This window comes from Trachypithecus francoisi, unplaced genomic scaffold (genome assembly GCF_009764315.1).
Source record: "Trachypithecus francoisi isolate TF-2019V2 unplaced genomic scaffold, Tfra_2.0 Lachesis_group11, whole genome shotgun sequence".
NCBI lineage: Eukaryota > Metazoa > Chordata > Mammalia > Primates > Cercopithecidae > Trachypithecus > Trachypithecus francoisi.
Genome location: NW_022681456.1, coordinates 66,694,578 through 66,766,666, shown reverse-complemented (window position 1 = coordinate 66,766,666; position 72,089 = coordinate 66,694,578). Strand labels below are relative to the sequence as shown.

The following is a 72,089-nucleotide window of genomic DNA, read 5'->3' as shown; positions in this document are numbered from 1 at the left end:
AAAAAAGAAATGCATCCATGTATACATGCTTCAGTCTTCTGTATTGTTTGGAAGTAATCACAATTTGTTTATCCATTCATCTGTTGGTAGACATGTAGTTTGTTACAGTTTGGGATTATGGAAAATAGATGTTATGAATATTCATGTTCTTTGTATGGACATATGCTTTCATTTCTCTTAGGTAAATACCTAGGAATGGAATGGCTGCAGACATATGTTTAACTTTTTAAGAAACTACCAAACTGTTTCTAGCAGCCATGTATAGGAGTTCCAGTTGCCCCATATCTTTATCAACACTTAGTATGACTGGCCTTAAATTTTAATGATTCTAAGAAACATTTAGTGGTATCTCATTGTAGCTTTGTCTTTCTCTGATAATAATGATTTTGAGCACCTTTTCATGTGTTTATTTGTCATCCTGTAGCTTCTTTGGTGATATGCCTGGTCAAATATTTTGCATGTTTTGAAATCAGGATTTCTGTTTTCTTATTGAGTTGTGTGAACTGATTACACATTCTGAATACAAGTCTTTTGTCAAATATATGTTTTGCAAATATTTTCTCTTGTTTTAAAACATGGTTTAACTATTAAAAGTAGTCATTTACACAATCAATAAACATTTTCCTCTAAACCAATTCTAGATTGTGACATATCTTAAATGTTAATAACCACATCCATTATAGCAAAAGCCCTGACACTTGTTAGGAATTGATGCAAAGTTTTTATTGCTTTCTTTATTAAATACAAAGAGACTTTACTTCAGTTTCTCTTCTTAGGTCACATAGAAAAGTTTACATTTTCCAAAAAGATGTTAGTGTAGCAAAATACAATTTATTTAATCAACACTTTTTTCTAGAATGGAATATGTTTACTACTTCATTTACTAGTATAAGTAGTAATGATGGACTAATATCATTGCATAAAATATCCATTGCTAAAAAATCTCAGTACTATTTCATTACATTTATTTTCATTAAAATTCCTATTTATTCAGCTTCATTTTATCATAATTTTTTCCAGTCCCTGATCCTTTGGGTTCATAATTTCTCTCTACTCTTTAACATTTTTTTTTTTTTAAATCAAAACTCTTGGCAGTAAGCAGAATACCTTTTAAAGCAATAGGTAAGTTATCATCAGTACAGCATTTATATTTAAAGCAAACTGCAGCATTTGCTGAATTCTAGCACTTTTTTCTGCATCCTTCTGTCAAAACTGATAACCAGCTTCACATTATAAAGTTGTATTTTTAGTTGTCTGAAAATCCTGGACAGTGCACTTATCAATTTGTATCAGAAAATGTTATTATCTTTAAATGCCAGATGATGGATAATATAATACTATCACAAAAGTCAAAGGTGAGAATAAAACTAGTAGATATTCCAAAGGAAGTACCTCTGTGACATAGATAATCTGTCTTATTTTCTCTAATATGCTGCAAATGTATTTCTAACTCTAAAAAAAAAAAAAAAATTCCTTTCACAGAATCACAATTACATTTGATTTAGAGTGCCACTAAAAATTAACCAAGAGCTTCTAGCAGTTGTTTAGAAGAGAGGAGATCACAGGAACAACTCTAGCTGTTGGTGGTTTCCCATCAATTGGAAATAAATCTCCTCAAGATTAGTTTTATGTAGCATTTACTTCCTTTTGTATCTAAATTGAGTTCAGTGTTGATAAATGATACATAACAGAAGCATTTTGTCTGTTCCAGTGTGAAGCTGTCTACACTGAAACATAAATCAGAACTGCCCTTTTCTCTTCATTAACATATCAGCCTTTTTTTTTTAACTGAGAAAATAATTTATTTAATTGTAAAGCAGGGATTTTACTTTTAAAAACCATTTAAGAATAACCATTAACTCTGGACACAGTAGCTCAGGCCTGCTAGCACTTGGGGAGGATGAGGCGGGTGGATTGCCTGAGGTCAGGAGTTCTAGAACAGCCTGGGCAACACAGTGAAACTGTCTCTACTAAAAATACAAAAAAATTAGCTGGGCGTGGGTGCGTGCGCCCGTAATCCCAGCTACTTGGGAGAATCACTTGAACCCAGGAGGCGGAGGTTGCAGTGAACTGTGATTGCGCCACTGCCCTCCAGCCTGGGCGACAGAGCAAGACTCCATCTCAAAAAACCAAACCAAACCAAAAAAACAAACAAAAAGAATAACCATAATAGCCACTAAGAAGATCTTGAATTTGTCCATTGGAGATTTAAATTTTAGTGAATTTTTTAAAAATCAAAAAATTGACTCAGAAGCAATGCTTTTCTCTAAACTTTCAGGCTAGATCACTTCTTTGGTTCAGGACTTAAACCATTAAATTCTCCCTACTCCAGACTGGATACAAGACAACTTGAGTAATAAAGCAGCAAGATTCTCAACTGATGTGTAGTCTACTTCTTCTCTTTCAAAGCTCACTAATTCAGGATTTTTGTGTGTTTTATTGTTTTATTTTATTGGATGTGAGGTTTTTTGGGCAAGGATTGAAGTAGGAGACACAGTGAAATGGTAGAGAAAAATGTAAATTTCATTTTATCAAAGAAGCCCACTGCACTATACATCAAACTAGTGCAATGGCTCTTCAAATAAATTGCTTGGCAATGGAAACAAATAGGCCAGATGCGGTGTCTCACACCTGTAATCCCAATACTTTGGAAAGCTCAGGCGGGTCGATCACTTGAGTTTAGGAGTTTGAGACCAGCCTGGGCAACATGGTGAAACCCCTGTCTCTACAAACCAAACAGCTTAGCTTCAAACCGGGTTTTAAAACCTTTTTTCCTTTCCTCTTTTCTCCCCAGTCTCCAGATACAGTTCTAAAATAAACTACACATATGTTTTATACCCTCAAAATATTTTCTTTCCTCCCTTCTCCCCAATCTCAAGATATAACTTTGAGACAAAATACATATGTGCTTCCTTTCACCTTAAAATACAGCCTCAAAATGTACTATAAACCTCCACTCCCTTTCTCTTCCTATACTATACTCCCATGCCTTCTGCATATTTATTTACTTAAATGCTTCCTAAGTGCATGACACGCTCACATATCTGGTCATGTATTTCCTTAAAAGCTTCAGGGGCCAGATCCTGATATGGACCAGACACCTTTGGAAATCTCTCTTCAGTAAAGGCGGAAACTCACTCCCAGCTAGAGATTGACCAAAAGATTGAGTAATTTATAACCTATTTGGGCCCAAAATGGCATTGGCCCCTTCAACAAATAAAACAATAATTAAAAATAAGCCACTGGAGCAGACTGCATTACCTGGCAACTGCTGGCCCCCTTCTTCTCCCGCATTCCAAACCCCTCGTTCTAAAAAAAAAAAAAAAAAAAAAGAAAAATCCTGTGCTCCCTCCACCAAGGGAAAGTGGACATTTTTGGAAAGAATCCCACCTGCTCTTATCCTTGCTAACATGGATAATAAAGTCTTGCTGTCTTTGTATCACACCTCATCATTATTTTGACATCTTTTTACAAACAACAAACCATGGACCGCTTTTGCTGGATACAATTTTTGGTGGCCAAGACGGAGAGCACTGTGCGTTCCCAGGAGGCCCTGGGCCTGCCAGACTGATCCCCTGTCAGACAAGGCATGGAGCCTCTTATGAGTGCCAGCTGCTCGTGGCTAGTTGACCCTGTGGCCAGAACATTAGGGGAGCTCCCAGCAGCTGCCGAGGCATCTTTGTTTCAGGGAACCTCCCTTTCTTTTCCTGCCATGGCATCTGCTGCTTTCAACGCTTCGCTGATAAAAAGAAAGTGACATTTTGAAGAAGTTGACAAACTTTGGAACTGAGTGAGTTGGTGTGCACCCAACCTTCTTCTGCCTCTTTTGGGGTATTGCTAGAGCTCTGCTCTGTTTAGACTTAGCTGCTAACATCACTATTTGGGCATTTTTATGCATTTGTATTTGTGACACACTCAGGGGTTTGCTCACATCGACTCAATCATCTAGAAGGACCAGTTAAAATTAAGACATGAAATTTGGAACTCTACCTAGCCCCAAACAAATTATGGGGATTTGTTTGGAAGCAAGCCATTTGTATACATTCGTGTTTGTTTGTATTTGTGGCCTCCTCAGTGCTTTGCTCACATCCAACTCTGTCACCTGAAGGCCATTTTGTGATATTTGTGTGTGTATGGGCCCTGATCTCTCTCTCTTTCCCCTTCTTCCAACTTCATCCTCCTGATTATCTTGGAAACTACCCACAGCCTTACTCCTCTGGGCCCAAAACACCCTTAACTCCCTTTGTCTGGAAATGGCACACCTTGACTGGTGACTTGTGGAGGTGGGAGAGATTTGTCCCACACCAAGTAGGTCTGGGGTGCTAAGGCTCTCCCTGATGGGAGATAAAGGAGGTTTGGGGGGTCATGACCCCACACCTACAGTAGCTGAAAGGCTCACAAGTCCTCCTGTAAAACTTGACCTCTTTCCTCTCCATTCCTTTCTTTTCTCTTTCCCTTGTTCTGTTCAATCTAGGGGTCGAGCCTTGAAAGGGAAAAACAGTTTCCAACATCCTGGCCTCTAATTTTGTCGTTCTCTTTGAAACTCCAAGTGGTTACATATTATGGCTCATTTCTCTGCACATTTTAAACTGGTAGACAAATTACAACCAAAAAAAAAATTCAAAGCTCAAATAGTTAACCTACACTATACAGTTAAAAGAGTCTTCTAAAACTCTCGATCTTCCTTTCTTTTTCCTGCCTGCTTTAAATCTACTGTTACTAAACTACTAGTACTGAGAGAAGACTCATTATTTATGGCCTAACTATAATAGAAACTTTAAAACTCATTTAAAGTATATATTTTTAAAAGGTTTTGTTAAACCAAACTGCCATAAAGACTACTTTACCCCAAATTTTGGTTCACAAACTTGCTTAGATTACCTAGCAGGGCAAAGCAAGTTTAGCCATGTGAACAGGTTCCAATTTTTTCAAAAAAGTAACTTAAGAGTCAGCTATCTTTTATACGTCAGTTGAGTTGGTGGTGCTGTCTCATGACTAGAGCTCCAAGTTAAAAGCTATTGAATCTTTGTGTATGTATGTATACATGTTTAGATATGAATACATAATATACATATAATAGTTACGTTCTATCTTGTGTCTAACATACTACCAAATTGACATGTAGGTAAATGAATACTCATAAATTAATCCCAGCTGGGTGAAGTGGCTCGTGCTAGTAATCTCAGCACTTTGGGAGGCTGAGGCAGGTAGATTGCTTGAACCCAGGAGTTTGAGACCAGTCTGGGCAACGGGGTGAAACCCTGTCTCTTAAAAAAATATAAAAACTAGCTGAGTATAGTGATGATGCCTGTAGCCCCAGCTACTCTGGAGGCTGACGTGAGAGGATCACCTGAGCCTGGGGAGGCTGAGGCTGCAGTGAGCCATGATCACACCATTGTACTGCAGCCTGGGTGACAGAGTGAGGTCCTGTCTCAAAAAAATAAAATTAAGCCCAAACGCTTTTCAAGTTCACATGCATCTTTGATAAATAAGCCTGTCTTAAAAATTATTAATAACATTTTAAATGTTTAAAAAACTATTAATGCACATTTTTGTTTGAGTTTATTGATTAAATGGTTTCATATTCATCTCTGCCAAATATTATTGGGCATCAAAATTTGGCATAAAAATTATAAAAGTATAAACCCACCCAAAACCAAAATATTTTTGCTTATATAATTTTTAATATTATTTAATAAAAACAACTAAATCTTCTAAATTATCAACAAAACGTCCATGTGTTTAACTTCTAAATTCTTAAACACCTTATATTCATAAACTTTAAAACAGTTAAGAAAAAAATAAGTTTAAATCATGACCATCTCTATATAATGTTTTCAAAAGTAATCTAAACAATTAAAACAAAAAATTGAGTATATATGAGATAAATGCTTATAAATAAACTTTGTATATAATTAAAAATCTTAAAATCACTATAGATGCTTATTAAATGTCTGTGCCATTTCCAATTTAAAAAATTATTACATGAAAAACATATTCCAAAATTGTAGAATGGTTATAAAACACTAAAACTTGGCTGGGCGCGGTGGCTCACACCTATAATGCCAGTACTTTGGGAGGCCGAGGTGGGTAGATCACGAGGTCTGGAGTTCGAGACCAGCCTGATCAACATGGTGAAACTCTGTCTCTACTAAAAATACAAAAATTAGCCAGGTGTGGTGGCACATGCCTGTAATCCCAGCTACTCAGGAGGCTGAGGCAGGAGAATCACTTGAACCTGGGAGGCGAAGGTTGCAGTGAACCGAGATGGTGCCACTGCACTCCAGCCTGGGCGACAGAGCGAGACTCCGTCTCAAAAAAAAAAAAAAAAAAAAATATATATATATATACACACACACACACACACACACACACACAATATATTTAAAAAAATAAAATCTGCTTTTAGTAAAAAGTTATAAATGGTATAAAAATACGATTTTGGGGCCAGGCGTCGTGGTTCACGGTTGTAATCCCAGTACTTTGGGAGGCCGAGGTGAGTGAATCACCTGAGGTAGGGAGTTCAAGACCAGCCTGACCAACATGGAGAAACCCTGTTTCTATTAAAAATACAAAATTAGCTGGGCGTGGTGGCGGTTGCCTGTAATCCCAGCTACTCAGGAGGCTGAGGCAGGAGAATCGCTTGAACCCGGGAGGCGAAGGTTGCAGTGAACCGAGATGGTGCCACTGCTCTCCAGCCTGGGCGACAGAGTGAGACTGTGTCTCAAAAAAAAAGCTAAAACTACTAAAAAACAGTTTTACATACAAAATATACAAAAAATATATTTAAAAAAATAAAATCTGCTTTTAGTAAAAAGTTATAAATGGTATAAAAATACGATTTTGGGGCCAGGCGTGGTGGTTCACGGTTGTAATCCCAATACTTTGGGAGGCTGAAGTGAGTGAATCACCTGAGGTAGGGAGTTCAAGACCAGCCTGACCAACATGGAGAAACCCTGTTTCTATTAAAAATACAAAATTAGCCGGGCATGGTGGCGGGCACCTGTAATCCCAGCTACTCAGGAGGCTGAGGCAGGAGAATCACTTGAACCTGGGAGCCGGAGATTGCAGTGAGCCAAGATCATGCCATTGCATTCCAGCCTGGGCAGCAAGAGCAAAATTCCATCTCCAAAAAAAAAAAAAAAAATACGAGTTTTGTTAAAAAATATAATTTTGTCTAATTCAAAGAATTTTAAAAATTACCTTAACAAATCAAAATTAAAAATTTAAACAAATATAAAAAATTTGTAAAGAGTTCATCTTATTTTGAAAGTTCTATAAGCATAAACAAGTTGACTAAAATTTAAAGGGAATTATTTAGTTTCTCCATAGGTTAAACATTAAAATAAAAATATACTAATCCAGGGCCAAAATATGGGACCATGTGTCTAAATAACCGGGTTTTCTCAAAAAATTAATCTACTTTTTAACAAAAAATTATAAAAAGTTCATTTAAAATTTACCTTATAGTCACTATAATAAATAGAAAGTTTTATTAAAAATTGGGTTTAACATTAATAATATACTAACACAAAAGTAAAATGTACCTTTCTCTTTTAAACAACACTCTTTCATATAATATTAAAAGCAATAAAAGATTTTTATTTTCCCTTTAAATAAGCAACAAAAAAAGAAGAAAAAAAAGAGACGTGCTGGCTTCATACTGTTTTTATTGGATCCTATTTAAAAAACAGTCTCCCTCTATCAATGAGTAGAGAGTTTTGCCTTAAATTTTTTTTATCACTTGAACTAAATAACTTACAATAACCTAAAATTTTATTTATTTTATAATATCAAGTATTTAAGCCTTGAATACTTGGCAAACTTTTCAAAGTCAAATTCTAAATTAAGCCTTTTTTCTTTTTTCTTTTTTTTTTTTTTGAGACGGAGTCTTGCTCTGTGGCCCCGGCTGGAGTGCTGGAGTGCAGTGGCACAATCTCAGCTCACTGCAAGCTCCGCCTCCCGGGTTCACGCCCTTCTCCTGCCTCAGCCTCCCGAGTAGCTGGGACTACAGGCGCCCGCAACTACGCCGGCTAATTTTTTATATTTTTTAGTAGAGACGGGGTTTCATAGTGTTAGCCAGGATGGTCTCAATCTCCTGACCTCATGATCCACCCGCTTCGGCCTCCCAGGGTGCTGGGATTATAGGCGTGAGCCACCACGCCTGGCCTTTTTTTCTTTTTTTTTTTGAGACAGTGTCTCACTCTGTCACCTAGGCTGGAGTCCAATGACACAATTATAGCTCACTGCAACCTCCATCTACCAGGCTTAAGCAATCCTCCCACCTCGGCCTCCCAGGTAGCTGGGACTACAGATGTGCACAACTACACTTGGCTAATTTTTTAATTTTTTATAGAGACCAGGTTTCCCCATGTTGCCCAGGCTGGTCTTAAATTCCTGAGCTCAAGCAATTTTCCCATCTCACCTCCCAAAGTGCTGAGATTACAGGGGCAAGCCATCATGCCTGGCCTTACCCCTTCTTGTAATCTAATTAACTCTTTAAGTATTAAGTCCCTTAAAGCCCAAGAAAATAAATTTGACATTTAATATATTAAAATAATCCAAAAAAAATTGTCAAGGATAAAATAGTGTTTGACTTTCTTCTTTAAGCTATAGTTATATAAATATATTGTCAATATATATATTCCAAAACTCTATAAAATTCCTATAATTCTGTTTCAATATGTATTGATAATAATTATATGAACTTATTATATGCCACAAAAATAACCAAACTTTAACCATGATTATTTTAAAAGTTTTGTCATCCATAATTCTTTTACTTTAATTATTTTCAAAACAATTTTATAATCAACTATAAAACTCTAATAAATATTCTTAAATACAAATATCTAATAACTTTAAAAATTATGCCAGTAAAATAAAAAAATATTTCAAGACTCCCATAAAACCTACTGTATTCATACATATCAAACAAAACAGAAATTACATAAACTATACTAATAAAAAAATCTTTTTATAACTTTTCATTTAAAACACTGTTAATTCTTTTGTTTTACAAAGTCCAAAAAACTTTTTCTTTTTAGCTATTGACAACTTTCTTTTTTTTCTTTTTTTTTTTAGTATATGTGCTGCCGAAGTGAGCACTGACAACTTTCAATACTCAGATAAAATACACTCCTATAAAGAAAATTTAAGACATATTTTTCTCTATCTAATCTCTCCAAAATTTACAAACTATTTATAAATATACTTAATTTATAACAATATTGTTATTTACATAAATTCAATAAAAATCTATTTTCTTTTATAATACAATTAAGAACACTATTTTACCAAAATTTTAATTTAAAAAACATACTTACAAACTACTTTAAAATACCAAAATTAACCTATAAAGCCAATAAAAGCCCCTTAAAAAACTAACCTCATACCTTGTCTATACAGTCTCTATACAAAATTCTTAACCTATAACAAATAAAAAGTGCCACTTTCTAACTGGCACTATAGCCTCAAGTTTTCTTGAGACCTCAAAATAAAAAATTTGCCCAATTAATACAAATATTTAAAGACACAAATAAACCCATGACTGGACTCAAAACTTCAAAAAATCTAATCTAAAATTCCCTATAACAAAGTTCCAACAAAGCCAATTTTTTAAAAAGCCTATGTGACAAATAATTATTCTTACTGACCTTATACAAATAATCAAGGCAAATATAATAAAACTAAAACTTATTTTGCCTATAAATTTGTCCCATCATAATTTGTCTTTAATAAAAACAAAAATTTTAAAAAATGTTTCAAAAACACCTCACTATGATACACCTGTAACTAAATTCTAGTCTTATCCACTGTTTCTGAGTTTTTATTATTTTCCACAATTTTAACTAAATCCTAAATCTTTCTAGATTACAAATTTCCAAACTAATACTTTCAATTTCTTTTTTATTTTTCTAACTTAAACTCAATAAAATTACTACTACCTCTTTGCTGAGGCCTTACAAACTAAAGCTCATTCCTTAAAACACAGACAAAGAAAAAGTCAAATTGCTACTGTCTTCCTCCTCTATAACTAAAAGTACTTTTTTTTTTTTTTTGAGACGGAGTCTCACTCTGTCGCCCAGGCTGGAGTGCAGTGGCCGGATCTCAGCTCACTGCAAGCTCCGCCTCCCAGGTTCAGGCCATTCTCCTGCCTCAGCCTCCCGAGTAGCTGGGACTACAGGCGCCCGCCACCACGCCCGGCTAGTTTTTTGTATTTTTTAGTACAGACGGGGTTTCACCGTGTTAGCCAGGATGGTCTCCATCTCCTGACCTCGTGATCCGCCCGCCTCGGCCTCCCAAAGCGCTGGGATTACAGGCTTGAGCCACTGCGCCCGGCCACTAAAAGTACTTTAACATCTAAACAGTTTCCAACATTAATCTTTGCTTTTCTATTTCCATAAAAATGCCTCTTATTAAACTTTTTTCTGCCTTCATCACATAAAAAGGCCTAGCCCATGTTCAATACTACCTTCTAAATAAAACAACTAACTGAGCTAATCCACCATCAAAAACTAAACAAGACTTAAAGCCACCTTCATAAATATTCATATCCCTATTTATAGTCTATTAAATATGTATATTAGCTAATCTGTCATCACGTCCAATTATAATTAATAAAAACCCTACATAATTAAAAATTCAAAAATGCCTCAAATCGCCCTACAAAATATACACCAAAATATTAAATCTATGTGCGACCCTACATTGTCACTAAATCAATAGGGGACATTCTAATTCAGGTCAGGACCATCTTAGTGACAAAAACTACTTATAACATTGGCCTGGCCAACAGGGGTAGACATATTCCTGTGTTATAAAACTTACTACTATTATACCCTCTATGTAAAACTATAAGACAGACTTTCCCCAAAACTTTCTAAACCTCAAACTGTAACACTCCAATCAATATTGTCTATAGGCCCAAATACTCATAAATATTTCCAAATCCAAATAAATCAATTCCATTTTAATACCCTCAAATTATGCCCCTTCTCAACAACAAAAAATAGCCAAAACAATTATAGCACCCATTGTCCATACAAATAAAATAAAATTTGACAATAAAAATTACAACCAAACAGCTTAACTTCAAACTGCATTTTAAAACTTTTTTTCCTTTCCAACTTTCTCCCCAGTCTCAAAATATAACTTGAAAATAAACCACAAATGTGTTTTACAACCTCAAAGTGTTCTTTCCTCCCTTCTCCCAATCTCAAAATACAACTTTAGACAAACTATATATCTGCTTCCTTTTGCCTTAAAATACAGCCTCAAAATGTACTGTAAAGCGCCACTCCCCTTCTTTCCCATACTATACTCCCATGCCTTATGCATATTTATTTACTTACATCCTTGTTAAGTACATGCCATACTCACATATCTAGTCATATATTTCCATTAAAATGTCAAAGGCCAAATCCTAACACAAACCAGACACTCCAAAATTCTCTCCCCAGTCAAGGTCAAAACTCACTCCCAGCTAAAAACTGACTACAGGCCAGAGGCAAAGGCTCACACCTGTAATCCCAGCACTTTGTGAGGCCGTGGTGGGAGGATTGCCTGAGCCAGGAATTTGAGACCAGTCTGGGCAACATGGTGAAACCCTGTCTCTACCAAAAAAATACAAAAAGTTAGCTGTGCTGGTGGTGCATGCCTGTGGTCCCAGCTACTAGGGAGGCTGAGGTAGGAGAGGATCACCTGAGCCTGGGAGGTCGAGGCTGCATTGAGCCAAGATCACACCACTGCACTCCAGCCTGGGAGACAGAGTGAGACCCCATCTCCAAGAAAAAAAAATTGACCACAAAATTGACTGCAATTAATATGTAACCCAATTAAGCCCAAAATGACACCAGGGCCTTCACCAAATAAAACAACAATTCACAATAAAGCCATTAAAACAAACCGTGCCACCTCACACCCTCTTCCTCTCCTACATTCCAAACCCCTCTCTTCCTAAAAACCTCTATATTCCCTCCACAAAGGGAAGAGTGGAAATTAAAAAAAAATTCACCCATTCTTCCCCTTGCTAACACGAGTAGTAAAGTCTTGCTCTCTTTCTGTCACCTCTCATTATTATTTTGACTCCTTTCTATAAACAAATGGCCGAACACTTTTGCCAGTTACATGTCCAGTTGTTACACTTCCATAGTGCAGATGGAAAATGAGAGGTTACTCTTTGATGTCAGCCCTCCAAGTTGGGGTATGAGGGGCACAGGAACCCTGAGGTCCAGACTAGCTAAGTGGTGAGACTAGCTGATGATCCATTGTCCTCTGATGAAGCCCACATTCTGGAAATGGAAGTCCTTGAAAACCTCTTCAATCCACTGCGGGCATTTGCCTTCTCTGACAACATCCATATCTCCTCACCAAGGATCTGAAGACACAAGTTGCACAGTCTGGTGGACTGAATACAACTTGGGCAGAACAAGAAGCATCTTCCATTCAAGTCCCTGCTGTTTGTCAGTCACGGTGTCTACCAGGCTGGAAATCACCCACACTGCCTCCCATTTAGTGCCTGGATCCATGATGTATTTAAGCACCAACCTCATGGCATGTGTTCCTGCAAGGTGGCACTGACCCCACAGTGATCAGCCCCTCTCTTGCACACTCTCTTTGCTATTTCATGGCAGTCATGTTGAGGCTTTGTTTTCACTTCACACTGAGCACCTTGGTTCATTCAGTTTCCCTGGGACTCTGACCATGCACCATCATAATATCTACTGGGAATCTCCACCAAACTTTCACACAGAAACCAAATGACATCCTGATGAGAAAAGAATGGACTACAGATGGCCTGAAACAATCTGTTCTTGAAGTCTTTTGAGGATTGCCAAGGCAAACGGTGTCCTTACTGAAAGTTCTCCTGCTGCAAATCAACTCCATATTTTTTAGATTCATCAGAAACAGGAAAACATTGAAATCAAGGGTATAACCCCCTACAACCATATCTCACTGCCAACACTTCCCTTACCACCCTATTTTCTCCAGGATGTTATCTGACACATGTAGAGTGTTTCTGGGTTTTTTGTTTTTTGTTTAGATGGAATTTCGCTTTTGTTGCCCAGGCTGGAGTGCAATGGTGCAATCTGGCTCACTGCAACCTCTGCCTCCCAGGTTTAAGTGATTCTCCTGCCTCAGCCTCCTGAGTAGCTGGGATTACAGGTGGGCACCACCATGCCCGGCTAATTTTTTGTATTTTTAAGTAGAGATGGGGTTTCACCATGTTGGCCAAGCTGATCTCGAACTCCTGACCTCAGGTGATCCACCCGCCTTGGCCTCCCAAAGTACTGGGATTACAGGCATGAGCCACCGCACCTGGCCTGTTTCTGGCTTTGTCTTTGCCTATGACAAGTTCTTTCTGGTTCAGCTGATAGTATTTTCCCCAAATTCAGAATACATAAGAAATCACTGGGAATTTACATCTGATTACCATACATTCATTCTCTCATATTACAAGGCTCAAAGTTACAAGGAGAAATGGTATGTGATTGCGATGTTGGTGTTTCATTAATATTTTCTCAAAGTTGTTTTCTGAGGAAGTAGCCGGAATAATAATTCTCTCAAATTCAAAAAACTGTTGGCACAATTTGAAGTCAGTCATCATTTCTAAACAACGTATACTCTTTTTGCTGCCAAGATAGCTTGACAATTTTAATATCTGCATGATGGCCTATATGATAATCCCAGCAGCATTCTGGGGATAAGATCTTAGAGGGTATGTTGAGGAAAAAATACTTGTTTAGGTGGCTTTCATCATGCCACTCTGCTTCAATGTCATTTGTCCTGAAGGATTCCCTTAAAGCACTCCAGGGTGATGCTGAGAACTTCAACGGGTGTTCCACCAAAAATGGCTGCATGGTAATAAAAATCCCCCTGGCCGAATGGAATGTATGCCACCGACCCCTTCCGTCTCTCAGAAGTATTCTCCTCAGGATGTTTCCTCTACCACCAGGCCTGTAGCTGAGCCACCGATTGGCCCAGGGACTCCACCCCAAAATTGTCTTCGAACACCTGGTCCACATCCATGCAGAAGAGGAAGTCAACTTCCTGTTGGATGTGGGCCAACATGTGTTCCCTGATGGTCTTCATGCCCATCATGTTGATGACTTGCTACCTCTTCTCAGGCTTGGTCTCAAACACTCTGAAGAAACAGAGGACCCAGCTCTATCAACGGCATCCTGGAGATATTATCGGCCATGATGTAAAATATGACTTTGTGGCTGACCATAAAGTACCCATCAGCAGATGTTATGAACTTCTTCAAGTAATACTCTACATATCTTCCGAAAGCAAAAACCGTCAAACCCACAGTAATTTTCTGTTTGGCATAAGAATTTTCTAGGATGGTTCTGTTCTAAGTGCCTTCCCACACAACCGGCGCATTCCAACTGGTCACGGTCAGTACCTCTGGGCGATTGTATGGATTAAACCAGTCCCATAGCTGAAGCTCTTTTTTTGTCATCTTCTTTTCTTTGTTCTTTCTCTTTTTCTTCGTCTGTGTCTTCTTCTTCCTCTGCTTGAGGATTGTGGGTCCCATTGTTGGAGCAGCTTGGAAACCACCGGCCCTTCCGACCGCCGCTGTCAACAACTTCTGGGTGTTTTAAGTGACACATCCACAAGAGAGAGCCTTCTTGGGTGTTGATACATTTCCAAACCACAACAATCACAGTTGAGACAACCAGCATGGGAGGAATTACATTTCCTTTGACATTCACTATTTTCTCCTTATCATCTGCTTCTTTCAGCCCAGAGTAAAAGGCAAAACAACAAAGTTCTACTGAGCTCCCTTCTGCAGAAGGAAGAATTCAAGGAAGGGAAGATGCTGCGTTCCAACTCTTGACTGGCAGAACCCGGGCGCCGCCAAAGGCCGGCGCCTCGCGAGGGACCATAAGCAAGACTGTGCCTCCCTCCCGGCCCAGGTGGCCCCCTGGGCGCTCGGATCAGCCGCCTAGCCGCCTCCGCCCCAGCCCAGCAAGGCATGCGGCGGAAACGCATCGACTTTGACATTCAGCTCAGAATTTTATTTCAGAAATTACCAACTAGTTGAATAAATATAGCTCTATTATTCCCTTTAACTCATTTACAACAAATGTAGAAATTGAGCACAGGCCACATGTACTTGGCAGAAGGCTGTTTTAAAAATGAACATGAAACTTATTTTCTGGCAACTCTCCTCCCCATCATCCATCCATTCAGCATTAGGTTCAGAAAAAACTACCTACAGAACAGTGGTTTTCAAATTATGTTTCATGGTGATGGTATTCTCATTTCTTGAGATTATACAGGTACAACTTTAAATTCTATGCTCAAATGTGTCAAGCAGCTTGCACACTACATATTCCTCGTATATGCTGCTATATTAAATGTTCTGTGGGTCAGGCGCTGTGGCTGTAATCCCAGCACTTTGGGAGGCCGAGGTGGGTCGATCACTTGAGGTCAGGAGTTTGAGATCGGCCTGGCCAACATGGTGAAACCCCTTTTCTACTAAAAATACAAAAATTAGCCAGGTGAAGGGGCGCACCTGTAATCCCAACTACACAGGAGGCTGAGACAGGGAAATCACTTGAACCCGGGAGGTGAAGGTTGTAGTGAGCCGAGATTGCACCACTGTACACTCCAGCCTGGGTGACAGAGTAAGAATATGTCTCAAAAAAAAAAAAAAAAGTTCAGAGACGTGGTACTATTAAGAAAACTGTTTCCTGCACTTTTTCTCTTAACCACAACCCTCCTCAGCAACAACACCCCCCTGCCCCTTCCCCAGCCAACACATAACCCAAGACCCAAAGAGTATTTGCTTCTACTATTTTATGGAACTAGTGTTCTAGGGTTCACAACTTGGGAAATCCTACAGCTGAGCTTCCTTGTAATAGTAGGGCGGAAGAATGGAAAGCCATATACAGCCCTGGAGGGTCTTTTTTTCCCCTAAGAATTTTGATGTTTTCTTTATTTCACGCCATATCAGAATTGCTTTAGTTAAAATTTAGAGGGTTTTAATTCCATTTGCTTTTATTTCACATTCCTAGTCTCTAGTAGGAGTCACCTTTATCCAGTTACTTACCCTTTTTGTGCCTCTCATACTTAAAATGTGAAAAACACCAATCTCATAGGGTTGTTCTGAGGATTGAGTTAATACAATGCCTGACTCATAAGTAAGTGCTCGGCAGGGCATGGTGGCTCACTCCTGTAATCCCAGCACTTTGGGAGGCCGAGGTGGGCAGATCACCTGAAGTCAGGAGTTCAAGACCAGCCTGGCCAACATGGTGAAACCCTGCCATCTCTATTAGAAATAAAAATATTAGCCAGGCGTGGTGGCAGGCACCTGCAATCCCAGCTACTTGGGAGGCTGAGGCATGAGAATTGCTTGAAGATGGGAGGCAGAGGTTGCAGTGAGTGGAAGCTGTGCCACTGAACTCCAGCCTGGGCAACAGAGTGAGACTCCCTCTCAAGGAAGAAAAAAAAAAAAAATGCTCATAAAGGCCGGCGCAGTGGCTCACGCCTGTAATCCCAGAACTTTGGCAGGCTGAGGTGGGTGGATCACTGAGGTCAGGAGTTCATGACCAGCCTGGACAACATAGCGAAACCCTGTCTCTACCAAAAATACAAAAAATTAGCTGGGCATGCTGGTGCATGCCTGAAAATCCAGCTACTCTCGAGGCTGTGGCAGGGAGAATTGCTTCAACCCGGGAAGCAGAGATTGCAGTGAGCCGAGATTGCGCCATTGCACTTCAGCCTGGGCTACAGAGCAAGACTCTGTCTCAAAAAACTAAATAAATTTTAAAAATGCTCATAATTATAACAATTATTATTATATACAAGACCTTCTGTCTTTGAAGGACTCAAAACTTTAGTAGAAGCAATTTCTACATTAGAACAGTGACAGAAAGGTCAGAAAGAAAGGCTTAGGGACAAATGAAGGCCACCAACTACCAAAACATTTGGACTTTATTCTGTAATAGTCAGTCACTGAATGTTTTCAGTAAGTAAGTAGTACTATAAAAACAATGTTTTGGACAACTCTGAAGTGGTTGTGTAGAATGACTTGGGAATAGGGACAAATAAAATATTAAAATAATATGACAATAGCTAATGTTTATGCTTTTCTGGACCTTCATTATGTAAGAAATATTAGTTATAAATATTATTATTATGGTCTAAGAAATGTGCTAGGCACCTTATATAGGATATTTTATTTAACTCTTTTTTTTTTTTTTTTGAGATGGGAGTTTCGCTCTTGCTGCCCAGGCTGGAGTGCAATGGCACAATCTTGGCTTACTGCAACCTCGGCCTCCCGGGTTCAAGAGACGCTCCTTGCCTCAGCCTCCCAAGTAGCTGGGATTATAGGCGCCTGCCACCACACCCAACTAATTTTTGTATTTTTAGTAGAGACAGAGTTTCACCATATTTGGCTGGGCCAGGCGTGGTGGCTCATGCCTGTAATCCCAGTACTTTGGGAAGCCGAGGCGGGTGGATCACCTGAGGTTAGGAGTTATTTAACTCTTAAAACAACCTTGAGGTAATATCCTGATCATCATTTACCCATGAAGAAACTGAAGCTGAGAAAGATGAAAATGAATTGCCTATGACACCAAGTAAGTGGCTGTAAACATGATTTATATTTAAGGAATCTGACTTCAAATATTATAGTTCAGCTGGAAATTCAAAAGTGAAAGAATTTACACACAGAAAAAGACAAAACATGATTTGCTTTCTGAGTGGACACAGGCTAAAAGAAAGTATTATTGATAATACCAAATGACTGAGGCCTTGAGGTCCACACATACGAAAAAAAGACCTGCTTCTTTGTGCGTGTATGAGTGTGTGTTTTACATTAAGTATGGTGGAAAGGCTATTCAGAGCAAAAGGCAATTAATTGTGGCTGAAGCACTAAGGACAGTGCTTCATCACTTGATGAAAGATATATTAATCATGGCAGATGGGTAAAATATAGAATATGGCATTACTGGGGAGAAAAAATTTATTACATATATATTTATTATTATTTATTATTATTATTACTATTTTAAAGACGTTGTCTCACTCTGTTGCCCAGGCTGGAGTGCAGTGGCACGACCTCGGCTCACTGCAACCTCCACCTCCTGGGTTCAAGCAATTTTTCTGCCTCAGCCTCCCGAGTAGCTGGGACTACAGGCGCGCCACCATGCCCAGCTAATTTTTGTATTTTTAGTACAGACGGGGTTTCACCATATTGGCCAGGTTGGTCTCGAACTCCTGACCTCCTGATCTGCCCGCCTCGGCCTCCCAAAGTGGTGGGTTTACAGGCATGAGCCACCGCACCCGGCCTTCATATTACATACATTTAAGTAAAAGGATACATGAGAGCAGATCAGAGGTATGTGTGAAATTTAGACACATAGTATGAGGCTAAATCAAGTTTCATCTGTTTCATTAACTGCTATTGCCTGACTCTGAAGTACTCAGTAATAGTTGATGAATATAGAAAACAATGGTAAAGGTCAGGTAGATTTGATCAGATTTGAGGTATGTGCTAGTAGAGAGCTATTTCAAGGTTTGTTGTTGTTCTTAACAGGAGTATCAAGTGAGATTGATTTTTCTTCTCTTCACCAGGCTCTCTGTTCTTTTAGAAAGGCCTGTTAGCTGGCTCCACCCGTACCACTTTCAGGGATGTTGACCCCTACCTGGTAAAACTTGTGTTTAAAATCACAAATATTAAGCAGATGAAAAACTTGGATAGTAAATACTTCGATAACTCCACGGATTTGTATGTCTGACGGAACGATACACAGCTGCAGGTCCATCAAGGCTACAAAAGCTAACTACAGAGATAGTCTTTTAGCTATTTTGAAAACAGTAGGGCCTGACTATAGTCATCTGTCGCATACCCATTAGTCTTACTAAGGTCCTGCTGGCGTCAGAGAGGTGGCTCTAGGATGCACGGAAGGAGTGTTGTCTGGCCAGAGAAATGGGGAGGCTCAGCTGCCGTGGGTGGTGCAAGGAGTAGCGCTAGGAAGTCGCTGCTAGGCCTCTGGCAAGAACACCAACTGACCCACAATGCGCCTGGCCAAACTGCAGCAGCTTGCTCTGCAAATACCGCATAACAGAAAAACCCTGTACCGGAGAAAGTAAGAATCCGCGGCAGAAACGGCGTGCGCGGCGATTCAAAGGTTTTTATCCAGCACGGCTCCCCCCTCAGACTACATATCCCACCATTCAGTCCTTCCACGGGAGCCAATGAGTAAGCTACAAGTTCCCGCAGCCAATCACATTCTGAGCCAGTGTATCACCCGACTGAATTCTGGGATTTGTGGTTTTCACGTGGCAACATTACCCCATGGTGGTTAGGGCAATGCAGGCCACGCGTCTGATCCCAAACGAAAGCACCCTGCTATAATTCTTATGTTGGTTCCGCAAGCTAACTTCTTAATTGTCGTTACTCCTAGGCTTTCTCTTTCTCAAAGCTCGTAATCTTTTTCTCTTAATATCATTAAATAATCAAATTATTTTCAGATTAAGGCCCACTTGCTCCACTCATCTGTCCTTTAACCGTCGCTTTAAAGTCTCGCGAGAACAGCCCCCCTTTTTTTTTTTTTTGTCGTTGTCATGCCTCTAAAAGGCGGGTCACGCGAAAACTGACATAGGCTTCAGCCAACCGAATTGTCTTTTAACTCTCGTCTTCATAGCGTGCGCGGGGAGGCCTTCGTGAACTCTGACCTTAGTTTTTCGTAGCGTCCAGCGTCTGCCGACCCCGCCCCCGGAGCGAAGGCGGGCTTTGGCCTTTTGCCCTAGGGAGCGAGTGCGGAGCCAGTGGGAGCGAGACGGCCCTGAGTGGAAGTGTCTGGCTTCCCGTAGAGGCCCTGCTGTACGCCCCGCCGCCCATGAGCTCGTTCTCCAGCGAACAGCGCCGTCGTTAGGCTGGCCCTGTAGCCTCGGCTTACCCCGGGACAGGCCCACGCCTCGCCGGGGAGGGGGAAGCCCGTCGAGGCGCCTCCCTAGTCAGCGTCGGCGTCGCGCTGCGACCCTGGAAGCGGGAGCCGCCGCGAGCGAGAGGAGGAGCTCCAGTGGCGGCGGCGGCGGCGGCAGCGGGCAGCAGCTCCAGCAGCGCCAGCGGGCGGGATCGAGGCCGTCAACATGGCGAGCGCCTCGTACCACATTTCCAATTTGCTGGAAAAAATGACATCCAGCGACAAGGACTTTAGGTGAGGCCGAGATCCGACCCTCACCCCACCTCGGGGTTCTCGCTGCCGCGGCCCTGGCCGTCACGCAGGCCTTGCCCCACCCCTTCGGCCGTAGCCGGTAGCTTCGCTGCCCCGAGGTCTCCAGCCCACCGGTCCGTTGGCCTCACGATCCCTCCCGAGCCCCTTTCCTCTCCCCTCTTGCAACCCCATCCCCCCATTCTTTCTTCTAGGCAGTTGTCCGCCGCAGTCTCTAGGCCCCGTTTGCGTCTCTAAGTGCCCCCACATCCTTCCCTGCCCCACTGGGAGGCGATTCTCGTCTCAGGTAGCGCGAAGGGGCGAAACCACCCACCATTGTGGAGAAGGGAGTTGCTCTAGGCCGGGAGACCGGGCGCCGGGCCTACTCTCTTGCCATCCTGCGTCGCTAGGCCGCCCTGCTCGCTGGGGCCCAAGCTGCTGCCCACTCGGGGACTTGGCAGCCTCCTCTCTGCCCGCAGGTGCGCGTGGGCCTTGCTGCATTCAGGTGGAATGATGAACTTTTGCGCTCTTGGCTGATAGATACTTATTTTTTTGGATTATTTCTTTTCGTGAAGGTGGGAAGAAGGGGGAGGGGAGCCAGGATGGAGGAAACTTCGCTCGTAGGGTTTTCCCGCCAGCATCACTGTCAGTTCCCCTTGTCAGGTAAAACCCGCTTAGGTACTTGGGGTTTCAGTCTCATGTCCTCATATCGAAAATCACTGCCAAAGGGATGGATTGCTGGATCTTGATCATAGCAGACGGATCTTCTTCAAAAGGAAGAGATGTTTAATACGGAGCTGGTGAATATGAAGCTTTATTACAGCAGTTCTGTTCAGGAGATCTGTACTGTTGGTTCCAAATGGTTGTAATATGCGTAGTCAAGATTTATATTTTTACAGGTTATCTTTGTTTTTTTTTTTTTTTCCTTGCACGCTACGGTGATTGTTGCATTCTTTCCCGCCTCCCATCTCTTCACAAATAAGTTCTCAATCTTAAAAAAAAAACAAAGAAAAAACCTTGCTTATTTCCTTATACCTGTTTTGTTCTCTAATGCTTTAGTGGTTGTAATTTGAGTGCATTTTAAAGGAAAGAACAAATAGTCTTCAACTAAAATTGTGACTAAAGAGCTTGTTTCGTATGAACAATATGTGTTAACACCTGAAAATGTGTCCAAACCGTGTGGACTGGGAAGAACGTTTAGCGTTTGTGAAAGGAGAGAGCCGTGAAAAAGTAGTAATTGTGTTCCTGATTAAATTGATGTACTGGCTTATTAAAATAGTCAATGACCACAAAACCATATATTACTTAAAAAAAATTTCTACTTAGGCAGCTTTTAAGTGTTGTATTTAAAGCTTAAAAATCAGTTTGTTAATGGTAAAAATTTTAGTATTGTAACTTTTTTGAGGTGACATAAGTTTGTTTTGTGTATTTTAGATTTGTGTAATTCTAGCGCCAAAATTAAGAATCTTGGGGGAAATAAAAGTTTTGTGTTGTTTAACGGATTGGAATGCCTTTTGATTTTTGGGGCTTTGCTTGCTTCCAATTCAAGTAATGGATAAGGTGTGTCGTGTGATTTCCTCCCCATTGCTGTCAGTTTGGCTCATCCTGTAAAGGTAATACATTTTATTCTGATTGTGGTCAATTTCAGTCTGAAGATAGCACTTTGTAATAATACAACTTGGTTTAGCTAGTCAGACTTCTGTATGGGTATAAGTTTAGAAAGGCTAAATAAATTATGTGGTGATACCGTACATGTGATTATTTTTGAGACGGAGTCTGGCTCTGTTGCCCAGGCTGGAGTGCAGTGGCATGATCTCCCCTCACTGCAAGCTCCGCCTCCCGGGTTCACGCCATTCTTCTGCCTCAGCCTCCCGAGTAGCTGGGACTACAGGCGTCCACCACCACACCGGGCTAATTTTTTGTATTTTTAGCAGAGATGAAGTTAGCCAGAATGGTCTTGATCTCCTGACTTTGTGATCCACCCGCCTCGGCCTCCCAAAGTGCTAGGATTACAGGCGTGAGCCACCATGCCCAGCCCAAAGCTTGCTTTCTTTAATTTCCTGTGAAAGAAAGATAACATATACGTATCTAGGTTTTTTTTTTAATAAAGTTAAATGAAAGAATAATGCTCTGATACTAAATGACAGTCACTGCTGAATTTGATAAAGATTATGAATTTTGGTTGTACTGAATCAAAACATTGCCTGGAGGATTAGTGTAATGTTGGTATATCCCTAATAGTTGGTGAATGCTAGGCAGGATATGTTTAGGACCAGTATGTGATTTCCAGTAATTTGACATCATTAAGATATTTTTATTAACTGTCTTCTAAAAAACATTTTTATAATGTGCTGTAGCCATCTGGTTAATAGATCTTTGGAACTAAAGCACTTTATATATTCAGTTTAAACAGACATTTAATAATTAGAGTTTGGAGTCAAGAATTTTGAAATTTTTCCTGCATATTTTTAGTATAGGCATTTATTTTAATTTGTTCTTTTTTAAAAAATGATGCTTTGTTCTCATTAGAAGTTTATTTTGGCTTAAATACCAAGAATTGTGGCTACATATTTTAAAATACCTAGCACTAGAAGGATCTTGAGGGCAAGGTTAATTAACATTATGAAATGACCAACATTTGCAAAGCGCTCTGCCTGTACTAAGGACAAGAGAAGAAAACAATGCTCCAACATGAAGAGCAAATTTTATTCTCCTCATGGTAGAATCCAAAGAGAATTTGACCTAGTCACAAGATCTGGGTTCTAATCATGTGTGATTCTTTGTTATGGACTGTAAGATCTTATGCAAGCTACTTAATTTGAGATTACATTTTCACTTCTGAGAGGCGCGGACATGACTAATTACAAAAGGTTGCTTATAGGTATAAAATTTCAGGTCTATGTAGATAATTACATAGTTCATTAATACAGAGAAGGTACAGGAATGAATGCAGGCTTAAAACTTTGGAAATGTCAGCATTTTAAAAGAATCTTTTTGTAGGACTTAATAGGCTCAATTTATTGAAAAATTGTATAATATTTGTTTTGTGTTTTAGTATTATGCGTTATTTAAAAATGGGATATTAAGACTTAGGTGAAATGGGGAAGCGTTAGGATGAGAAATGCCGATATTAGGAACTCTGATGCCATATGCAGGGTTTTTTTGTTGTTGTTGTTTTTGTTTTTTTTTGAGACGGAGTCTTTGTCGCTAGGCTGGAGTGCAGTGGCACCATCTCAGCTCACTCCAACCTCCGCCTCCCAGGTTCAAGCGACTCCCCTGCCTCAGCCTCCCAAGTAGCTGGGATTTACAGGCACGCACCACCACGCCTGGCTAATTTTTTGTATTTTAGTCGAGATGGGGTTTCACCGTGTTGGCCAAGATGGTCTTGATCTTCTGACCTCGTGATCCGCCTGCCTCGGCCTCCCAAAGTGCTGGGATTACAGGCAAGAGCCACCGTGCCCGCCCATGCAGGTTTTTTTTGTTTTTTTAACCCTTAAAAAAAAAAAAAGACTAGGCGCTCTTTTATAAAAAAAGGAGGAGGCATTTGTGTGTCTTAATTACTAGGATATTGCCTGTTACTAGCCTCGGTTTAGTGAAAAGTTATTAATTAATGCTGATTCAAATAAAACCTTCAGAAGAAAAATGAAGAAACATTCCTTGGGACAGTACCTTAGAACAGTGCTTCTCATCACTTCCTCCCTAAAAAAAAAAAACACTTCTGGAGTGTACTGAGACTTTTATAACAGTGTATATAGTTCTTTTAAGGACCTCTAGGGATGCATGTTCCATAAAGGAATAAAGAGTAAACCTTACAATTTAACAATAGATAGGGGATTCGGTAGATACCAGAGTGAAAGCTTTAATGTGGATGAACCATATGACACTCCATTTGTGAATATTAATATTAAATATTCGGTGGGTTGAGGTAACTTAAGTTTTCTTTTCTTTTTCTTTTTCTTTTAGAGATAGGGTCTCGCTCTTTCGCCCACACTGGAGTTCAGTGAGTGGCACCATCTCAGTTCACTACAGCCTCTACCTCCTGGGCTCAAGCAATCTTCCCACCTCAGCCCCCAGAGTAGATGGGACTACAGTTGTGCACCACCACACTTGGCTAATTTTTTTTTTTATAGAGACAGGCGTCACCATGTTTCCCAGGCTGGTCTCAGTTCCGGCAGTCTGCCCACCTTGGCCTCCCAAAGTGCTGGGATTACAGGCTTGAGCCACTGTGCCCAGCCAGTTCTTTTATTTTCATATGCTTCAACCACCAGTTGATTTAAAATATTCCAAGGACTCAGAACTCAAGAAAATATCATTGTCTTTCTATGTATAATAGTTAATATAAATGCTTACTGTGAGCTTGATTTTTATTTATCCTTACAACTTTAGTAAAAGAGGGTAACAACAATCTCATTTACAGTTGAAGAAACTGAGATTTGGAGAGATGAAGCACTTGTTTAAGGTCAGTTAGATAGTAGGTCTGGGATTTATAGGATCTCTTTACCCTCAAAGCATGAACTCTTAACTACCCTGCTATGTCACTTCTCCAGGGTTTAGACTAGGAGATATTAAGATTCAAGCCTTAAATTTCATTTCCCTCTAAAATTAGGGTTATAGAATATTTCATGCTAGAAGATACTTTTAATAATTCCTGAGAAGAACTACAAAAAGTTTAAGATCTAGTGCTTACTTTCCCTAAATCTACATGCTTGTTGAATAGTTAAGACACTATTGTGAAAAGATGAATAACCCAGGGCAGTATGTAATTGTCAGACATTAAGTGGCAGAGAATATTAAAGAAAGAAGATTCCTGTCCATGGAGTGATCTAAGCCAGGTGTTGAAAATGAAACTCTAGGTAGAAAGAGAAAATGTTAAGCACACGATATAAAATTTCACTGAGGAAGAGGAAATAGATGACTGTAGCTGGATGGATATTGTCCACAGAGCTCCTTAAGAATAGGGACCTTGTCTCACTAAACGGAATCCTTCGCTTTGTCTGGCTCTTGGCCATGTGGGTTCTCAGTAGGTGCTTGTTTAAGTAGAATTGGATTTTAGTTTGATTATATAGGATTTTAGGAACCTTCAGGAAACCATTGTAAAGTCAACAAAACTGTTTGTTTAAATACCACTTGATAGAATCTTCTTGAAATAATTCACTATACTATAGAATGCAAGTTTTTCCCAATTTGGTAAAGGTTTATATTACCAGATTTATTTATTTAAGTGTTTTGGATATTGGACAGTATTTTCTTTTGGAAACTGTTAAAAGTGCTTATTTAAAAAATCTCAAGCCTTTTAAGGAATCATAGGTTTTCAGAGTTGGAAGGAACCTTAGATCCTATCATATAGCTGAAAGTGCAGTGTGGGCATTTACAATAACATAACAGCAAACAGCGAAATTATCTTAAGTACTTGTGCTTGAAGAAAAGCAGGCTTAATTAGAAGAAATAGATATGCAGAGATTAAGAAGGTGATTTCTGGGCACTTTTAAAAATATTTGGCAGATTGATGGCAGTAACTTTCTTGATTTTACTTAGATGTTTTTTTCTTGATATATACTGTACTAACTGGTTATCAGCAGTGATTAGGGCTCACCAGTGAGAAAGAGGAGGAAGGGACCTCACAGATAAAACTGGGAAGAAAGATTAGTAAAAATTAGATTTCTTTACATGAACAATATTAAGACTATTCCAATTTAGGCCTTGTGCGGTGGCTCATGCCTGTAATTCTAGCACTTTGGGAGGCCAAGGCAGCCAGATCATCTGAGGTCAGAAGTTCATGACCAGCCTGGACAACATGGTGAAACCCCGTCTCTACTAAAAATACAAAAATTTGCCGAGCATGGTGGTGCAACACCTGTTACTCACGAGGCTGAGGCAGAATCGCTTGAACCCGGGAGGCGGAGGTTACAGTGAACCGAGATTGCAGCACTGCACTCCGGCCTGGGTGACAGGGAGACTCTGTCTCAAAACAAAACAAAACAAAAAAACTGTTCCAATTAAATTCATAGCACTCTAAGGAATAACTGAGGAAAAATGATATACCAGTGGTGTATGTGCAGGATCTCTGAAAGGTAATTGGTGTACTGAGTGATAAAATTGACCATATCAACTAGATTTCTGGTTGGAAACGAGTAAAATTGTGTTTATGTATGATGGGAGAGGCTGTAGTGAGAGTTATTGTGAGTGCAAGGTATCTATCCATCTAGTGCATACCTAGATCTAGTGTAAGTTCCAGACTTACGTGTTACTCATCACTGTGTTTGCAGAGTAGAGTTCCTTAGGTTGGTGCCCTCAAAATGCTTGTTGAATAAAGGAATGAGATGGCACTGCCTGCAGGTCGTATCAGCCTGGGAATTCCATTGAAGTCTGAAATGTAATCATTTATCTTTTTCTTTTCCCATCTTAACGCCTTCTTTATCCTTATTTTGGCCTGTTAAATTACCATCCACTGAAAGTCACAAGCAGAAAACTTTTGATACCACTCTTCTGCTGTCTTCTTTGGTCTGCTGATGAATATTTCTCAAATTAATCTTGCTGTCTCAGGCCTCTTCCTAACCCAGTGTGTTCCCTCTGGCCATTAGAATTTTCTTTCTATATACGCAGCTGATCATTGCCTCCCTCGCTGATTTCCTTTGACTACAAGATAAACTCCAGATTTCTTAGCTGTTGCCCATCTGAATTCGTAGAGACTGCTCTCCTAAAATCCCTAACAGTCTCTCTAGTCTCCTAATGTAACTCATTTAGCGGATATTTTCTTTGCTCATCTATTTGGTATATATATATATTTTTAACCACTTTTTCCTTCTTGGAATTCTGTTTCATGGGCATCCTGACACAAGTTGGGTTTTTTGTCCGTAATAGTCAGGGAGAACACACACTTCAGGGTATCAAAGGATTTTAGAAGGAACCTATTCATTTGGGTAATTTGGGAACGAGTCTAAGGAAGTGAAGCTTTGCTTTAGATTGAATGTTGTCAGAAAGTGAGGTCAATTCTATGATTTGGCCTTTTAATAAATTTTATAGGGAGGGCTGACCTAAGCAGGGGGAAAGCTGTAATTGGTAAAGAAGTACCAGTCACTCATTTAACTGGAGAGGGGAATGTTTGGTATTTTGTGTTGCTCAGTGACCTTGTCCAATGGATGTTCTGTGAGATTGTTTATGTCCAAGGAAACAATATGCCTTAGCTGTTAGGCATCAGATCATTTGGTAGTAACACTGAGGTTTAGGTATGAGTCTCAGATAAGTTTCTGGAATGTGGAGGCTGCTGTTTTTTTCTTTATCAGTGCCCACTTTTGGCCAAGGGTAGACAGAGTTGGGCTGCAGGACATTAATTTTTGATTTTCACATCTTCACTATGGCAGAGATTTTGTTGTTTAAGATCAGAGGAATATCCATTCCATGTAGTTTGCAGTTTAACCAAAGTTAATCCTTTCTTCTGTTGTAAAATGAGCAGTTTATTCATCTGATGTGATGGTGGCTGCAGGGTAACATTAAGAGTCTGGACAGGGATACATCAGCTGACTGCAATACCCAGTCTTGTGGTTTTCGTTTTACTTCTTTCCTCCTAGCTCATCCTTACCATCCCTATGTCTAATCCGTTTTGAAGAACTATTAATTTTTAGTTTGTAAAATTCAAACCAACTAGTTCTCAGTATTTGTAGTATGTTTTGTAACATTATCACAAACACTGAGTTAGCAAGTACTGAACCATTGCTTCTGAGGGAATTATGGAATTAGTTTCTATGAGTCCTAAGTCACATTATTTTAATCAGTTGATGAGTTTGTAACCTTGTTTTATGAGTGTTTCTTTTAAAGATGTGTTAATATATATTGCTGATTCGTTAACATTGAATTCACAGCCAGTAAAGAAGTTTATCTAACTCATATGTTTTTTTCAGAAGGCACATTATAGCCTTCTTGCACTTAGGAATGGTTGACAGCATTTCAGCACTGTGCTTGGAGGCCATATTAAACAACAAGAGCACCAACAAAAAGCACAAACATGTGAAAAACATGGGCTGAAATAGGCCAAGAAGAAGATGCTTGTTTACAGCATGAGAGCTAGAGCTAGAAGGCAGAGTGTTGCTTTGTCCCACCACAGCTGGGAATGTATGTGTTGCCTTATTCAAATTTTTCACCATTCGACACTCATCTGCAAATGACTGTGAAATAGGAAGCATTAATTTTGGCTTTGCAAATAAATGTTAATGCGTAGGTGAATTTGCAAATATGGAACCTGGGAATAATGAGAATCAACTGTATGTCATTTTTTTTCCATCTTCATTGATTGCCGTAACCCTAACTCAGGCTATCATAATTTCTCACTTAGTCATTTTCCTAACTAGTCTCCACTGGTATGGCCAAATGAAGATTGGTTCTCTCCAAAGTATGGTCCACAGTATAGCTGAAGTACTGTTTCTGAAATGTAAATCTGATCATTGCATTTATTCCCCATCTGTAACCCAGCTGTTTTTCAGTAGCTTCCCATTGCTCTTAGAATAAAGACTAAAATCCTGATATGGTCTACAAATTCTTTAAATTTCTGGCCCTTGCTTACCTGGCACAAATTTCCCCTTGCTTCACCATAATTCTGCCCACTCTTTATTTATTTTTAAGATAGAGTGTCACTCTATTGCTCAGGCTGGGGTGCAGTGGCGTGATCTTGACTCACTGCAACCTCCATCTCCTGGGTTCAAGCGACTGCCTCCCAGGTTCAAGCACTTCCCCTGCCTCAGCCTCCCAAATAGCTAGGATTACAGGCATGTACCACCACGCCTGGCACATTTTGTATTTTTGGTAGAGATGGGATTTCACCATGTTGCCCAGGCTGGTCTCGAACTCCTGACCTCAAGTGATCACCCGCCTAGGTCTCCCAAAGTGCTGGGATTACAGATGTGAGCCACTATGCCCAGCCCCACTCTTTAGGTCAGTCTTTCCTTACACAACCCCCAATTCAGTCTAGGTCATGTTACTTTGTTTATACGATAGTGTTTTCTTGTTTTGAGATGAGTCTCACTCTGTCACCCAGGCTGGAGTGCAGTGGTACAATCTCAGCTCACTGCAACCTCTGTCTCTCAGGTTCAAGTGATTCTCCTGCATTAGCCTCCCAAGTAGCTGGGATTACAGGCATGCACCACCACACCCAGCTAATTTTTGTAATTTTAGTAGAGATGGGGTTTCACCATGTTGGCCAGGCTGGTCTTGAACTCCTGACCTCAGGAGATCTGCCTGCCTTGGCCTCCCAAAGTGCTGGCATTACGGGCTTGAGTCACTGGCACCCAGCCCCGTAGTGTTTTCTTGATAACACTTTCCTTCATAGCATTTATCTTAGTTCTTAGTTCTACAGGTGCTTACTCATATATGCAATTTAAAAAGTTAACATGCCTCTTACTAGACTGTGATATAAACTCCAAGACAGCAAGAATTGTGTGTGCTTTGGTTAGCCCTTCTGTCAGCAACAACTAGAACAGTACCAGATAATGTAGTAGCTTCTTATTACATAGTGTATGAGTATATAACGCCCTTCCCATCTTGACCTCAGCCTATATTCCCATCATCTTCCTATTAGGTTTCTGTGCTCCACATACTGAACTGTTTCCTTAGGCCTTCACTCTGAGGTGCTCTGTCCTTCCCCACCACCAAAAAAAAAGTGGTTTAAATCCCAAACCAATTTTTCCCATGCAAACCCTTATTCATCCTTTGAGATCCAGCCTAACAGTCAACTCTTCGGTGTGATAATTTCCATATGCTCTTGAGTAGTGTTTTATAAAATGTATTGAGATTTGTGCCCTTAGCACCATACCTAAAAGAGTAAATGCTGAAGAGACATGGACATGCCATGGACAGCTTTTAAACTGGTCAAACAACTTCCTTAATAAGATTAATAGTGTAAATTTTTAATATCACATTTACAGAAGGAATAAATTATTCCCAGAACTTTGTGATTTCAGGGTCACCGTTTAAAAGTAACTTTTGGTGGCTGGGCACGGTGACTCACGCTTGTAATCCCAGCACTTTGGGAGGCCGAGGTGGTGGATCACGAGGTCAAGAGATCAAGACCATCCTGGCTAACATGGTGAAACGCCATCTCTACTAAAAATATAAAGAATTAGCTGGGCATGGTGGCGGACACCTGTAGTCCCAGCTACTTGGGAGGCTGAGGCAGGAGAATCACTTGAGCTCGGGAGGCAGAGGTTGCAGTGAGCCGAGATCGTGCCACTGTGCTCTAGCCTGGCGACAGAGTGAGACTCCATCTCAAAAAAAATAAATAACTCTTGGTATTATAATAATCTACTTTTTCTGCTTTTTAAAAATATCTATTGCTAATTTTGACAGTGCTCATTTTAACTTTTTAAAATATTTAACCATTTATCATAGATTTTTGAAAATCAGTAGGCTGCTTTATTACAATATAAGCTTCTTGATGTTAGGGGGGCCAAAGCGTATTCACCTTTTATCTGTCCTTATTTTTTAGTCCAGGGTTTCTTACATAATAGACAGTGAATAAATAAACAGTAAGTAAAGAATGAATTGTGCCAGTAGAACGAACCATACCGGACCAAAGAACAACTTTTTATTTGGGATTATGTTTTTCTGCTTAAATTGATAATCATTGTTTTCTCTGGAAGCGGATAACTGGCCTTGCAGTGGTTCTTAGAGGTAATAACTATTATGGTTATTTAATGGATTTTATTTAAGTAAAATGGTTAAGGTGTTTTCAGTGCTTTGTGTGCAGGAGTGCCTGCATTAATGTGTTACGCAGTTTTTTCACTTTCCAGAATATTAATGAAAATCATGTCGTTTTAATTTTGTTTTGTCACATTATAAAATGGGTGAGGGGCTTCCAATTAGGAGAGCTGTGTCCGTTTTTTAAAAGTACATGCTTAATTGATCTTATATTGCCCCAGTGTAAATATAAGCTTTTTAAAAAATAAGCAGTTTTACAGAACGTGGTAAGAATTAAACTATTAGGTTGGTGCAAAAGTAATTGTGGTTTTTGTCATAATACATACTTGCATGTAGTGTAAACCTTTGTCAGATCAGCATTAAACGAACATACTAGTTATTGGAGTTATCCTTAAAATTACCTTAATGTAATGCATTTCTAAATTATTAAGTTGTTTTGCCAGCTTTTACCACATCGTGTATTACCCCTGTTGCGGACTGTCTCCATAGCTGTTTATCAGTTCGGCTCCAATAGTTGTTTTTTTATTTAAACATGGATTTTGACATTTCTCTGTAGTGTACAAAATAATATATTTTTACTAAAACTGAATCTGGTTCAAATAAAGGAAAAGAGCGCTAACTAGTTATCTTAGTTGGATGGCTTCCATAAGTGGAGGGGAGCCAAGAATTATGGGACAAGTTCATTTGGCTTTTAAGGAGGTCTTAGGGCTTTATTTGAATGTGATTATCTCATATTCTGAGAAATCACTTTTAAAACAATGAATTTTTGGTAAAGCATGTGGAGAAGAAAATCTGAGACTCTATTTTTACCTTATTTTACCTGACACTCTATTAATTTTGTCCACTATTCACTCCTTTCATTTAAAGCGAGATTAGATGATTAATCACTCTGGGTTTTTGCCAGGCTGTTCCTTCCTTTGGCAATGGTTCTTAAGGGGAGGGGAGGTGGGAGATGTCAGGGGGAGCTACTTTCTAGAATCACCGCTTCACTATTTTGAAAATAAGCCTGGTGGCTGGGCACGGTGGCTCATGCTTGTAATCCCAGCACTGTGGGAGGCCGAGGCAGGTGGATTACCTGTGGTCAGAAGTTCGAGACCAGCCTGGGCAACATGGTGAAACCCTGTCTCTACTAAAAATACAAAAATTAGCCAGGTGTGGTGACAGGCACCTGTAATCTCAGCTACTTGAGAGGCTGAGGCAGGAAAATAGCTTGAACCTGGGAGGCACAGGTTGCAGTCAGCCGAGATCCTGCCATTACACCCCAGCCTGGGTGACAGAGGAAGACTCCCTCTACAAAAAAAAAAAAATAATGAAAAAGAAAATAGGCCTATACCTAGTGATGGGTATTTTGGAAAATTTCCAGTAATATGTGACCACCCCCCACAATGCAACATACTTGTTTTGAAAGTGTTTTTAATATTTGGAAGGTATTCTTAATGTTTATGGTTAAGGGCTTCCTAGATAGAATTCAAATCCCATGTAAAGGAAAAGTAAAGAGGAACTTTTCTTACCTAAAAGCAGTGATGCAGTTAATTTGAATGAAAGAGTGCTCACTGTAGGTCCTGTTAGTCAGTTTGAGATCAAGACTAACCCGGGGAAAATAATTTTGGATAATGGTACCTCATATAAAAGCCTATCAGTACTTAAAAAATCTCTCACCCTCTCTCTGGATACAATAAATTTTAAGTACATTATTGCTCTTCCTTGGTAGCTTTTAGATTAAATTTATGATCACTTTTTTAAAAAAGTGAGTGAGTTTTATAATAAAAGATGTTCCTGTTGAGTGAATGGTATAGCACTGGATTTGAAAAATTATTATCTTTTTAAATTAATGCTCTAAAATTTTGAAATTAACAAATTTTTTTTTGATAGGTTTATGGCTACAAATGATTTGATGACGGAACTGCAGAAAGATTCCATCAAGTTGGATGATGATAGTGAAAGGAAAGTAGTGAAAATGATTTTGAAGTTACTGGAAGATAAAAATGGAGAGGTACAGAATTTAGCTGTCAAATGGTAAGTTGTTTTTTACTGGTTGAGTCTTTCTTTCTGCTCCCCCAACCCTGTTTTTAAAAACTCCTTGTACTATCTCTTTCTAGTGTTTGTGTTTAGAATTTTTAGGTGACTAATGTTTAGTGTTTGTATATGGTATATATAGTATATTTCCTTACAGCATGTAAGTTACTAAATGGTATTTTCTTTTAATTGTTACGAAGTACATGTAGGGTATTCCAAAAACAATGATTCTCTCATTTGTTTGACTATAGCCTACATTTTTAGCTGAGTTAAAGCCCTACTTGCTTCTGTATATCTCTGTATTCCAGTGGGGATGAAATGAAAATGAAATGATTAAGGAAAATTAAAAACCAATAATAATAACATTCTTTTTTTTTTAAGGCAGGGTCTCACCCTGTCTGCCAGGTGAGAGTGCAGTGGTGTGATGACAGCTCACTGCAGCCTTGACCTCCTGGGCTAAAATCCTTCTGCCTCATTTTAAAAATTTTTCTTGTAGAGACAAGGTCTCACTGTGTGGCCCAGGCTGGTCTTGAACTCCTGGACTCAAGCGATCCTCCCACCTTGGCCTCCCAAAGTGCTGGGATTGTAGGCATGAGCCACCATGCCCAGCCAAAAAACTAATAATAATAAAATTCTTAATAAAGAATAGCAGCAGTTAAACCATAAAGCAACACTGATGATACAATATGTATATTGTATCATCATCAGTTGATGCAATACACATATGATACAATAGTTACAGAGAGTCTTTTCTAAGAATTATGAAGATTCTGATTGTGTGTACAATGCAGTGGGGGCTTCTTGCTATGCATGATGTTGGCAGTTTGGTTTCTTATTTTTAGTAGGGTAAATAAAGAATTTGATTTCTGAATAAATTCCGTTAACATACTGATTTAGTTTATGAATGTCAACTTTTAGAAATTCTTAATTTACATATTTATTAGTATAACTTTTAGCCTCATAAAAATTATGGAATTATGCCTTTTTTTACATCATTATTTTTGGTACTGATTTAAATAAAGCATTATTCCACTGTTACTTCTTTTTAAAGGTTTTTAAGTTTGTTTTAGCCTAAACTTTTACATATCCCTTGTAAGAGTAAATAAAAATATGAGAACTAATTAGCATAAAATTTCCAGACATGCAATACAAATTTCTTTAACTTGGGACATTTGCAAGCTTAAAATAAAATGGGTCTTTCAAAAAATGGTGTTGTACGGGAGTGGTGGCACACACCTGTAATTCCAGCACTTTGGGAGGCCGAGGCAGGTGGATCACATGAGGTCAGGAGTTCGAGACCAGCCTGGGCAACATGTAGAAACCCTGTCTCTACTACAATACAAAAATTAGCCAGGCATGGTGGCGCACACCTGTAATCCCTGCTCTTGGGAGGCTGAGGCAGAATCGCTTGAACCTGGAAGGTGGAGGTTGCAGGGAGCCGAGATTGTGCCACTGCATGCCAGCATGGGTGACAGAGCAAGACTGTCATCTCAAAAAAAAGGTGTTGTAGAATAATACAGATGAGTCAGTAATTTCACTTTAATTCTTTATCTTTTAATATTTTTTTGCCATGTGCCTAATAAACAAAATTAAGCTTTGTTCAAAATATATCCTGAATGTTTCTCAACCTTTTAAAAAAATAAGTGTTTAAAAAAGTAGTCTTTGTCCCAAATTGAGAGTTGGGAGGTACGTCACTTTAGTATATATCTTAGTTCTTAGTCACTTGAGTATGAATCTTTACTCATTAGGAACCTGAGTTTCTTGACCTTTTGTTGATGTTTTACATTTATAATTAGAGGAGTTGGGGAGAAATAACATATATTCAAGAAAATAAAGGAATTAGGATATAAATAGAGTAGGAGATAAAATGATAATTAGTAAATAGTCTAAGAGCTGGGTCTTGGAGGATGGAAAATCCCAATAGATAGATTATTAAGCAGCCATATCAAAAAATTGGAAAAATTGAACAAAAACTTTCAATTTTTGGAAAAATTGAACAAAGAATTCATCACCCAAAAGAAAGATCCAGAAATATTTCACAGCGTCTTTAAAACCTCAAAAAAACAGATAATTCCAGTACAGAGAGTTGTAGTACTGTTTCAGAACATAGGGTAAGTATGAAAACCTTCCAAACTTTTATTTAAATTATATACTGATAACAGATCCTGACTAATGATAATACTTTAAAAAAAAAAGAAAGAAAATTATAGACTAGCTTCGTTTAAATGTTCAAAATAAAATATAGCAGTGTATTATTGGTAACATACTGTGACTAAGATCATACTGTGACTAAGATTTTAAGGGGGCAGTTCAGTATTATATGCTTTATTAATAGTTATTTCATAATGTTAATAAGTCAAAGGGAGAAAAAACTGGCTAGTTGTCAAGACACTGGTGAGAGTCAACATTGACTCTTGATTAAAACAAAACAAAACAAAAAGCACTTAGTTTACTTCGTATAATTAGAGAGGTGAAGAACTTCCAAAAACTAGCATCATACTTGATTTGTCATTAGAGTGAAGAACAGGTTGAAGATGTATTATTCCACTTGACAGAATTCATCATCTGTTCCAGGTAGAACATGTAACAACATAGGAATTGATGGGTCCTTCTTTAACATTAAAAGTGTACACATGCATGTACACACACACACACAGACTTTCTTCAGCCCACACACATTCAGTGCCCCCCCGACACACACACACATACACACAGTTATTTCAGCCCAAAAGTTATAAAATACCAGATAGATTCACCCTAAAGTCAGGGACAAGGCAAATATGTGTATCTCTCTGCTGTTTCTTTTGAGGGTATTAACCACTTTTAAGACAGAGAGTTGGGAAGAAAATTAGAGGCATAAGAAATGAAAAGTGTATGTGGGAAAAACAAGTCAGTTAAGAAAAATTGAATTTATAAAAAGAATTCAGTGAGGTAGGAAGTAAAATTTATAAAATTAGTAGCTTTTATATAAGCTTTTGATAACTAGCTTTTCATGTGGGCAATTAGAAGATAATAGAAATGAACACCCATTTATTATAGCAACAGAAAGACAAAATAAATAGGAATAAATGTAACAAGAAATGTTACAATGGTGACTTGGATTGCAGTGTTGTGTGGTATAAGGTAAGATTACAGTTTTCTGTTGTTCCAAATTTATGAGAGAAACATTTAAAAATACTTTAAGATACAAAAATGTACTTGAACAAGCAGAGAGACATCTCATGCCCTTGGATGGGATAACTCCACATCATAAAGTTTTTGGTTCTCTTCAGGTTACTTTTATGCTAAACTAATTATAAAAATCATTACTTTTTTTTCCAGAAACTAGACAAACTGACTAAAGTATATTAGAGTTGAGAGTGAGCATGTACTGAAGCTAGTCAAGAAAACTCTGAACAGGTAGAACAATTGCTGAAGGTAGAGAGGTGTTGGTTAGCCCTATAAATATTATGTCTCTATAATCAAAGCAGTGAGGTAGTGGGGCATTACTCGACCAGTGATGTAAAATAGAATGTAAAGTATGTTATGAAGGTGGCGTCACTGGGAAAAAGATGGACCTTTTTCAAATGACTGGATAATCATTTGATAAAATTGTATAATTTTATCATACAACATATCCAATCATGGTCACCATTATTCAGATTTTATTTACCATGAATTAGTTTTGCCTGTTACAAAACTTCATATAAATGGAATTATATAGTATGTGCTCTTGTGTGTGGCTCTTTTTGCTCTCATAATACCAGAAGTTCATCCATGTTGTGTATATTAGTAGTTCATGCCTTTTTATTAATGATTAGTAGTCCATTGATTGTTTACTCATTTGATTTCTTTCACGGATTTGACTACTGTGAATAAATATACAGTGAACGTTTGTGTGCACGTCCCGTTCAGGACGTGTGTCTTTATCTTTTACTGATACCCAAGAGTGAAACTGCTCTTATTCACTTAGCTCTTTATGAAAATGCCAAATTTTTTCCCAAAGTCTATCTACCACTTTATGTGAAAGTACCAGTTGCTCCACATTCTCACCAGCCATTTGGTTGTGTCAGTTTTTAATTGTAGCCACCTCAGTAGGTGTGTAAGTGTGGTTTTAATTTCTATTTCCGTGGTAACTAATGATGTCAAGCACTGTTTCATGTGTTTTTTGGCCATTTGTTTTTTTTTGTGCATGGACTTTTTATTATCAAGTTGTAGTTCTCTGAATTTGATGAGCTTAAGTTTTTAATTTTGGTTTTGAATTTACTTCAGTTTGATTTAATTTGTAAGTTAATTTAAAATTTTCTTTTATGGTTATTGTTTTCTGTGTCCTAAGAAATCTTTGTTTACCTTAGGTTGTAAAGGTTTTCTCCAAATAAGATTTCTAATTTTAGCTTTACTTTTAGTTCTATGATCTATCTTGAATTTATTTTTGCAAAGGATATGAAGTAGGAATAACGTTTTCTTTTTTTCTCCAAATGGACAGTTGGTGCAGCACCATTTATTGAAAAGACCTTCCTTCCCTACTGAATTACTTTGGCATCATTGTCAAAAAATCAATTGACTATAAAAGTGTGGGTCTATTTATAGATGCTGTTTTGTTCCATTGGTTTATTTGTCTGTACTTATACCAGTACAACACTTGGATTCATTTTAGCTCGATGTTTATCAACTTTGGCATTACTGACTCTTTGGGCCAGGTAATTCTTTTTTGTTGTTGGTAACTATGTATGCTGTGTACTGTAGAGTGTTTAGCAGCATCCCTGGCCTTTACTAAGTATTTGCTGATAGCATTCCCACCTCTCCCAGTTGTGACAATCACAAATGTCTCCAGGCATTGCCACATGTCTCTTGGAGAGCAAAAATTGTCCTGTTGAGAAACATGGGTGTAGATAGTAAATGTAAAGTAAAAGGTAGTTTAAGTTCTCTGGCTTCATTCTTCCTTTTTCAAGAGTAGTTTCGTTTTTTTAGGTCCTTTATATTTCCATGTAAATTTTAGAGTTGTCGACTTGTATTCTTAAAAGTAAGCTTGCTTAAATTTTGATTAAAATTGTGTTGAAGCTTTCGGAGTATTTGAGAAGAATTCATGTATTAACAATACTTAGTCTTTCAACCATGAACCATAGTATCTCATACTTGTTAAAGTCGTTTTTGCTGAGTCCTCAGGATTTTCTACCTAAACAATCATGTCATCAGTGAATATCCCTTTCTTTCAATCCTGATTTTGATAATTTGTGTTCCTTTTTTTTAATCATCAAATAATTGAATCAGGAACTTACCAGGTTTACTAATCTTAATTAAAGACCTGACTTGTAGGTTTATTAATTTTGTCTGTTTGTTGTCTGTTTCATTGATTTCTTCTGTGATTATTGCTTTCCTAATGGCTTTCTTTCTAATTTAAATATATAAAGGTATATATTTTCCTCTAAGTATGTCTTTAGCTACATCCTACAAATTTTGGTATATTCATTATCATTCAGTTTGAAATATTTTTAATTTTTGATGTGATTTTTTTAAATCCATTGATTATTTAGAAGCAGTTTCCAAATAATTTGGAGGTTTTTTTTTACAGGTTTATAATTTAATTCTACTGTGGTCAGGGTACTTTCTTTTAACATTTATTGAGATTTGTTTTGTGGTATACCACGTGGTAGGTCGTGGCAAATGTTCTATATATGCTTGAAAGTGTATTCTGCAGTTGTTGGGTAAAGTGTTTTATAAGTATCAGGTCAAGGTATTTGATAGTGTTCAGATTATTATTATTATTATTATTATTATTTATTTATTTATTTTTTTTTTAGACTCCAGTCTGTCACCCAGGCTGGAGTGCAGTGGTATGATCTTTGCTCACTGCAACCTCCACCTCCCAGGTTCAAGCGATTCTCAGACTGCCTCAGCCTCCCAAGTAACTGGGGTTACAGACGCACACCATCACACTCACCTAATTTTTGTATTTTTAGTAGAGATAGGGTTTCACCATGTTGGCCTGGCTGGTCTCGAACTCCTGACCTCAAGTAATCTGCCCACCTCGGCCTCCCAAAGAGCTGGTACTTTAGGCATAAGCCACCACGCCCAGCTGTCCTTTCTGATTTTTTGTTTAGTTGATCTGTTGACTGTTAAGAAGGATGATTTTAAAACTGTATAATATTAAAGACAAAATTGTTCTGATATTTGTTTAAACAGTAAGAAATACTTTAATCAGGACTATTGTGATAGGTGTAAAGACTATTGCAATAGGAGAGAGAGATTGGTCTCAACTTCAAATACTACGAAAGTGGAAATTTATAGCCAAAAAGCGGAAATAGTCAGAGATGGAACATTACATAAGAACAAACATCAAGGGTGGTGATATTCTCGCTACAATTGAGGTAGGCCTGGCAAGGACAGGGGCCCACGGTCAAGAACTGCTTGTTGAGAAGAGTGCTCAGATGTGGCTTAGTAAAGTTTGGTCAGAGTCTTTGTCAATGACTAGGTACATACACATTTATAATAGTGATGTCTTCTTGATGTATGACCCTTTTATGAGTATAAGACATTTCTCTTTATCTCTGGTAATACACCTTACCTTGAAATATATTTTCACTGATCTTAGTTATATAGCCACTCCCATTTGTTTCAAGATTGGTTTTTGTGCATATGTATCTTTTTTATTTCTTGTTTTATCTGTTTTTTTACAATTGTTTTTTGTAGATAGCAGGTAGTTAAGTCTTGTTTTTTCTTTTATTCAGTTTTATAATTACTGCCCTTTATTTTTTTTATATTTATTTATTTTTTATTATACTTTAAGTTCGAGGGTACATGTGCATAACATGCAGGTTTGTTACATATGTATAGTTGTGCCATGTTGGTGTGCTGCACCCATCAACTCGTCATTTACATCAGGTATAACTCCCAATGCAATCCCTCCCCCTTCCCCCTCCCCGTGATAGGCCCCAGTGTGTGATGTTCCCCTTCCCGAGTCCAAGTGATCTCATTGTTCAGTTCCCACCTATGAGTGAGAACATGCGGTGTTTGGTTTTCTGTTCTTGCGATAGTTTGCTGAGAATGATGGTTTCCAGCTGCATCCATGTCCCTACAAAGGACACAAACTCATCCTTTTTTAATGGCTGCATAGTATTCCATGATGTATATGTGCCACATTTTCTTAATCCAGTCTGTCACAGATGGACATTTGGGTTGATTCCAAGTCTTTGCTGTTGTGAATAGTGCTGCAATAAGCATACATGTGCATATGTCTTTATAGCAGCATGATTTATAATCCTTTGGGTATATACCCAGTAATGGGATGCCTGGGTCATATGGGACTTCTAGTTCTAGATCCTTGAGGAATCACCATACTGTTTTCCATAATGGTTGAACTAGTTTACAATCCCACCAGCAGTGTAAAAGTGTTCCTATTTCTCCACCTCCTCTCCAGCACCTGTTGTTTCCTGTCTTTTGAATGATTGCCATTCTAACTGGTGTGAGATGGTATCTCATTGTGGTTTTGATTTGCATCTCTCTGATGGCCAGTGATGATGAGCATTTTTTCATGTGTCTGTTGGCTGTATGAATGTCTTCTTTTGAGAAATGTCTGTTTATATCCTTTGCCCACTTTTTGATGGGGTTGTTTGTTTTTTTCTTGTAAATTTGTTTGAGTTCTTTGTAGGTTCTGGATATTAGCCCTTTGTCTGATGAGTAGATTGCAAAAATTTTCTCCCATTCTGTAGGTTGCCTGTTCACTCTGATGGTAGTTTCTTTTGCTGTGCAGAAGCTCTTTAGTTTAATGAGATCCCATTTGTCAATTTTGGCTTTTGTTGCCGTTGCTTTTGGTGTTTTAGACATGAAGTCCTTGCCCATGCCTATGTCCTGAATGCTATTACCTAAGTTTTCTTCTAGGGTTTTTGTGGTATTCGGTCTAACATTTAAGTCTCTAATCCATCTTGAATTAATTTTCGTATACGGAGTAAGGAAAGGATCCAGTTTCAGCTTTCTACTTATGGCTAGCCAATTTTCCCAGCACCATTTATTAAATAGGGAATCCTTTCCCCATTTCTTGTTTTTCTCAGGTTTATCAAAGATCAGATGGCTGTAGATGTGTGGTATTATTTCTGAGGACTCTGTTCTGTTCCATTGGTTTATATCTCTGTTTTGGTACCAGTACCATGCTGTTTTGGTTACTGTAGCCTTGTAGTATAGTTTGAAGTCAGGTATCATGATGCCTCCAGCTTTGTTCTTTTGACTTAGGATTGTCTTGGCAATGCGGGCTCTTCTTTGGTTCCATATGAACTTTAAAGCAGTTTTTTCCAATTCTGTGAAGAAACTCATTGGTAGCTTGATGGGGATGGCATTGAATCTATAAATGACCTTGGGCAGTATGGCCATTTTCACAATATTGATTCTTCCTATCCATGAGCATGGTATGTTCTTCCATTTGTTTGTGTCCTCTTTTATTTCACTGAGCAGTGGTTTGTAGTTCTCCTTGAAGAGGTCCTTTACTTCCCTTGTAAGTTGGATTCCTAGGTATTTTATTCTCTTTGAAGCAATTGTGAATGGAAGTTCATTCATGATTTGGCTCTCTGTTTGTCCGTTACTGGTGTATAAGAATGCTTGTGATTTTTGCACATTAATTTTGTATCCTGAGACTTTGCTGAATTTTCTTATCAGCTTAAGGAGATTTTGGGCAGAGACAATGGGGTTTTCTAAATATACAATCATGTCATCTGCAAACAGGGACAATTTGACTTCTTCTTTTCCTAACTGGATACCCTTGATTTCTTTCTCTTGCCTGATTGCCCTAGCCATAACTTCCAACACTATATTGAATAGGAGTGGTGAGAGAGGGCATCCCTGTCTTGTGCCAGTTTTCAAAGGGAATTTTTCCAATTTTTGCCCATTCAGTATGATATTGGCTGTGGGTTTGTCATAAATAGCTCTTATTATTTTGAGATACGTTCCATCAATACCGAATTTATTGAGTGTTTTTAGCATGAAGACTGCCCTTTATTTTTTATTGTTAATTGTTAAATACAGCATTTCAATTTTTTATGATTCTTATTTTATTTTATTTGTTTGAGATGGAGTTTTGCTCTTGTTGCCTACGCTGGAGTGCAGTGGCGCCATCTCAGCTCACCACAGCCTCCGCCTCCTGGTTTCAAGTGATTCTCCTGCCTCAGCCTCCCGAGTAGCTGGGATTACAGGCACGCACCACCATGTCCAGCTAATTAATAATAACATTGTCTTTTTTTAAGGTAGGGTCTCACCCTGTCACCCAGGTGAGAGTGCAGTGCTGTGATCACAGCTCATTGCAGCCTTGACTTACTAGGTTCCAGTGATCCTCACCTCAGCCTCCCTAGTAGTTGGGACCACAGGTGCATGCCACCACAACCAGCTAATTTTAGTATTTTTGGTAGAGACGGGGTTTTGCCGTGTTGCCCAGGCTGGGCAAGCTCAAGGAGCCTACTTGCCTCAGTCTCCCAAAGTACTGGGATTACAGTAGTGACTCGCCACTATTCTGCTGAAAACTAGAACTCTTTAAGTTCATTTTTTGAGTTCCTTTTAACTCCGCTTCCAATTTTTATTGTTTTATATTCGGTCTCTTCATGTATCTGCCATGTTTCCGTTAACACTGCCTTCATTTTGGATTAGGCTGTATTTTTTTTTTTTCTTTTTTTTTTTTGAGACGGAGTCTTGCTCTGTCGCCCAGGCTAGAGTGCAGTGGGTTCACGCCATTCTCCTGCCTCAGCCTCCCGAGTAGCTGGGACTACAGGCGCCCGCCACCTCGCCCGGCTGGGTTTTTGTATTTTTTAGTAGAGATGGGGTTTCACCGTGTTAGCCAGGATGGTCTCGATCTCCTGACCTCGTGATCCGCCCGCCTCGGCCTCCCAAAGTGCTGGGATTACAGACTTGAGCCACCGCGCCCGGCCGGATTAGGCTGTATTTGACCTTTCAGTTTTTTAATTTTTATCGTTTAAATCACCAAATTGCCCTGCCTTCTACTTCTCTGGTCAAGCAGTCAGAAGTCATCAATTGAGCATCTATTTGAGACACTGATCTGAGCATTTATCAAATTAAATTTTCATGATGTCACTTATGCTTCAAAAAATGCATTGGCTTCCAGTTTTATCACATTTAAAGTCATTGACCAGACTTTAAGAGTTCTCTATAATATCATAGGCGATTACTTTTCCTATGGTGTTTTCCATCTGCCTTTTGTATCAGGCAGTTCTTTTTACTCCTAATTTTTTTCAATATACATTCTACTTGTTTTAGTTTCTGGTCTTTACAAGAGCTTGTTTCCTCAGTTGAAATGCTCTTCTTTTTAGCTATCTCATGAAAGCTCAGTACCAGCCTGGCACGGTCACTTATGCCTATAATCCCAGCACTTTGGGAGGCCAAGGCAGGTGGCTCACTTGAGGTCAGGAGTTCAAGACCAGCCTAGTCAACATGGTGAAACCCCGTCTCTACTAAAAATACAGAAATTAATGGGGCATGTTGGTATACACCTATTAATGGGGCATGTTGGTATACACCTGTAGTCCCAGCTACTTGGGAGGCTGAGGCATGAGAATCACTTGAACCTCGGAGGCTGAGGTTACAGTGTGCCAACATCACACCACTGCATTCCAGCCTGGCGACAGAGCAAGACTGTCTCTCAAAAAAAAAAAAAAATTAATACCTAAAAATCTGACTGTTAATGTTCAGTCTTTTACCCTGTAAATGCTGACATTGCATTTAAAAGGTTTTTTTTTTAATTTGTTTTTAATCATGACAGAGTAGTGAATGCCTTCTTTATTTCATAAATAGTTATGTGAGTTCCATAGTCCATCAACCAGATGGTTAAGTTTTTGAAGATAGGGGGCCATACTGTCTTTGTTATTCAATAATTTTGAATACAGTGACTTCTTAATATAAGGGTCCTTAAACCCTGCAGCGTGGAACCGTACAGATCCTTGGCCTGTTGGGAACTGGGCTGCACAGCAGGAGGAGAGCAGAGGGTGAGCCATCCTTACTGCCTGAGCTTTGCCTCCTGTCAGACCAGCAGTGGAATTCAATTCTTATAGGAGCACGAATCCTATTGTAAACTGTGCGTGCAAGGGATCTAGGTGGCGGGCTCCTTATGAGAATCTAATGCCTGATGATCTGAGGTGGAACAGTTCATCCTGAAACCGCCTCCTCTGCAAATCCGTGGAAATTGTCTTCCACAAAATTGGTCCCTGCTGCCAAAATGGTTGGGAGCTGCTGTCTTAATGATATTCATGTACTAAACTTACCTACTAAAATCTATGAGAAGAACACAAAAGAAGGACTTTCCTCCATTCTCAAGAAGTGGTTCAATTGGTGAACATAATGCAAACTTGTAACAACATCCATAATAGTAATGAGAAAAGTATATGCAAGATGCTTTGGGAACACAGGGTAGTGTAGTATTCACTTGTTTTCATCTTTACAACCAGTTACTTTTTGCTTTTAACATTTAGACAGGAATATAAAAGGCACATTGTTTTATAAATTAAGATTCAAGGGCAGTGGAAATTCTTTTGGTTCATGAGGTGGTGTTTGGTGATAGGAAGAAAGGGTCAAAGTTGGCAAAGTGATGCAGATTTAGTGTCCTTTATCTGAAATGCTTGTGACCAGAGTGTGTTTCATATTTTGTATTTTTCCAGATTTTGGAATATTTGCATATACAAAATGAGATAACTTGGGGATGGAACCCAAGTCTAAACATGAAATTCATTTATGTTTCATATATATCTCTTATACACATAGCCTGAAGGTAATTTTATATGATATTTTTGGTAATTCTGTACATTGAGGATAGGAAGGGAAGAAAATAATTCTGTGCGTGAAACAAAGCTTTGACTGACCAGCACATGAGGTCAGGTGTGGAATTTTCCACCATGGCACTCAAAGAGTTTTGAATTTTTAGATGAGGGATGCTAAATCTTTATGTTAGATGGAACTTCCATTGTAGGAAAAACTTCCTGTCAGGAGCAGACTCCTAATTCACCTATTGATTGATTGATTGATTGATTGATTGATTGAGACAGAGTCTCCTCTGGCCCAGGCTAGAGTGCAGTGGTGCAATCTCGGCTCACTGTAACCTCCACCTCCTGGGTTTAAGCAATTCTTGTGCCTCAGCTTCCCAAGTAGCTGGGACTACGGGCACATACCAGCACACTCAGCTAATTTTTTTTTTTTTGTATTTTTAGTAGGCATGGGGTTTCACTATGTTGGCCAGGCTGGTCTCGAACTCCTGGCCTCAAGTGATTCACCCACCTTGGCCTCCAAAAGTGCTGGGATTACAGGTGTGAGCCACTGCATCCGGTCTCACCTTTTTATTATTAAAAGGTTTTGTGCCAGCCATGGTGGTGTGTCCTTGTAGTTCTAGTTACTCAGGAGGCTGAAGTGGGAGGATTGCTTGAACCCAGGAGTTCAAGGCCAGTGTGAACAACAGTGAGAACCTGTCTCTTAAAAAAAATAAGAAATAAGTTTTCTCTGTATTTGTCAACTAATTAGCTTTAGGGGTATGACATGGGGTGTGATATGGAAAGCAGCTTCAGTTTCATGATACTAGAATGGAAATCAATGAGAAAAACTTGGAAACCAACTGCAAAAATCTTAACCAATCACAATTTTCTTATGTCGTTATTTGTATACTATTTATGATACAGACATGCTATATACTTTATCTTGAAAGTTCTAGGCAGAGAGGTTAACATTTCTACTTACGTATTTTCCTGTTTTTGTGCTTACCTAGATTTTTTAAAACAATTTCTTCTTTGTATTACAGTCTTGGTCCTTTAGTGAGTAAAGTGAAAGAATACCAAGTAGAGACAATTGTAGATACCCTCTGCACTAACATGCTTTCTGATAAAGAACAACTTCGAGACATTTCAAGTATTGGTCTTAAAACAGTAATTGGAGAACTTCCTCCAGCTTCCAGTGGTAAGCAAGAGCACATTTTTCTTCCTATTTGTTTTTATGTGGAGGTATTTCTCCCCACTTTTTTTCCCCTTCTGGCCAAGGAGGGAGGGAGGTGGCTGTCCTTACAGATGGTCGTAGGAATCCCTTTGGACAATTAAGAAAATTAAAGCTTGAAGCCTTATTTTTCTTAGAAGTAAATTAACTGTTAAAGGAATATTTCAATTGAACTTGTTTGTAGTATGTATTTTGGTGAAGGATTTTTATATGTTGGAGCAAGATTATACTGTGTGTACCATGACTGCAGACTAGAATTATGCCAACCTATGCAGTGAGGGAAGAGATAACCAAAATCTGTTTCCAGTGTTAATTTCACTTTGCGTCATATTTGCTATGTAAAATTTAACACCATTCAGACGTAGCTGTGAAATAGTTCAGTTTACTAGTAGCTTTAATGAAAGCTGAGCCTTTTACAGCTACTTGGTAATTAAACAAATTTAAAACTATGATTAATGTATTTGTCAACTAATTTAACTTTTGACCTTTGACAGAAATGTGTAGGTAATATAAATTTTAGAATTGGTCTTGACTACTAAACTATTGCTAAAATTAGCAGGCTAAAAGTTATTGTCTCATCTACAAAAGGTGAGATTATCACCTATTTCATGGGAAGATTTAGATTGGTAATAATGTAGTCTGGGGGGCCGGGCGAGGTGGCTCACCCCTGTAATCCCAGCACCTTGGGAGGCCAAGGTAGGTGGATCACCTGAGGTTGGGAGTTAGATACCAGCCTGACCAACATGGAGAAACCCCATCTCTCCTAAAAATACAAAATTAGCTGGGCGTGGTGGTGCATGCCTGTAATCCCAGCTACTTGGGAGGCTGAGGCAGGAGAATCACTTTAACTCAGGAGGCGGAGGTCGCAGTGAGCCGAGATGGTGCCATTGCACTCCAGCCTGGGGAACAAGAGCGAAACTCCATCTCAAAAAATAAAAAATAAAAAAACAAAAGAATAAATAATGTCGTCTGGGTATGTTATTTTCACTCATTTACTTAAATCATTCATTGTGCTAGTTTTCATGCTAAAGGCTGCATATGTAAACTAGTCTAAACATCAGTCATATGGGAGGTCTTACTATTCCTTCTAGTTTGTAGATGGGGGAACTGAAATTCAGAGAGATTATTAGGTTAATTCACCCAAAGTTGGGTGAGTAATTGGGTATAGATTCAAAACCATTATCTTTTAATACAAAAAGGGTGCTTTCTTCAATGTATCATACCAGTGTTATTTTACCCTTATTAAATAGTTACTTATTTCAGTAAAACATTTCAACAACTCAGAGGTATGTTATTTATATTTATATTTGTATTAGCTATGTATATATTTTTAAATTGTTTTTCTCTCATTGAAATATGTTTGCATTGAGCCAATTTCCGGTTTTTATAAGAATTTTTTTAACCATTCAGATTCTTTCTTTCATAGTGACTTGTTCTTTTTTTCTCTCATCAGTAACAACATGACCTACTTTAAGTAGTAACAGTTCTGATTTATGAGTCCTGGAACGAAGTTTCTACTTTATAATGAAGTTACGGAATCTTTGGGTTGGAAAGGACCTTATTAAAAGTTATGGCTAATTTTTCTTTTTAAGAAGCTGCTAAGCATTGGAGCTCAGAATATATGCTTTTTAATTCACTGAAGTTTAAAAGGCTAGTCTACTAGAGGAGACTCAAAAAGAGAAAACTCTCCTTACTGCTTTAGGGGTGCAAGCACTGCAGCTATTACTGGCTCCATAGCTAGCATTCATATCAATGCATACAGATTATCCAGTAGATAGAATAGTTATCTATCTACTATTACTAGTTATCTATAATATCTATTATTATCCAGTAGAAAGAATTGCTGACATCTGTATTTTCCCTGTGTCCTTTACCCCTTATGAAGTTGTCATCTCTAATTGTCATTTATGTCTAATAAGTTATTATAGAAAAACAGCCTGTTCTGAAAGATGTGTTTTTTTGCCACAGATCTCCTGTGTCTCATGATCAAGTGTGGAGTTGTTAAATATTTGGTCTAATTCTCGTTTATTTCTAATAAGTTATTTTATTGAAAAGCAGCCTGTTTTGAGAGATGTGTTTTTCTTCCCTGGATCTCTTGTGTCTCATGATCAAGTGTGGAGTTGTTAAATATTTGGTAACTACCATGAATATAAGAGGGAATTCAACATGCTTGCTTTGAAATTATTATTGCCTTCTTATTCATGCAGGCTCTGCATTAGCTGCTAATGTATGTAAAAAGATTACTGGACGTCTTACCAGTGCAATAGCAAAACAGGAAGATGTCTCTGTTCAGCTAGAAGCCTTGGATATTATGGCTGATATGTTGAGCAGGTAAGTGTGCCTGTTTATTTCCGTTACTTGTAATACAGATACTACATTGATTTACTAAAAACCCTTTCTAGTAAATACAATAAAACTTGGTGAAAAATTATTCATATTTAAATGGTGACTGTTTTATCAATTTGTGTGATTGGGGGTGAGGGGGAAATAAGCTAATTACACTAATGTATAAGTATATAATATTGTATAGTAAACATTTTATTGTTCTTTAATAAAACTTGTGATTTTAAATTTTTTAGCACAGTTCATGTTTTGTTTTACTTATATATTCTTGCATTCAGTGATGTATTTAGATAAGGAGATGTGCTGGTAGTTATGGATTTTCCAGTTAAAAGAATGCTGGTAATTTTTGGAACCATATTAATAGTGCATATTTTAGGGGAGGGAGGACCTTGGCTTTTATATATTTGTTGCCTTTTCACTTTCCTTTGGAAGTCAGATGTTAGAACATAGACCTAAGCAACTCCTAGGAGAAAATACCTTAAAGGACCTGTCAGTTTCTGATTCTCATAATCATTATAGGCCACCATTATTTGTGTGTATGTTTTTTGTGGCAAATTCATTTCAACTTAAAAACAATCAAGTGCCTTCATGTGGGTGTGTGGATGTGTGTGTATAAAGTGAGGAGCTATCATCCTGGCACTGAAAGAGCTTGTACTTTACGATAGGATATAAGAACACAAATGGCTGCAGGACAGAATGGGACTAAAGACTAACTGGGAGCATAGTGTGTTTGGGGTTTTAAAATGGAAGGATTCAAGAAAATTGTTTTTATGGAAAGTGGCATTTGAATTGGGTTTTGAAGAATGGGTAGCACTTCAATAGTTAGATGTGCCCAGGTATAGAATACATAAGTAGTATATGAATGGGGAAGCATATTCTAGTTTTCTAGAATATAGAATGAATAGAAAAGCAGTAGGAAATCATTCTGATAAATTGGGGTCATGTCGTGGTGGATGAGGAATTTGTGTTTAATTTGATAAACTGAAAATTCAGACTTTTTGTCCTATGTGTGATTTAATCACGAACAGTGATTGTCCTGGCACAAGTTTGGGTAGTAGTGACTCATTGAACTGTACATTTGCGATGCTTTGGAAGAGGGGTGTTGGAACAACAGGAACAATGAAACTATATATAGAGGAAAGCCAATAAGGGAGAGGGAGAACTCAAGAGAAGCTCAATTTTTTAGTGTTATGAATCCCCCCCTAAAAAAGCAATACAGAAAGTCAGAATACAGAAAATCATTTAGAGACTTTTGTTTGTTTGTTTGTTTGTTTGTTTTGAGATGGAGTCTCACTCTGTCACCCAGGCTAGAGTGCAGTTCCTTGATCTCAGCTTACTGCAACCTCCGCCTCCTGAGTTCAAGTGATTCTCCTGCCTCAGCTTCCTGAGTAGCTGGGCTTACAGATACCCACCACCTTGCCTGGCTAATTTTTGTAATTTTAGTAGAGACAGGGTTTTACCGTGTTGGCCAGGGTGGTCTCGAACGCCTAACCTCAAGGTATCCACCCACCTTGGCCTCCCAAAGTGCTGGGATTATAGGCATGAGCCACTGTGCCTGGCACAGAAAATCATTTAGAGATTTTGGAAGGACAAAGTGACAAGATTATTGTGTGGTTTTGGTGGTTATTGTTTGTGTTTGGTTTTGAGACAGGTTTTGGCCCAGGCTAGAGTGCATTGGCATGATCATGATTCATTGCAGCCTCAATTTACCGGGCTTAGGTGATCCTCCCACTTCAGCCTCCTGAGCAGCTGGGACTACAGGGATGCACCACCATACGCAGCTAATTTTTGTGTTTTTTGTAGAGATGAGGTTTTGCCATGTTGCTCAGGCTGGTCTCAAATTTCTGGGCTCAAGCGATCTGCCTTTCTCAGCCTCCCAAAGTGCTGGGATTACAGGTGTGAGCCATCATGCCCAGCCTTGTTTTGTTTTTTTTAAAAATACTTTCCCAAGCCAATTGATTAGATAACCTATAATTGGGGATTTAGGTCTAGATTCCCGGAGTCAGTTTGGCAATGTAAATTTCAATGCCGCATTCACTTAGCTCAGGTTTCAGTTGCATTTTAGATAAAGTAAGAATTTAATTTTCCTTTCACTCTGAATTTGAATTAGTCTCAACTAAATTTGTGTTCTGAATATTTACATTGAGGTCAGAGGCCAGACATTTAGTAGTGGCCAGGCATCTTGAATTCATTTGTTGTTTTCTTTCTTTTTTTATTTTATTTTAAGGCAAGGAGGACTTCTTGTTAATTTCCATCCTTCAATTCTGACCTGTCTGCTTCCCCAGTTGACCAGCCCTAGACTTGCAGTGAGGAAAAGAACCATTATCGCTCTTGGCCATCTGGTTATGAGCTGTGGAAATATAGTTTTTGTAGATCTTATTGAACATCTGTTGTCAGAGTTGTCCAAAAATGATTCTATGTCAACAACCAGAACCTACATACAATGTATTGCTGCTATTAGTAGGCAAGCTGGTCATAGAATAGGTAAGAAATCTTTAAAAGTTTTAAAGTTTTCTTTAATTAAAAACATTAATGCATGTTTTTAAAGAACCATTATGCTTTTCTTAGGTGAATACCTTGAGAAGATAATTCCTTTGGTGGTAAAATTTTGCAATGTAGATGATGATGAATTGAGAGAGTACTGTATTCAAGCCTTTGAATCATTTGTAAGAAGGTAAGTTTTTAAGATCTCTGTTTTTTCCAAAAAGCTTTTCCTTCAGAATAGAATCATAAGATCTACCTTAGGTGTGTGAGGAGAAGCGGCCTATTGGATTTCAGATATAACAGACAATACAGTATTTGAAATTAATGTCATCTTGCTATTATAAAATGTAGTCATCACATTTATTTTGAAAATTTTTCTTGTCATTGTTAGGACTTTAAAGAATTTGAGAAAGGTATTTATAATTATTTCGGGTTTACTTTAGAAGGGAAGAAATGCCAGTGTAATAATGTAGTCTGTACTGAAAGCCCAGCAGGATAAATTATTTGTCAGAAATAAATAGTGAATTGTCTTTTCAACAATTTCTTAGGTCACATCCATTTAGCTAGGTCAGTGATTCTCAATTTGGAAACTGATTCTAATATATTTTTTAAAAGCTTAGTAAAAATTGTATATTTGTGTACTGGAAGGCAATACAAGATAAGTAACAGAATTTTTGCTCTTGACTAATGCAGTAGCATGGTGTCTTGAGGCCTTACACCAGTAAATGTCTTCTGCATTTATCCCTTGACACTTCCGGTTTTGAGAAGTGGCTTTTAATCATATCATATTATGAAAATTAGAAATTGTTGGATTCATTTTTGTTCCTTTAGTTGACAAACACAAAGTATTCTTTTATTTGCTGGCCCTATGGGCATTTATATGTTCTGTCCTCTTATTACATCGCTAGAAGACCAAGCCTAGGTGAATATGCACTGACATTTCCACAAATAATCCTGGTTACTGAAGAGCACATTCATCTGGGTTTGGTTTTCTAATAACATGTTGAGTGTATACCGATTTCTATCTATACTGCCACACATTAACCATAACATAGTTAAAATGGGGATTAAGGGAGTTGATCTTAAAATTGATTAAATAAGTAAAATTTGAAAGGTAAACCTTTTAAAATTGTAAGTCCATGGGAGAGAAAGAGCAAGAATCATTGGTGCTAGATAGTATGAGAATTACTATGTTATTGCTGGTGATAAAGCAAACTGTGGCAGGTAATGAATCAAGGAGAAAAATACAGCTCTTCAAGGCAGCTTTTGTTTTTGCCTTTAGATGTCCTAAGGAAGTATATCCTCATGTTTCTACCATTATAAATATTTGTCTTAAATATCTTACCTATGATCCAAATTATAATTATGATGATGAAGATGAAGATGAAAATGCAATGGATGCTGATGGTGGTGATGACGATGATCAAGGTATTTCAAATTAAATAGAATCTTTTAAATTTTTGTGAAAGACAGTTATAAATGGAGATGATTCTTAGTGCAAATTGTACTGTTTGTTTTATTTAGTTATAATAGTGAAAAGGGAAATGATCTCAATATTTGACAATAGCAGATTAAGTTAGAGGGCATCTATGTATTGAACTGTTATGCAACACATTAAAAAATCATGTCTAAAAATTATTCATTAATGCTCTTAATAAGGTGAGTGAAAAGTATGTAGCAAAAATTGCTCACCATGTCCCAATTTTATTACTTTAAGTATACAGAAAAAAATCTATATATTTACAACTAGTACCATTACCACTTGTTTTCTCTTGGCTAGCAACTATATGTGATTTCTGGTTTTAAGTACTATTCAAATTTTCTACAAAGCATTTTTGTAAGGAGATAAACCGAGGTTTTAGAAAGAATTGAATCTGTAGATATACATATTTAGGGCAGCTTGGTTTGAAAGAATATTAGTTTGTTTGTTCATAGTTCAGGAAAAATTCTTAATACTGTTTGAGGCCCCATTTAACGTTCATTAATAGCTTACAACGTTTCTGAGGCTCCTAAGATTGATGCCATCACACGATGATTTATGATATTTACTCTGGAAAGGAGTAGCAGCACTTCAAGGACATAGGGGTTGCTCATGTTCAGTTGTTTCTGTTCGTATTGGAAGAATCATAGTAACAAATATTTAAGTTGGTAAGTTACTAGGTAAACAGGTTGGTGGATTTTTTGTTGTTTTTGAGAATACTTTTTAGTTTGATTCTTTGAATGAATTTATGTAACAACTTTCCTAAGTAAGTAATTTCACCCATCTTTAAAAAACAACTACCAAAAAAATTTCTTAACACCATATACACCTCAAGCAGCTGCTGCCTAGTTTCTCTCCTCCACAACAGAACTCCTCAAAAGAATGCAGTTCAGTTTCTTTCTTTCCATTCTCTCTTGAATCCACTCCTCCAGTGATGCACAAGATTGCAAATGTTTGACTCTGCCTATCGTATTACTCAGTCTCAGCAACATTTCTTTATTTAGCTTCTGGGATACCATTCTAGCCTGGATGTAGTCCTATCATTTTGATTACTCCAATCTTCCATGCTGGTTCTTCTTCTTCACCCTGACCACTGTACTTAGAGTATGCCAAGGCTCAGTCCTTGAACTTACCTGTTATACTCTTGATTTATTTGTTGATCTCATCTAATCTCCTGACTTTAATATCAGTATGCTGGCAACCCAGATCCTATCTTTAATCCAGATCTCGCTTGTGTATACAGATTCATATGCAACTGCTTAATTAATATTGCTGCTAGGATATCTAAAATATCTTTTCCCTACCCCTTCCCCATCTCCCACCTAACCTGTTCTTCTTTAGCCTTTTCCATCTCAGAATGGTACCTCCATTCTTCTTAGCTGGTCAGACCAAAAATCTTGCAGTCATACCTGATTCCTTTTTCACACATCCCTCATGTAGTCTTCCACCTGAGAACTCTTTGATTTTGTTGTTTTTGTTTGTTTATCACACTTAGTAACTTTCTGACATACTGTAATTGATGGTCTCCTACCTATTAGAATGTAAGTTTCATGAAGGTTTGACGTTTTAATCTCTTGATTGACTGCTTTATTCCAGTGCCTAGGACAGTGCCTGACACACAGGCAATCAATAAATGGGTTGTATTAATGAAGGGAAAACTTAGCTTATATTTTAATATGAATATCTTCTGAAGAAATCAGTAGCAATGTGTATTCCAGGTTTTGAATGTTGGTCTTTTGTGCGCTGTATAACAAACCAGGTACTTCACCTGCTTTATCAGTTAATATGAATTATACCCATTAAATGACTTTCTACCATGGTATTTTTGTGATTTATAAAAACAACATAATTTTAGTGAATTGGGACATTTGTTAATTTTTTATAATCTTGTTTTTAATAAAGCTTATATTTCTGGGATGCAATTACCATAGTGTATGGACATGGAAAAAACTTTTATGTGCTCTTAACTTGATAGTATATTTTGGCAGTATCTTTTAACTTTATTTAAATAGATATCGGTAAATAAGCAAATGCCTCGCATTTAGCGGTATTTGGTTGTTTTTTTCCTATAATGTGCTAAGGTGAATTTTAAGCTTTTGAGTTGGAAAATTTTATTATTTTATTATGTATTGTAGAATCTTCTAAGGCCTAGCTGGCTACCTTTGACTGTCACTAAGCTAATTGGAATAAAAGCCAGTAAAAATATATCACTCCTCTCAGTTATTTCAAGGCTATGTATAGTTTTGTCTAAGAATCACGAAATTATTGTGAGATAATTTTAGACTATCATGATAACTGCTAGTATTTCTGCCACCTTTCTGACTTCATATTACCCAACTAATTAAACCTGATGGTGTTAGAAGAAAGACTTGCTGGAGATTTCACACACATGTTATCTATCAAGTATAGATAAATGAGATACAATTCTTAGTGCTTCTGCTTTGAATGTTTAAGATTTAGCATTGGGGAAAAATGGTTCTCTGTTAAGTTTGCAGCATTTTCTTGTTATAATTAAGCAAAAATAGTTTTGTTTTAAAGTACGTTAAGACAAAATTGTGAAAGGTTTAGAATATACATGTTTGTTCCTCATAGCTTATCAACAAGTTGAGTGAAAAGCCTTGTAGTCACAAAGCTGATATCAACCTTCTTTTTGTTCCCAGAAAATTAGTTCTACAGTGTTTTGGGATTGGTAACCATTCATTTTATCACCTACTCTATTAACTTAAATCCATTTCTTGGTTTTTCTTATAAAGTCCCTGATTGTTTGCTTGATTCTATGCTGTTAAGTAAGTTCTTTGAATTTTGTTTCAAAAGCTGGGAAATTTATGACTATAAATATTTATATTCTAAAGAAGTTGAATGTGTTAATTGATGATTTTAAAGGGTTATAACTAAGCAGCAGTTCATTACAAAATAAATGAGAAAATGTTTAATTAAAAATACAATTATGTTTGTTTTTTTAAGTTTAATTTATGTGCAGACTTACAGAATTAACAAGCTCTTTGTTCAAGTTCCAGTTCTATTGAAACCTACCTGTTGCTGTATATGTTACCGGAAAGTTAGATTAACTGATTTGGTTAAGAGTATCAATTCCTTTTCTGTTTAAAATAATATACTTCTCTTGTCATTAATAGCCTGTTTACATTAAAACTTACCCTTTAGGGAGTGATGATGAATACAGTGATGATGATGACATGAGTTGGAAAGTGAGACGTGCAGCTGCGAAGTGCTTGGATGCTGTAGTTAGCACAAGGCATGAAATGCTTCCAGAATTCTACAAGACCGTCTCTCCTGCACTAATATCCAGATTTAAAGAGCGTGAAGAGAATGTAAAGGCAGATGTTTTTCACGCATACCTCTCTCTTTTGAAGCAAACTCGTCCTGTACAAAGTTGGCTATGTGACCCTGATGCAATGGAACAGGGAGAAACACCTTTAACAATGCTTCAGAGTCAGGTTGGTTTTAAAGTACAGTTTACAAAATCATAATAGTAAATGCAATGCTTTTAAAATTGTCTTTGTATGGAAATGTGAGTTCCAGAATATTTATAGAGAAGCAGAAAGTTCTGGGATATGTTTATATAGTTAATGCATGTTCATATTATGTTACTTGTAAACTATTCTGATTGAAGTATTCTTGGTGTTACTTGATAAACAATATTTAAATAATTTTAAGATTCGGTGAAGTAATCTTTGTCTTTGATGTTAATAGAGATGTCTTATAGCTGTGGAGTCATACTACTTGTGATCACATAACTGACTTCACTTCTAATTTAGATGTGTGATCTTGGGCAAGTTATTTAGTCACTTTATTAAACCTCACTTTTATTTGTAATAAGAGTGTATTTAGAAATATCTACCTGTGGTTGTGAGAGCTGGATGATCTGTATAGAGCATTCAGTGTAGTGCCTACTACATATATACTTACTAATAAATTACACTTTTTTTTTCACTTGAGGGCATTTTTTTCTAAGATCCTAAACATTAGAGCTATTATATTGCTCCCATTTATTGAATATAACATACCAGGCGTTCTCCTATTTTATATGTAATCTCTACAGCAGCCCTATGGGATGCAGAAATACTAGGTCAATTTTTATAGATTACAAAACAGATATTGACAGTGATTAAACCAGTGGAGAGGATGGGACACACATATGGTATCTATCTTGTTTTCAAGTAGTACAAATAAATACATTTTTATGGTGAACTTACTCCTAAAGGTGAATGTTGAAGATTAATTGTAGAAGGAAATAAGATAAAGTGTATGGAGGATATATGTAAGTGAGTGAGTATGTAGAAGTCAGGTATTGCTCAGTAGAGTTGCCAGGAATTTCGACAATGCTATGGAAAGTTAGACAATTTTTTTGTTTTGTCTAGTTCTTAGTTCATTGTGTGATTATGGTGTGTGTCCTTGTAGTTTGGTTGTTGGGATTTTTCTTGGCTTTGTTTTTATTTTTAATCTCTACTTTCTAGAAGCTCCGTTTATAGCTTTGCATCCATAAGATTTGTTAGTAGAGACCCTATTTGTTTTACTGACTAACCAAACATTAGAAAGTTTAGAGCAGATATCTTTTAATCATACCCCTGCTGCTTGTAGCTACATTTGAAATGAGGTTGATTCCTTGTAACAGCAAATGGAAAGTAAGAAAAGGACCTGTTCAATGGTTGCTTTTCTGTAATTTGTCTTGTTTCCTTTGACTTTTATCTGTGCTTTTGTCATTCAAAATACCATTATTATTTGATTAATTTATTTCTTTTTTTTTTTTTTTTTTTTTTGAGATGGAGTCTTGCTCTGTTGCCAGCCTGGAGTGCGGTGGCGCTATCTCAGCTCACTGCAACCTCCACCTCCTGGGTTCAAGTGATTCCCCTGCCTCAGCCTCCCAAGTAGCTGGGACTATAGGTGCGCACCACCACACCCAGCTAATTTTTGTATTTTTAATAGAGGCGGAGTTTCACCATGTTGGCCAGGATGGTCTTGATCTCTTGACCTTGTCATCTGCCTGCCTCAGCCGCCCAAAGTGCTGGGATTACAGGCGTGAGCCACTGCGCCCTTAAAAATTAAGTAGGGAAGACTGTTTTGTTGCTCCCTGGAAAGCTAAATGATAGCTTTTCGTAATTTATCAGTATCAAGCAAATGTAGTTATAAGAGAACATATATAATACATGCAACAAACTTGATCTTATTAGTGTTAGCAATAGCAGTAGATAGTTGAATTAGAAATTTAACAAAAAAAGATAAACTCTTCCCTTTATCCTTATTCTCAGTAATTCATGTTAAGTGTACTGAGGAAATACCAACAGCTGAACCATCTAATGAGTATATGATAATTGCAGGTTCCCAACATTGTTAAAGCTCTGCACAAACAGATGAAAGAAAAAAGTGTGAAGACCCGACAGTGTTGTTTTAACATGTTAACTGAGCTAGTAAATGTATTACCTGGAGCCCTAACACAACACATTCCTGTACTTGTACCAGGTATGAAAGAAACATAAATCTCTTTGGGGACTTATCATAGGGTGTAGCCTTTTTGTTAGGACTTAGATAAGCTTAAATAATGATTTCCTTTTAAAGGAATATTTGTGACAATTTAATATGCACGTAGAGCTAACTTTTTAATCTAACCATCTTGAATACCTGAAGTTAGAAATTTGTAAGTAAAAAGTTAAGTCTTACCCTCAAATATTTGGCTGTAGTATTTATTATAGATGGTGAAAATTTCTACTTATAGAAATAATATAATGAAGTGGGAACATTAGCAGGACAGTAGGGGTTGATATTTCATTTTTCTTTCCTTAAAATCTGCACAACAATGATTGGATTTTTTGTTGGCTTTTTAGGAATCATTTTCTCACTGAATGATAAATCAAGCTCATCGAATTTGAAGATTGATGCTTTGTCATGTCTATACGTAATCCTCTGTAACCATTCTCCTCAAGTCTTCCATCCTCACGTTCAGGCTTTGGTTCCTCCAGTGGTGGCTTGTGTTGGAGACCCATTTTACAAAATTACATCTGAAGCACTTCTTGTTACTCAACAGCTTGTCAAAGTAATTCGTCCTTTAGATCAGCCTTCCTCGTTTGATGCAACTCCTTATATCAAAGATCTATTTACCTGTACCATTAAGAGATTAAAAGCAGCTGACATTGATCAGGAAGTCAAGGAAAGGGCTATTTCCTGTATGGGACAAATTATTTGCAACCTTGGAGACAATTTGGGTTCTGACTTGCCTAATACACTTCAAATTTTCTTGGAGAGACTAAAGAATGAAATTACCAGGTTAACTACAGTAAAGGCATTGACACTGATTGCTGGGTCACCTTTGAAGATAGATTTGAGGCCTGTTCTAGGAGAAGGGGTTCCTATCCTTGCTTCATTTCTTAGAAAAAACCAGAGAGCTTTGAAACTGGGTACTCTTTCTGCCCTTGATATTCTAATAAAAAACTATAGTGACAGCTTGACAGCTGCCATGATTGATGCAGTTCTAGATGAGCTCCCACCTCTTATCAGCGAAAGTGATATGCATGTTTCACAAATGGCTATCAGTTTTCTTACCACTTTGGCAAAAGTGTATCCCTCCTCCCTTTCAAAGATAAGTGGATCCATTCTCAATGAACTTATTGGACTTGTGAGATCACCCTTATTGCAGGGGGGAGCTCTTAGTGCCATGCTAGACTTTTTCCAAGCTCTGGTTGTCACTGGAACAAATAATTTAGGATACATGGATTTGTTGCGCATGCTGACTGGTCCAGTTTACTCTCAGAGCACAGCTCTTACTCATAAGCAGTCTTATTATTCCATTGCCAAATGTGTAGCCGCCCTTACTCGAGCATGCCCTAAAGAGGGACCAGCTGTAGTAGGTCAGTTTATTCAAGATGTCAAGAACTCAAGGTCAACAGATTCCATTCGTCTCTTAGCTCTACTTTCTCTTGGAGAAGTTGGGCATCATATTGACTTAAGTGGACAGTTGGAACTAAAATCTGTAATACTAGAAGCTTTCTCATCTCCTAGTGAAGAAGTCAAATCAGCTGCATCCTATGCATTAGGCAGCATTAGTGTGGGCAACCTTCCTGAATATCTGCCATTTGTCCTACAAGAAATAACCAGTCAGCCCAAAAGGCAGTATCTTTTACTTCATTCCTTGAAGGAAATTATTAGCTCTGCATCAGTGGTGGGCCTTAAACCATATGTTGAAAACATCTGGGCCTTATTACTAAAGCACTGTGAGTGTGCAGAGGAAGGAACCAGAAATGTTGTTGCTGAATGTCTAGGAAAACTCACTCTAATTGATCCAGAAACTCTCCTTCCACGGCTTAAGGGGTACTTGATATCAGGTTGGTATCTAGATTTTCTTTCTTAAAAAAATTTTTTATTGATAGTTGGTTGCCTTAAAAGACGCCTAATAAAGAAGTTAAGCCATGTCTATATTTTCTTAAACCTAAAAGCTAAGTATGTGATGAAAAAAAAACTCTTTTGTAGTATAGAGTGATATTCAAATGACATTTTGTTGTTTTAAAGGATAGGGTGGTAATTAGATAATGGTTAAATGTGTTCTCATTCCTCATGATGACTACATTTTAATGTTGCTATGTTATGTTAAAATGTGGAAAAGATATATCTCATGAATTAACATAATCTAAAGAGCTTGCTGATACTAGTTACAATAAGTAAAACTGGTGAAAGTACTTTTTTCACATGAAAGATTCTGGAAGAGTTTTCAGATTTACCAGTGTCATCCCGATTAGAACAAGTAGAAGGTAATAACATTAATAGCAGTAATAGCCATTCATTCTTAGGCATTACCTTCTTTTTTAGTAAAAAATTTGAAGATTTTTGAGCGGTTTTGGATTTAGCTAGTTCTCTTTTGTGAGGGTGAGATCCTCCACTGCTGCTTCAGGTCCCTCCTTCCCAGAAGGAATTGTTTCTTTTGAAATCTAACGGGATTTTATTTTATGCTCATAAGTGAGTAAACTTGGCTCCTTTGTATTCATGTGTGCAATAAGAAATACCCTTCTTGGCCAAGGAAAATTCTAAGGAATTGAAGACACTGGTGTTATTTGAAGTGGTTTAAAAATGATGTCCGTGAGTTTTAGTGAACTACATACCAGTAGACTTGCAATTTATTTTTAACTAGGCTCATCATATGCCCGAAGCTCAGTGGTTACAGCTGTGAAATTTACAATTTCTGACCATCCACAACCTATTGATCCACTGTTAAAGAACTGCATAGGTAAGTGGAAACAAAGATAAACATACTGATTTTTGGATTTTAGAATTCTCAAACTCTTGAATTTAGTAACTAGAAATACCGAGGAATTAAAGTAATTGTTTAAGATAAAATTGATATGATCTTATAACTTTAACAAATTGCATTTGCCTATATTGTTTGTAATTATTCCTAGATGATTTTGCACACATAAATGAAGTTATAATATACCAGCATGTCTTTAGAGTCAACTACATATTTGATAACCATGTTTTTGGGGTGACCTAAGATAAGATAGCTTTAGTGGATAGAGCAGAAAGTTACTAGATTTATGTGGCCAGTCTGAAGTTTCTCCCTAGATGTAAACGAGTCTCGTTTGAGCTATTAAGGCCTCAGATTTCAATTATTACGTCTAACACCCAAGGAGATTTATGGGGATTTCCATATTTAAGGTTAAAATAACCTAAGTTTAAAAAATAAAGTGGGGGAGAGCTAATTCGCAGAAGAACTAAGAGGAGATAACTCAAGAAAAACTAGGGCTTTCTCTATTTCTGTGAAGACAAGAATTAGCTTTTGGGATTATTTCTGATTTTTATAACCTCCATGCATTTTGTTTTTATCATTGGTTTTCCTAGAGTTTGATAGTAGCCAAAAACCCCTCAGAATTTAGTTTGTTGCTTTCTTGAGGACAGGATAATGGAGATAACCATCCGGGAGGACTGAGGGATTTGGCAAAGAAGCTTTGTAGCTTTGTGCCATTCTGCAGTATGCCAGAAAGAAAAAAAAAATACAATATAAAATTTGAGCTGTATAGAAAGGGATTGCCAATTCAGAATAAGGAAGGCAGAGGCACAAATAGGTTCTGTTGCTGGGGCCTAGAAATTATTTAAAGTCTATATGAGAAACTTCTTACTGGCATTTCCCCCACCCATTTTCTGCTTTGATATATTTATTGAGCACTTTGGTATTATGCAAAACAGGACAGAGGAAGAGGCCCATGCCGTATCTCTAGAAATATCTTCCCATGTTGACAGCAGTCAACCAGTATGCATTGTTGATATAGTTACTCAACCAGGTAGTTAGCATTCTAATTGCATTATGATCTAGTTCGATATTCATGACTGTTTGAACATCAGAACCACCTAAGAAACTTTTTAAAAATTGAAATTGCTGGTTCATGGCACCATTTTGTCCATAATAGCAATATTTTAGATGCTTTCCTGAAAGCGGATATATGCGCTATTGTAATTATTCTTCTAATCTACCAGTTTAGTATGCAAATAAAGGGGAGGGGAGATTAGTTTGGTACATTATATTGTTTTTGAAACCATGCTGTCTCTCAGACGTTTTTTTTTTTAAGTCAGTGCTGGAACTTTCTTGGATATCAACATTGAGTTTGCCAATCTGCAGTATCTGAAGTCTCTCTTTCCTCTCGTATTTTCAAATTGCTGGTTTTTCAAGTTGGCTTTCAAGTCTTTTGTTATCTCTCCTGCATTTCCCTGTGTATTCTAAAAGATTGCTGATGATAGAGTTGAGATCATATAATGAGGAATAATAGCTACATGTGAATACTTAGTGTGTACTAGACATTGTCTTCAACAATATATGTGCTGTTTATTCTGCTCTGTATAGCTGTAAAAGGTTTATAATCCTCATTTTATTGAGTGAGAAACTGAGGTGAGAAACAGGTTCTTGCCTAAAGTAACTTGCACAAAATCATACATTTAACAAGTAAAATGGTTTGAACCATCATCCATGTGACTCCAAAGCATTATACTTTCTTTCCCACATTTGCAAGAATAAGCAGACTTTTAAAGTACCTAGATGCCTTCTCTGGCTTTTGTCCTATGTTAGCTTTCAATTTTCTCCTTTTATATTATTTTCCTGTGAATTCATGTATTTCTTATTGAAGACAGAAATAAAGTAGGGCTTTTGGAGGCACGTTTCTCTTTCCTTTGATGAATTGTATATCCGCTAATAGTACTCCATCTTTATTAAGCAGTGGGTCTGTCTTCACCTCATTTTTTTATTCTTATTTTGAACTTAGTTTAAAAATATTTTTGTTGCTGCTTTTAGTGAACTCCAAGGAGAATCATGCATGTTATTAGTCTTTTTAGCTGCTATCTCTGTCATATCTTGTATCTATGAAAGTGATATTGAGAAACTTTATGGACTCTTCTTCCATACCCTCTGCATTATAGGTGCTGAGAGTGGATTATCAGTTGAAAATATATTCACCTTCAGAAATGATAGTTGCCTTGCTGCTGAAAGAAACTTTATGGTTCACTTAGTATTTCATCAGGTTCTTCCCTGACCTTCACTGAAGAAATACAAATGACACCAGCAAAAATAAATTATATCAACTTAGAGAAAATATAATGTATATTATATTTTAAGTTTACCATGTCTGTCTGTTGCTTTTCTTGTAATATTTCAGGTGATTTCTTAAAAACTTTGGAAGACCCGGATTTGAATGTGAGAAGAGTGGCCTTGGTCACATTTAATTCAGCAGCACATAACAAGCCATCATTAATAAGGGACCTGTTGGATACTGTTCTTCCACATCTTTACAATGAAACGAAAGTTAGAAAGGAGCTTATAAGAGAGGTAAGTTAGATCACACTGTTTATCTGAGCTTGTCTTTGACTTCAGTATTATATATCCACACATTCTTTTTTGCTTTAACAGGTAGAAATGGGTCCCTTTAAACATACAGTTGATGATGGTCTGGATATTAGAAAGGCAGCTTTTGAGTGTATGTACACACTTCTAGACAGTTGTCTTGATAGACTTGATATCTTTGAATTTCTAAATCATGTTGAAGATGGTTTGAAGGACCATTATGATATTAAGGTAAGATGTTTGTGCCTATTTATACAATGTTTTAGAAGAAGACTTTGCTAGAGCAACTTTCACCCTTGTAATTTACTCATGTGTCTGAGAAAAATCAGGTTGTCTGTCAAGATTTCGATAAGCATGTTGTAAACTATAAAGTGCAAAAGTAATAGGCAGTGTAATACCAGTTGACATATAAGAAAGATCCAGAACCCTTTTTATTGGAGGAGGAAGTGGCAGTGGATGCAAAATGCACTGTGCCCACTTGCTTAGTGAATAGTCCCTAGATCCTTTCCCTCAAAAGAATCCCGACATTTTGCTGTTTAAAGTATAAATCTGTAAGTTTTTGGCCTGACTTAACATTGGACCATAGTTGCTACCCATGGAGGGTTTTCTTAGCATTGTCTTGATTAATTCTCCTGAGCTACCTTTGGGGCTAGTCTGAATTGTAACTGTATTATTTACCTGAAGGAGGAATTTTTGTTTTGCAATATAATATACTGTGTTTAATACCAAGAATTTTGTTAGAGGACATGGAACTTTTCAGATATACAAAGCAATATGTAGAAGCAACTTGAGAGAAATCATACTGCGTCTTATGTTTGGATAATGAATTTTGCATATAAGTGTTCTTTGTTTTCCTGTGTGTTCATCTCCATTTAAAATGTGAACAGTAAAAGAGTGATTTGAAAAATAAAAAATACATGCCTTGTGTCTTTTTCATCTACTCTTCCATTTAGGGCTTTTGGCCAAGCATGGCAAAAGTGGTAACTCAGCAGTAATTCAGCCAGACTACCCAAACTCCTACTCTTAGGTTTCCATGTGTGGTAGTGACCTAAGCCTCTCAAAGTTCAATAAAGAGAGCCCCCCAACCAAGAATTAAAAGGATGTGCTTGTTTAATTCTATGAGTTTATAGTCCAAGAGAAAAAGGTTTATGGGTTATCAGGTTTTGCATGGATTAATCTGAATAACTGGTCAACTCTGTTATGATAGTGGAAACTTATTTCGAAACTTGTGTTCCAGCTCAGTAATATTCTAGTTCAATGATTCTCAATTCTGGTGCATATGAGCTTTTCAAAAAACAAACAAACAAACTGAGTCTGTGGCCGTATTCTGACAGGTTCAGTAAAACTCTGGGGATGGGGCTTGAAGAATGCGTATGTTTCTGAAGCTCTCTGGATGATTCTAATGTGCAACCAAGATTGAAAACCACTTTTCTGGTTCTCATATCTGTTTGAGACATGTCTCAAACCTTATCTGAGTTAAGTGCTAAAGAGTCCTCACCTATAATATGCTGCTCAAGAGACCTCACCTAAAATACAATCTGGTGAGGTCTCTTTAGCACTTAACTCAGTAAGGTCTGAGACAAATTTCTCTGATTCTGATTGGCAGATTACATTAAAAGGAAGCTTTACTCTGCATAGTATTTTCCTTTAAAGGATCTGTCAGAATTTAGAATTTTGTTTTTAGAAAATGATGTCAAATCTAAATTCTTTTTTATTTCTAATAGATGCTGACATTTTTAATGTTGGTGAGACTGTCTACCCTTTGTCCAAGTGCAGTACTGCAGAGGTTGGACCGACTTGTTGAGCCATTACGTGCAACATGTACAACTAAGGTAAGAAATGATAAGTATCGGCCGGGCGCGGTGGCTCAAGCCTGTAATCCCAGCACTTTGGGAGGCCGAGACGGGCGGATCACGAGGTCAGGAGATCGAGACCATCCTGGCTAACACGGTGAAACCCCGTCTCTACTAAAAAAAAAAAAATACAAAAAACTAGCCGGGCGAGGTGGCGGGCGTCTGTAGTCCCAGCTACTCGGGAGGCTGAGGCAGGAGAATGGCGTAAACCCGGGAGGCGGAGCTTGCAGTGAGCTGAGATCCGGCCACTGCACTCCAGCCTGGGTGACAGAGCAAGACTCCGCCTCAAAAAAAAAAATAAAAATAAAAAATAAAATAAAAAAATAAAAAAATAAGAAATGATAAGTATCAACCTAGGTCAGACTTGGTGTATTGGGGATTCCTAGCCAATTCTTTTCTCTAGCTTTCCAAATATAACTATTCCAGTGCTCTATGTAGCAGTTGGTTTAAAAAGTTGACCTATTGAATACTGATGTTTTATAAAACTTAGCACTGTTAACTGCTATTCTTAAAAGTTTTTGTTTATTGCTATATCAATATAACATTTTGAATTACTGATATATATATTTGAAGTACTGATATGGGATAAAATGTGATCAGGCAACAAAAGAGGAAGTTTTTAAATTCTGATTGGAAGGGGAGTCATAGAAGGCTTCATATTAGGGTGACAACATTTGCAGTGAAGCTTGAAAAATCCAGATTTTTTTTTTTAGACCAAGAAGATGAAACAGGCTTTGAATAAAGACCTGGAGATGTCATCATATGGTGTGTTTGAAAAAGTGTCTAATAGATATAGCAAAGAATAGGGTAGCTAGAGTAGTACTTTATTGATGGGGGCCAAAGTGTGGGACTTGCTAAGCAGATAGTTGAAAAAAGAGTGTCCTGCTCTCTTTGTTACAATCATGTGGGTCTAGATTTTCTGTTGTTATAATGGTGCTTTGTGTAAAATATTCCCTTAAAAGGAGACAACTACTTTAAAAATAAGTTTAAAAACAGTTGTGCTTAGAATATAATATGCCTTATGGACCTATGAGAGTAACTTTTACCAGGAAGATCTTACGTGCTTAAATTTGTTCATGTAAGAGCTGTCTTTTATAGCATGTAATCTAACTTTACTCCATGTTACAGGTAAAGGCAAACTCAGTAAAGCAGGAGTTTGAAAAACAAGATGAATTAAAGCGATCTGCCATGAGAGCAGTAGCAGCACTGCTAACCATTCCAGAAGCAGAGAAGAGTCCACTGATGAGTGAATTCCAGTCACAGATCAGTTCTAACCCTGAGCTGGCGGCTATCTTTGAAAGTATCCAGAAAGATTCATCATCTACTAACTTGGAATCAATGGACACTAGTTAGATGTTTGTTCACCATGGGGACCATTACAGATGACCATACAATGCACTGAATTGACAGGTTAATCATAAGACATGGAAAGAGAAGTGTCTAAAAGCTTCAAAATGTTCCACTTTTTTTTCCTTCGTGGAGACTGTTTGTTTGGCTTTCTTCCATTGTTGTTTTTGTAGCATTTATTTCAGAAATGTGTATTTCCATAATCCAGAGGTTGTAAAACCACTAGTGTTTTAGTGGTTACAGCAACATTTGAAATGGAAACTAAAAGTTAGGATTTTATGGAGTATGGAGATAAGGTCCAGTATCTATTTACCCTGTAATGTTTAGGATTAAAATGTTGAAATTTTGTGACCATGAATTTCTTTCTTTTATAAATTTTCTCGTTTAAAAATCAAAAATCTTGCAAAACAAAAACCATGTTTCTTTTTCTTGTACAACTTTTTGTTTTCCGCAACATAAATTGATTTTTAGCTGGCAGACAAGAATATCCATATAAGATTTGTTACCATTTCAGAGGGTTTGGCAATTTTTAGAAGATAATAAGGTATCATTTTAAAGTATGAAAAATAACAATATCCCTGTTGCGCACACTAATTTTGCATGAGCAGGTTTACAAATATGTATTGTCTGTAAAGCAGCATGTGCAGATTATTCATAATATAGAAGTTAAAATAAGTATTATCAGTGCAATTTTCAGATATTTATTTTTGCACAGAAAACACATTATCTGGAGAGAAAGAAAGGAGAATTTTCGAGACTTTGGTTTTCTTAATGCCAGTGTGAATTTGCAGATGTTTTCAGCAAATCAAGTCACAATAACAGTTTGCCACTTTTTTTATTATAAATCTTCTTACTTAAATTTTGAATATTTTAAGTGCTTAATTTTTCTCAGTTACCCATTTGTGTGCGTGTGTTTCCACTTAGAAATTCTTAAAACCAGATTTTTCTTTCATTTCCTTTGGATGTCTACATTCCTTATCAAAGGATATAAATACTGTGTATGCTTTTGAATTTTATTTTTAGGAAAATTCTGAAGCCAGCTATCACAGCTTTGTTAGCTAATAATAGTATTTTCTTTTAGTTGAGTTAGGTTTTTCCCCATCTCCTGTAGAGCTAATTTACATATTGTATTTGCTAAGTGTTAACTACTTTTCCTGATTAAGGGATCTGTGCTGGGGAACAAAGCTTTTGCAGTACCTTATATTGTAGTTAAAATTTTATTTAACATATCCTTCAGTGAGCTCATTTCACACTGTAGCCTCTTCCTTCAAATTTGTGGTGCTCCTGTAACAGTAAGAACTAATTCTGAAATAAAAGACATCTCCTAATGCTGTGCAAACATAGTTTACATGTATTGAAGGAGGCAGTTGTTAAATTGAGTGACCAATTTTAAGCAATCAGATATTTGAAAACTGCACCCTTTATTTTTGAAACTGTGAATTAGAAACACTTCCTGCTGTATTACTACCTGCTTTAACATCCAAATATACAGTGATTTTAAATGATAACATACTGTGGTTATTAGATTAACAGCTTGATTTTGAATGTTCAGATGATAATGCAGAAGACATCACTACTAGTAAGGATTTTGACTAGTGCATTGATGTTGAAGTTAGTACCATTTCAAAATGTGGCAGGTGATAATCTTATACCATAATTTGCATAAAACTGTAATAGAAGTTTATTTTGAGATGTTAGTATATTATGTACTATGCATTTCTGTGGTATAGATGTTGTGGATATATTTAAGTATTTGGTTACATGGTTTCACAATAAATTACAATACTGCAGGCTCTAGGACTGAATAGGAGACTGACATGCATATGTTGTGTGAATGAATGTCTTAGCTGGGTAAAGTTAAATCCAAATACTTCAACCGGCTTTTTCTTCAGTTTGTTTGTTTTTAACTTTCAAGATGCATGTTTTGTTTTGTTTTCCTTTGTTTTTGTTTTGCAAGCCAGCTCATTTTTCTAACAGTTGAAATTCTTTTAGTACTAAAGAAACAGATACTACTCTCTTATGGCTTTAGTGTTTATATACCTGTTTATATGCATACATTAACAAAATTAGTAATAGCAGTGCTTAGAATTTCAATGCTGAGTCATACTGATGATTAACTCCATACTCCTAGTGGTGATGTGGTCCAGATATTGGAATGGAAGTGGCAGGGTGTGGAGTCCAGACATAGTCTACCACTCATGCTACTTACTAGTAATATTAAGGTGTTGTACTTAGCAATTCTTCACATGTGGGTTCCTGAGGAGATCTAAAAGTTAATACAAAACCAAGCTGTTTATTGATTTTCATGAGAAAACTTAAGTTAGTTTAGGTCTACCTGATTTATTTTAAAAGAAGGCAGAAAGGAAATTTGGTATGGCAGGGTTTACTCTAAAAGGTTATTTATAAAATCAATAGCACTGAATGATAATTTTTTTAATGATGGTCATATATTTTATTAATGATATCTGAAAGTTGCTTAACCATTAGGAATTAGAATTATTTAAGGGTTGGAGTATGATGATTTCATCAAATGTTTGAATATTTAAATAATTTTTATGTAACCATAATTAAACCAAATTAGTCTTTTTTTCTTCATACTTTCCTTTGGTAAATAGTGAAGAAATAACATAGGGGCATATCTAATTAACCAGTTCCAGCGGGTGTTGCGATATCTTTATATCTAGTTCAGTCTCAAATGTATGAATATGATTATATAGTCATGATTGAAGTTCAAAATGAGGAAACATACAAAATCCTCAGCCGCTGAAAAATTCAGTTAACTTGTTTATACTCCTGTAAGCTGTAATTAGTCACAAGACAAAGTATATAGTAATACTTTGTAATGAAGTAACATTTTCTGCCCACATTAATTTTACTAAAGACCTAAATTGTTAAAATTAGTTGCCAGTCTCTAGATTATGCTTAGTAAGTGTTTTGAAATTAAAGACCTTAAACATTTCAGCGAGTAAATATTGGATTCTAGCTCTGTTTTAAATTGAATCCTTATTTTCAAACCACTGCTACCCCAGATTCATACCTGTTTTTGAAATCTTGTTTATGGAATGGAAAATTGACAGTATGGTAATAGTTTATTTACTGATTGGACAAAGGATATTCTGGTTTTAACTGACTTTTCCATTTAAATAAAATTCATTTGATAATTTTGGTTGCAAAAATGGAACACAGTGGAAGTATTTGGCTACAGGCTACCACAGTCTCATCAGATAAGACTGTTTTCTAAAAGGAAGTGCAAAATGAAATCATACATTTTCCTTTTCCAATACAGTAAGTTGCTTGTTTTCCTATTAATACTAGAAAATATTTTGTAAACACCTTTGCTGTAGTTTCAGGCAAGATCTTTCAGCAACATGTTTTTTGCTCTTTGTAACTTGGAAAGTTAGCTCTGAATCAGAAAACGACTGAAGGGAGTAACGCACATAATTTTACTTTGTTGGATCCTATAATGCCAGTGTGTCACGTTTCAGAAGGATTTTTAGTAGACAGAAATGCCTACTTTTGTTTTTGGAGTCTTAAGACCCTGTTCTCTTCATACCTTATTAGTGGTGATTTTAGCAAGTTTAATTATTTTGCTAAGGTCTTAGAAGAGAGAAAGCTTATGCTATATGAAATGACATTGTTTCCAGATTAGGAAGTATTGGATTAATTTGCTTTTGCCAGTAAGTAATGGTAGATGGATATTGAGTGATTTTAGTCTAGAATGCTCTCACAAAAATAGTAAAGAGTTGTACTTCAGGGCCAGATGGCGGCTCACGCCTGTAATCTCAGCACTTTGGGAGGCCAAGGTGGGGATCACTTGAAGACAGGAGTTGGAGACCAGCCCTAGGCAACATAGTGAGATCCTGTCTCTACCAAAAAAAAAAAAAAGAAATCAACAAAATGCAACCAAAAGAATGGATGAGATGGCCCTAAAAGAATGAGGATTACATTTAATGAGAAGACATGTGGGATGAAATACCTAGTGAACAATATTTAAGGGAAACTGAAGTGCAAATAGCCTCACAGGTTTGTTTTTGTGTTTGAGACAAGGTCTCACTGTTGCCTAGGCTGTAGTACATTAGCACGAACATGGTTCACTGCAGCCTCAGCTTCCTGGGCACAAGTGATTCTCCCACCTCAGCCTCCCGAGTAACTGGGATTATAGGTGTGTGCCACCACATCCAGCTGATTTTTTTTATTTCTTTGTAGAGATGGGGTCTCATGACTTTGTCCAGGGTGATCTTGAGCTCCTGGGCTCAAGCAATCCTCCTGTGTTGGCCTCCTAAACTGCTGAGATAATTGCAAGTGCCTCCTTGCCCAGCCGTGTGTTGTTGATTTCTTTTTTTTTTTTCTTTTTCTGAGATGGAGGCTTGCTTTGTCTCCCAGGCTGGAGTGCAGTGGCGCGATACCGCCTCACTGCAACCTCTGCCTCCTGGGTTCTAGCGATTCTCCTGCCTCAGCCTCCCAAGTAGCTGGGATTACAGGCTAGTGCCACCATGCCCAGCTAATTTTTGTATTTTTAGTAGAGATGGGGTTTTACCGTGTTGGCCAGGCTGGTCTCAAACTCCTGATCTTAGGTGTTTCACCCACCTCGGCCTCCCAAAGTGCTGGGATTACAGGTGTGAGCCACGTCCCCAGCCAGCTTCTTAATCTATACATCTAGCCCAGTCCATGCCCATTTCAGACTCATATCCAACCACCTGCTGTATATCTCATAAAGGTATCTCAAACACAGCATGTCTAAAGCTGAAGTCATCATCTTTCCCTGGTTTTTCCTGTGTCTTTGCTGATGGCATCCTATTTACCTAACCATTCAAACTGGAAATCTAAAAGGCTCACTTAGCATGAGTTTGGAGGCAGAATATGATAAAGAACAAGGACTCTGGGAGGCCAAGGTGGATGGATCACTTGAGATCAAGAGTTCGAGACCAACCTGGCCACATGGCAAAACCCCGTCTCTGCTAGAAAAAAAAAAACAAAGAAATTAGCCGGATGTGGTGGCACATGCCTGTAGTCGCAGTTATGCGGGAGGCTGAGACAGGAGAATTGCTTGAACCTGGGAGGTGGAGGTTGCAGTGACCCAAGATTGCATGCACCACTGCACTCCAGCCTGGGTGACGGAGTGAGACCCTGTCTCAAGAAAAAAAGAACAAGGACTCTACAGACAGACATCATGTATTAGTTTGAATCCTGGCTGACTGTTAGCTGTTAGACTTGGGTAAATTATTTAATCTCAACTTTCCCTGTCTATAAAATGGGAATTAAAAATAGTAGAACTTTATAGGGTTTTTGTGAGAATTAAATAGGAACATTTGTATAAAGCACTTAAAACAGTACCTAGCACATACTAAATGTAATATAATTGTTAACTCTTATTAGCATTCTGTCCCTTTTATTTCCTAAATATCTCTCATGCCCATCTCTGTTATTCTTTTGGCTTAAGACGTCATTTCCTGCTTATCTATTGACTGGACTGTGGCAAATGCCTGGTAATTGTTATTTTTGTGTTCATTCATTTAGCAAGCCAATTTATTACGCGCTTAGGGTGCTGCCAGGGCTACAAAAGCTATTGAGACTATACTTGATATCAAGAAGCTTCCTGATTATCATGGGAAGACTGACATAAGGAAGCACCATAAAATTCTGTATGAGAGGTATACACAAGGGTTACTGGGGGTTGACAATTGAGGGTATGGTCCATTCAACATGAGTGGGATAGAAACAATTCATAAAGGAGATGAAATGTCTTGAGGAATGAGCTCTTCCTTAGAAGAATGGTTTTCAAATGAGTGTGCATCACAATCACCTGTAGGACTTGTTAAAACAGATTGCTGGGCCCTGCACCCAGAGGCTGTGGTTCAGTAGGTTGTAGTAAACCAATAATTTGTATTGCTGTTTCCCAAGGCCACACCTTGGAAACGACTGCATTAAAGAAGGCATTA

At 37.7% G+C, this 72,089-nt stretch overlaps 1 protein-coding gene and 1 pseudogene across 1 annotated transcript; one reads left to right on the top strand and one right to left on the bottom strand.

Annotated features, from left to right (window-relative positions):
• Window positions 1-13,325: 13,325 nt before the first annotated feature.
• LOC117090848 lies at window positions 13,326-18,782 on the bottom strand (annotated as a pseudogene).
• Window positions 18,783-19,688: 906 nt separating this feature from the next.
• On the top strand, window positions 19,689-67,493 carry CAND1 (cullin associated and neddylation dissociated 1). Its single transcript, XM_033221359.1, has 15 exons — window positions 19,689-20,180; window positions 32,733-32,876; window positions 45,628-45,782; window positions 48,023-48,146; window positions 50,386-50,642; window positions 50,727-50,832; window positions 51,925-52,070; window positions 55,285-55,577; window positions 57,459-57,600; window positions 57,963-59,456; window positions 60,257-60,352; window positions 62,766-62,935; window positions 63,017-63,181; window positions 64,675-64,782; window positions 65,932-67,493. Exons 1-15 carry the CDS (start codon window positions 20,113-20,115, stop codon window positions 66,154-66,156), a joined length of 3,693 nt encoding a protein of 1,230 aa, XP_033077250.1. The 5' UTR covers window positions 19,689-20,112; the 3' UTR covers window positions 66,157-67,493.
• The last annotated feature ends 4,596 nt before the right edge of the window (window positions 67,494-72,089 follow it).

Bases quoted from the DNA above. Each gene is read 5' to 3' on its own strand.
- CAND1 (XM_033221359.1), top strand. From the start codon at position 20,113: ATGGCGAGCGCCTCGTACCACATTTCCAATTTGCTGGAAAAAATGACA. The intron at 57,601-57,962 runs GTATGAAAGAAA...TTGGCTTTTTAG, and splicing joins CATTCCTGTACTTGTACCAG to GAATCATTTTCTCACTGAAT. The intron at 62,936-63,016 runs GTAAGTTAGATC...TTGCTTTAACAG, and splicing joins GAAAGGAGCTTATAAGAGAG to GTAGAAATGGGTCCCTTTAA.